The sequence below is a fragment of the Gossypium hirsutum genome, chromosome D13, assembly GCF_007990345.1.
Source record: "Gossypium hirsutum isolate 1008001.06 chromosome D13, Gossypium_hirsutum_v2.1, whole genome shotgun sequence".
NCBI classification, from domain to species: domain Eukaryota; kingdom Viridiplantae; phylum Streptophyta; class Magnoliopsida; order Malvales; family Malvaceae; genus Gossypium; species Gossypium hirsutum.
The window spans coordinates 50,692,207-50,764,295 of record NC_053449.1 but is presented as its reverse complement, the minus strand read 5'-3'; the positions used below and the strand labels follow the sequence as shown (position 1 = coordinate 50,764,295).

At 33.5% G+C, this 72,089-nt stretch overlaps 2 protein-coding genes and 4 long non-coding RNA genes across 6 annotated transcripts; 4 read left to right on the top strand and 2 right to left on the bottom strand.

Annotated features, from left to right (window-relative positions):
- The first annotated feature begins 11,685 nt into the window (after positions 1-11,685).
- LOC107919499 (uncharacterized) lies at positions 11,686-13,564 on the top strand. The gene is made up of 4 exons (XR_001690371.2): positions 11,686-11,822; positions 11,921-11,953; positions 12,705-12,781; positions 12,865-13,564. It is a non-coding gene; the product is annotated as an uncharacterized lncRNA (long non-coding RNA).
- An 8,202-nt stretch (positions 13,565-21,766) lies between these two features.
- On the top strand, positions 21,767-22,852 carry LOC121225115 (uncharacterized). Its single transcript, XR_005922971.1, has 2 exons — positions 21,767-22,058; positions 22,148-22,852. It is a non-coding gene; the product is annotated as an uncharacterized lncRNA (long non-coding RNA).
- Positions 22,853-30,945: 8,093 nt separating this feature from the next.
- On the top strand, positions 30,946-32,198 carry LOC107919531 (F-box/LRR-repeat protein At3g59210). The gene has a single exon (XM_016848976.2). It carries the CDS (start codon positions 31,069-31,071, stop codon positions 32,032-32,034), a length of 966 nt encoding a protein of 321 aa, XP_016704465.1. The 5' UTR covers positions 30,946-31,068; the 3' UTR covers positions 32,035-32,198.
- Positions 32,199-45,851: 13,653 nt separating this feature from the next.
- Positions 45,852-48,906, bottom strand: LOC121225114 (uncharacterized). The gene is made up of 2 exons (XR_005922970.1): positions 48,713-48,906; positions 45,852-46,292 (listed from the first exon to the last, which is right to left on the bottom strand). It is a non-coding gene; the product is annotated as an uncharacterized lncRNA (long non-coding RNA).
- On the top strand, positions 48,057-49,320 carry LOC107918968 (uncharacterized). Its single transcript, XR_001690320.2, has 2 exons — positions 48,057-48,579; positions 48,906-49,320. It is a non-coding gene; the product is annotated as an uncharacterized lncRNA (long non-coding RNA).
- A 6,704-nt stretch (positions 49,321-56,024) lies between these two features.
- On the bottom strand, positions 56,025-57,978 carry LOC107919205 (F-box/LRR-repeat protein At3g59190). Its single transcript, XM_041109056.1, has 4 exons — positions 57,802-57,978; positions 56,787-57,714; positions 56,552-56,692; positions 56,025-56,457 (listed from the first exon to the last, which is right to left on the bottom strand). Exons 1-4 carry the CDS (start codon positions 57,852-57,854, stop codon positions 56,197-56,199), a joined length of 1,383 nt encoding a protein of 460 aa, XP_040964990.1. The 5' UTR covers positions 57,855-57,978; the 3' UTR covers positions 56,025-56,196.
- Positions 57,979-72,089: the final 14,111 nt, after the last annotated feature.

The window sequence follows — 72,089 nt, the reverse complement described above, 5'->3', positions numbered from 1 at the left end:
GGGATTTGAAGACAAGATTGTCGAGTTTAAAAATCGTTACAGTAAGTTAGCTTTTATTTAATTCGAAAAAAATACTTGATTTGCCTTAAAACTTGTCTCTTAGCGGAATCTTTTGTAACTAATTAATATAGGGAAAATCGTTTCCATTACGAAAAACCTTAGTTTTTAGAAAAAAATCGTGTTTTGTGGAGTTGCCGTTTTAAAAAAAATCTATAACAAACAGTAAAAAGTCCTAAATTTAAAGCCAACCAGTCCATAGTCCAAAAGATACATCAAAAACCCCAAATAAGTATTAAATTCTAGGCATTAACTAAAAATAGTTTAAAATTTATGTGTGGCCATCGTCGAGTCCTCCGCTGCACCGACCCGTCAAGTCTGAGGATTACCTGTACAGATTAAATAGAGAAAGGGTGAGTTTTCGCAAACTTAGTGTGTAATCCCCACAGAAAACATGTATACAGGTAATCAACAGAATTCAGTTAGAAACAGTCTGGGGCTTGTGCCCATCACAGAATCAGTTTGGGCCTTAGCCCATTCAGATACAGTCTCAGAAATACATTAGGGCCTTGGCCCATATCAGATACAGAATGAAGATACAGTAAATCAGAAACCTACCCACCAGCCTTTACACACCATCTTCGTCCAACCCTACACGCCATGTGGGGATTAAATCAACCCACCCATCCCTACACACCATGCTGTACCAAAATGCGGCACATAATCAGAAGGTTGCAACTGAGCTGTCAGATAACAGGCTTAATAGCCTTTTGGACACTTCCTCCAAATATCATCAACCTACCCCGATGCAATACAACAAACAAAATATGTCATACCATTATGCAATTAATAGTACATACATTCAAATATCATAAGTCATGCTCGATATAGAAATTAGACAGACAGATCACACATATAGGGGTCTAAGTAAAGCTTACCGACCTTACAGTAGGTCCATAGTTGACTTGGGCGACTCGTGCAACCTTACAGAACTTTTCAGAAAAATGGGCTTACACGCCCATGTGGCCCACTCGGCCCAAATTGGCCTTGGCCACGTGATCCATTTTTAATGTAACCCTGCTAGTTAATTATTCATATATGTTTTCACTATTTACTTATATGTTCCTTCAAAGTTGTCTAATTGAGTCACTGTTACTAAATTATTTATATCTTGAGCTATAGAATTCCAAATTAAGATCCTCTTGATGTCTTTGAAACTAGACTCAAATACCTTTCTACCATAAAATTTTTAGAATTTTTGGTTCAACCAATAAGTACATTAAAATCTTCAAACTTACCCCTGTTCTGCTGTCAGACAGCTTCGTCACTTCTTTGCTAAAAATTAATTATCTCTTGGTACAAAATTTGGGTGATGTTTCCATTTGTTTCTATTGAAAATATACTCATTATTAATTTAAATATCTAAATTTTAACTCGTAATTAGTTTTGTCCAATTTTTTATGATTTTCCAAAGTCAGAACAGGGGAACCCGAATTAATTCTAACCTTGTCTCACAAAACTTATTATATCTCACGATTTACAATTCCATTACTTACACCGTTTCTTCTATGAGAAACTAGACTTAATAAGATTTAATTCTATATTTGTTCATCCTATAATTCAATTTTCACAATTTATGGTGATTCTTCAAAGTTAGTGTACTGCTGTTGTCCAAACAGCAAGTAATTTCGGCTTTTTGCCGAATCTTATTTTCTGCGTTTTGGTACACACCTGATTTTGTTTAATGCTAAAACAATCCCCAAGCACTCTAAAGCCTATAATCAAGATACTCAACATCAGTTTAACGTATTTACATGTGAATTGACAACCAAGAGCAAACAGAAACCCAACTTACCACCAACGATAACCCTCCGTTTAACTATTGTTAAGACGAGAACATTGAATTCACCAGTCTGAGCCTCCCCCTATGCCTAAATCGCAAAGAAAAAAATTTACCACTTCAGTCGTTAAGAGATTCATGACAGAAACGAAGAGAAACACTTACCGAAACTAAGTGAACACTAACCACGTGCGAAAATGAAGCAAAAGAAATGGATTAGGGAAACATCAAGAAGAAGAAAAAGAAGAGAAAGATGGAAAAACTTAGAGAATTTTTGCAAGAGGAGGTGGAGAAGAATAGAAGGTACAATTTTTTTTTGGAAAAGAGAGTCAAAATTCAGTTATGGGAAAAAAATAAAATAAAATTCTGATAACCCTCAAAATCCCTTAATCTTCTCCCCTAATTCCCACTACACATCCACTACTCAGAATCTCCCTATTACACAACTCTATCCCAAAATCTGAGCAAAAAATAATACCCTTGCCTACATAAGGATTTGAACACAAAACCTCCACCATAATAACACACCATTTAACCACTAGACCAGCAGGTCCATTCTGATGTAATTTTCCCAACAATCAAATAAAAGCCTATTATATAAGAGTAATGCCTAATTCATTCAAAATGCCAGAATTTGCCCAAGCAAAGGCTTAAACTTGGGACATCCCAAACACTCCCAGGATACATAACCACTAAAGCTGATAGATATTTGTGTCATATTTTTACAATAACGAAATTAAAAATTTTGGGGTGTACAGACAATCACAAATTGTGCAGTAAATAAAGCTCCAGTTAATGGTTCAACATACTTAATAATGGAAGGAGATTCATAACCAACAATTATTCCCAACCTCCTTTGAGGACCCATCTTAGTGCGTTGTGGAGGAGAAATTAGAACATATATCGCATATTCAAAAATTATAAGATGGGAAATATTTAACTCTTGACCAAAATCCAATTGTAATGGGGAGTATTTTTAATTTACTGACTTGATGTGTAGAACATGTAAATCAACACAATCTCATGTTGAAATAGGAAGCTTTGTTCTCATAAGTAATGGTTTAGCTATTAGTTGGAAGCGTTTGATAAACGATTTAGATAAACCATTTTATGTGTGAAAATGAGCTATATGATGTTCAACTTTTATCCAAATTGGTATATAATAATTATTGAAAGTTTGGAATGTAAACTCACCAACATTAGCAAGATGAATTGTTTTAATTGCATAATAAGAAATTAATCATTTAAACAAGCAATATCGCAAACGACAGGTTGCAGTTGATAACACATGTGATTATTTTGTAGATGTATCTACCAAGATCATATAATATCAGAACCATCTACATGGTGGATAAATGGGGCCATATTCATTTCATAAATTAAATCTCAACTTTAGCTAGTGAGTTTGTAATAACCAATTATCATTGAGAACAAGCAACACCTGAGAATTCTTTAAATTAAGGAAACTTCAAGTTCTTTAATGGATGTCCATATGAATTCTCAATTAATTTTTGCATCATTTACTATTCAGGATGGTCTAACTAGTCACGCCAGATAGTAAATATATTTGTATCAGTAAGCTTCTGGTTTACTTTAACATGTTTTTCAATTTTACTAAAAATGTCAATATAAATTTTAACAAATGATAATTTTATTAACGTTCCTTTTACTTTGTACCCACATATAAGCATCATTATGACATTTAATTCTAGAAATGTCTACATCAATGTGAAGTCTAGAATGTCATTAACTCACTAAAATAAATATTATTTGCAAACAATTATTTGCAATATTTACTTCAGGGAATATGCCAAAAACTTTAAATGTCCAAATTGACTTTAATGATGAAAAGTGATTATAAAATTTGTTATATTTATTGCAAACATTCACTTTAATGAATGTGTAAAAAATAATTCAGGCAATCATGTAAGTGTATATCATACTCTTTACCAATAAGATTATATAGATACCATCAGCTTCAAGGAATGATTGGTTAGTTTAAATCATTGATCATTATGTTCTAGGAAAGAACTTGTAACAACATTTTAAATCATCTATTTTTTTTATCTATTTGTCAATAATGACAATAAGTTCTATTTTTATAATTGTTATGTATTGCTACACTCATTTCGGGGAATGAAACAGAACCAGTGGAGCGGATAACTCATTATTTTGTTTAGCCATAAGAAGGCATACGATCAATTCAGAATACTTTGAAAACCCTTTTTACTAGAGTTTTGCATCTTTAATTAACTAGCAAGAAATAGTCAAGTCATGCATGGAGTTTATTGTAAATAAAATATATGGATAAAACTGTAATCTAAAATATCAAATATGATATAATGCTAGTGCTAGTAAAAATTTCATAAACCATTATAGACATGCATGAAATTTACTTCAAAACAATACATTCCATGTTCATTAAAACCTTTACATTTATAATTGTTCGTATTATTTCTCTAAGTAATTAACAAATGGAATAATATAAAGTGTATAAACTAGTTTTAACATCTTTATAAAAGTAACAAGTTTATTAGGGCTGTATAGTAGGAAAAGTACAAGGCATTTACAAAATCAAACCACATAACCCTTTTTTTTATGGTTCTTACCAAACAACTATTGGTTAATACAAATAAAGTTCATAGAAATATCAATAGCCAAATTAATATAATAATTCTCATTTTTAAGTTTATAAAAAATTTTCCAACTAAAATAATTTAAGAATTAAAAATGGTAACAACTATACTTGAAATTCTATGTTAGAATCAACCCAAAAATCAATTTAGACATTCCTCAAAATTTGTCACTAAAATGACTTTAAATAAACATGTTTGATATGAAACAATATTTGATTGATTGGTGTGAAAGAATCTCAATTTTATTAATATATATAATAAATTTAAACATTGTTGATTAAGATAATTTTAAACAATATCAAAATCCAAAAACATATGATGTCTAGAATTTAGAAAACTTATGTCACATCCTAAAAACTAGGTTAGTAGAAATTAGGTTAATGAACCAAGAGTGGTCACGACCAAATTTTTATTTAGATAATCTTTTACTCATTTGGTAATAAATAAATACCAATTATATTGATTGAGTAGTGGTGGAGCTGTCCTTGATGATTTGAGTTCGAATCTCTTCCCTCTCATTAAGTGGTCAAGTGGTTTAGTGCTCCTAAGCTATCTTAGAGGTCTTAAGTTTAAAACCCCTTATTCTTATTTTTTTATTTAATTTTTAACACAAAAATCCATGTGATTATTAAGCTTGTCGCCCACCCCATAACTTCCATGAATAGGAGGATTCCATTCCTCTACAATGGGTCAAACTTACCATTTAGTTGAGGGAGCATGATGCTCCTTTTTACTCCATATCTCCTTCTATTGACATTTCATCTCACCCTTGCCATAGTTGAGATTTATTGAACCTAGACCAAGTTGACCAACCTTTCCTCTCACTCACTCACCTCTAATTGCCATCCCCTCCTCCCTATCCTCCATATTGTAACACCCCTAACTCGTATCTATCGCCAGAATAGGGTTATAGAGCATTACCAGAGTTTACTAATTAATTTTCAGACTTTTCTTTTCATCAAGCATTCATATTTATAACCAATCAAAATCAAAACATGAATGAGCTAACGTTAATTAATTTCACTTGTACATGCCATTATAACCAGAATCAAATCATCCAAAATTATCGATAGAACCAATGGATAATGTGATATATCTCCAACAAGCTTCCAACTCAATCGAGCTTCTGATATCATTTCAATGCATCAAATAATTACACATATTACCAATAATAATTCAATTCCAATAATAAAACACACACACACATATATATAATATTCATTACCAAATAACATTCAATTCAATTAAAATTATACAAAATATAGTTCATATGAACTTACCAGGCTAAATTGCAAAATACCAAAATTCAGGGACATTTTGGAAATTTTCTATTTTTCTCAAATTTCCACCCAATCTTGATCTAAATTAATATTTCATTCAATTTACTAATTTAAATAATAAAACAATTCATTTCATGCAATTTAGTCCCTAAGCCTAAAACGTGCAAATTATCCATGCTAGCTGAATATTCATATATATATATTCCTCATCCTCCTCTCCATTCCACATCCTTAATTTATATAATATGCTTATAAGTAACATTATCTATGATTTTACTATTTACTTGTAAATTTATTCAAAATTGTTCATTTGAGTCATAGCCACTAAATTATTTTTATCTTGAGATACAGAACTTCAAATTAGGATCCACTAATTTTCCCTGAAACTATACTCACATATATTCTTACCATAAAATTTTCATGATTTTTGGTTTAGGCAATAAGTACAGTATATTCTTTAAAGTCACCTCTGTTCTGATATCTGATAGTTCCGACCCTTCTTCACTAAAACTTAATTATCTCCTTGTACAGAATTCAGATGATATTGTCGTTTGTTTCTATTGAAAACAGACTATTTAATAATTTTAAAAATATAAATTATAACCCATAATTATTTTTTTTACAATTTTTTATGATTTTCCAAAGTCAGAACAGGGGAACCCGAAATCATTCTGACCTTGTCTCAAAAAATCTATTATATCTCATGATTTACAATTCCATTACTTACACTGTTTATTCTATGAGAAACTACACTTAGTAAGATTTAATTTCATATTTTTTTCATCCTCTAATTTCATTTCCAAAATTTATGGTGATTTTTCAAAATTTAACCTACTACTGCTGTCCAAAACTGTTTTAGTGCAAAATGTTAATTACTAAGTTTATAACTTCCTTATTCCCTTTCTCTATAATATTTCTCATCACTTTCACTTATTTCTCTTCACTAATATATCAAGAACATAAGAATTTATATAAGAAAACTCTACTATAACATCTTTTCCATGCAATTTCAATAATATCAAACTTAAAAATATATTGAAATCTCAATGTTCTTACCTTGTCTTATTGATTTCAACCTTTAACTTGATTTTCTCTCTCCCCCAGCTTCAATTTCTTGAATCCAACTTGATATTCTAGCTCCCCATAGTCTCCTTGTTATCTTTTTCTCTTGATGGCTATGGAAATTTTTTTGATTTCTAATTGAAAATGGTGAATGTTTTTTTTGGTGGAAGGACCAAATTGTAAAGAAAGCAAAACTTTCTTTCTTCTCTTCTCTTCTAACGTGAATTGCATGGAAAAGATGGTGGGTTGGTTTCTTTTCATCTTTCTTTCCACTTATATATACTAAATAATAAAATAATAAAATAATAAAATATCATTTAAAAATCAAATTAAAATATTAATAAACTAATGTTTATTTATTTAATTAATCTAAAATATCTCCAGCATCATCATTATCTTCTAGATTTCTCTCTCTTCTAAATGACCATTTTGCCTTTTATGATCTTTTAAAATTCCATCATTGAGTCATTACTTAATTTGGTAAAATTACGATTTAGTCCCTCATAATTCTTCACCTATTCAATTTGGTCCTAATTCATCTGTTTCCTTAGTTTGTAGATTATTCTAGCCTTAAAATATTTGCACTATTTGTCCTTCAAATTTTTCTTATTTTCACTTTAATCCCTCAAATTTTGAGTATTTACCCTTGGGCAACAAACATTTTCTCACTTTTGTGATTTAATCCTTTCTTGAATTAATATGTCATAATTTACTTCTTAATGCTGACATAACTCAAAATTACCTTTTTTATCACTTTATTTCCTTATTTTACTATATTAGGAATATTATCTTACTTTCTTACTGTAGTAATTTTTGGGGTATTACACATATTCTTTTTTGTCTCTCTCTAATCTCACTTATTTTTCTCGCTTTTTACAAAACCACCACCCTTTTATCATTTCATTTTTGCTTCCTTCCTCCACCCTGACCTAACCCTTCACCATCAACCATCGCGCCTCGTGGCCACCGTACCTCCTCCTCTTTCTCTTCCCTGTCGCCACCCATTGCCGCCGTGACCACCACCGCAAACTAGCACGGTTTTCTTTTCCCCTACATTCCTCTTTCTTGCATCGCAATATTTCACCTTTGTTTTGTCGAACCTTCACCGTTTCTTTAACTACACCTTTCGCCAGACCATTGTCGCCACCGCCGGTGGTTGAGTTTTCCTCTTTTTCTCCATGTTTCTTTGCCATTCTTTTATTTTGATTAACCTTATACCCTCTTTGTCTTAATAATTCTTTTAGATCACCCAACTCTTCGATCTCGTGTCTATATTGATGCATCGTTCATCTCTAATTAATCAAGTGTGTCCAATCGATAATAATAGGAGAGATACTTAACTTTGGATCGAAGATCTTAGATTTGAGTGTGCAAACCGTAGGATACATCTTTTGAGTTTAGATCCAAGCAGAATCAATACTTAGGGATTGTAACATTTTGGATCTATGAAAAAGGTGCGGGTTTAATACGAATAGTTGTGTGTGATGTGTTTTTTTTGTTATATTAATAATTTAATTATAGTTAACTGTGAGTACATTAAGTATTCAAAGAGGAGTTGAAAAACTCATCAAAAGGTACCCAAGTAAGTGACTCTAACCAAGTACATTTTATGAAATGCATGATATATGATATGATTATTGCTAGGATAATGATGTATGTGTAGATCTTATCCTCATGATATGTGATGCATGGCTTATGTGATACGTTTGATTATTTAAACATGTGATATCTACAAATGAGTATGTTAATATTGAGATTTAGGATCTAATGTGAAAAGTATATTAAACATGTTAAAAGTGATTACTAAGTGATATCTGATTATATGAGCATGTCTACATGCCTTAGTGCAAAAGTGATTCATATGAGTTAAAAAGTGTAATTGACGTATCACATGCATGGGGCGGGATTTTATGAAAGGTGGAAGTAAGTGGTAGTTTATTTGCAAATTAGAGGTGGCTTGTCCATAAAGTGTTTCAGTGGTAGTATATCTGCATATCAATGGTGGCTTGTCCACAAAGTGTTATCAGTGGCAGTTTATCTACAAACCAGTGGTGGCTTGCCCATAAATGGTGTTTCGAATGGACGAGTTCTGGGGAACTTGATATTGGTTTGTAACGGAGATGGGTAGGAAATTTTATAAAATGTGCATCGACATGTTCATGCATAAGTATCAGTGTTATAATTTATGAATATTATGATTATTGATATGTTGAGATTTATATTTTGTTATGTATGCGGTTATATTTGTGTTGATCTCACACTTGGCTCTTTAAAGCTCACCCACTTTATTTATTTTTCTGATAATCCTCGTGGTTAGGACTCGGATGCAGTTGTCGGTAATGCTCTCGGAAATGGTTTTTAAACAAATATGAACTTTTATTTATGATTCGGATTTTTTGGACTTTATTGCTATTTGGAGCTTTTCATGTTAAATTATGGTACTGTGGTTGGGACTTTAGTTTTGGGGATTTTATTCTGATTTGCATGACTTGATTTCATAACATTAAGTTTTAAAAAATGCATAAGTTAGTATTTGATAAGATTTCATTTGAAACTCATTTTTTAAAATAAATTTTTTCAATAATATATTTTTCCGTTACGTTTCTGATAAATGAGTTTTTAATAAAATTAGACTTAGTTTTCAAAATTATAAATGTTTAGAAATGAGAATTCTAAAGGCCTTTGATTTCTGAAGTTAATATACAAATGATTTAGAAATATGATTGAAAATTCGAAATAGTTTTGAATAAAAGATGAGTTTCTAAGATTGAGATAGTAATTATTTTGATTCCTGAAACTTGCACGGTTTTTACGAAATTAAGATAAACACTTTACTTCATTTGTTTTGAATTGATAAGCTAGTAGATTTAAAATATTCTTTTTCAAAATTCCAAAAGATTATTTCGGCCATTTTCATGGAAAAATGGATTTGAAAATAAAGTTTAACATTCTATTTTATTAGTTTTGAACGAACTACACAAATGATTTAAAAAAAGTATGTTTGAAATCAAGAAAGTATTTATACCTTTTTATATTATGATAAATCTAGAAATATACCTTTTTACCAAAAACCCATTTATTTTGCAAAGGAATTTATATTATTTTAAAAGTATTTATACCTTTTTATATTTTGATAAATCTAGAAATATGTACATATAATGAAAATAATGACATTTGAACTTAAGACATCTTAATTCTCATTATCTCAAATTTACCATTTCAAGTTCAACCAAAGATGCATTATTGTTCATTTTTACTTTTTTATAAATTTATTACATAATTTTTTCCACCCTCGTAATCTAATTTATATATAGAATTGCTAACATTTCAAGCATAAAGTTATAACATCTAAACTATCATTATGATGGCAAAACCAAATTTAAAATAAATAAATAAATAAAGCGACTATACTTTAAGTGGAAATTTAATTTTGTTACTATACTCCTTTTTTAAACTAACACCATGTTTGGTTGGGTGTATTGGCATAGTCAATACACCCCTAATCGGTGGGCCCCACTTAATCACCATTTAATCCGTTGTTTGGTTGGTTGTATTGCCATTACGTCCCTAATCTGTTCCTTGCCTAATACACCCGGTCCCGTAATAAGTATTCCCCCCATCCAGCGCCAATTAGAGAATCCTTACCCATTTCTTATTTTCTTTTTCTTTTTTTGCCCTCGTAGATTTCTGCTTCTTCTTCCATCGGTATTGCAGATCTGTCCTCATTTCTTCTGCTTTCATAACAAATCCTCAACATTGTGTTCATCGGAGGCCGATTTCAGGTATGAATCTTTACTTCAACATTGTCTTCGGCTTTCTCTGTTTTAATTTTTCTCTCCTTTAGATTTTTCAACATTGTCTTCAACATTGTCCCCTTATTTGTCTCTTCTTTAGATTTTTCTCTCTTTTTTTTTACTTAATTCAGATATTTAATTTTCTTTCTCATGATACCATTTTTGACGTAGCTTTAATTTTAGTTATTCTTGTAGTTTTTCTCTCTTAGAAATTGAAACAGAGAGTTTAGGATTTTGAGAGGTTTGGATTCTGGTGGAAGAGTTGATGTCAGGTTGTTCTGCTGTTTGGTTCTGTGTTTTTGCTTCAATAAGGTAGAGAAGAAAATTGTGATAATTGCTGTTGAGTGAGAATATTAGATGAAAACTGGAATAAGAATGAACTTTTAATCCTAACAGGATTTGTAGTTTTATATCTGTAATTCAACACTCGTTTTTCGGTATCAATTCATGGCAGAGTGTTAACTGCTGTAAAATTGTTGCTTTAGATGTTTATGTTTCTTTACTTTGTTATGCAAAGTTCTCATTTCTTTTGTTTGAAGTTTCAAATTGTCTGCATCTCTTTAAGTTTGTGAGTTTAGAAGATGGCAGCAGCTTTAGATTCTTTTGTTGACAGTCACTAAAATGCTTGGTTCTGAGGTTAGCAAAATTACATTATGTTATTGTTTAGCTATATGATCTTTCTTTCAGTGTCTAGACTTGTAACTTTTATTTCTTTTCCTGAAGTATTCATGGCTTGCCTTTTTTTGGTATATCTCCGGATACGAGTTTGAAGATGTCTCAAAAACTTGCAAATATTTTCCTTTTCTTCTTTTCCTGTGTGTAAGTTGACTCTTGCTGTCATAAAGGGCAGGTTTTGAAGGAACAACATCTTGAAAAATATGCTACTGTAGTTTTATGTATGATTTCTTTTATGGTTATTAAGTGTACAAAATTTGTCGTTTGTTAATATATTATCTCATAAAGCTTCTTTAAGAATAATTGCTGCAAGTGGTTTTGAGTGATGAAAGAAGTAACATATGACTTTCATGCTTGGAAGCCTAGCTTAGTTATAAATTGTGTAATGCAGATATGATTTCCCCTGGGCACCCACAAGGTTTACCCATTTTATGGTGGTGCTGATTACCATGATTACCATCATTATGTTGGAGAACATAGCCAGAGCAACTTTGCTTCAGTTTTTACTTATTGTGATTATATCTATGGCACCGACAAGGTAATCAAGCAATGCATGGTTACTTTTTTTCTCTCTTTGATTTAGTGCTTTCAGCTGATAGTTTAATTTGGTAACAAATTTCTTTCTTGTGTGATTAGGGCTATCGATACCATAAGAAGGTCCTAAGGAAGGTAAGTTGCTCACTTCTCTTGTTTGTGTCCTTTGCTACTTGCCAAAAGCCATCATTTCAACTTTGATTTAGCAAATGGGAAATCATGATTATCTACAAAATATACTGTAATAGGATGTGAATGGGTTGATTGGTTTAAACCGAGCTATTTCTAACTTGCTTCTAAGGATACTGATATATCTTTGGAGGACGTTATGGATAAAAGTTAAAAATAGTTTACTCTTAAGCATTTGATGGTTACTCATAGAGCTTGACTGAAAGACAAGCATCATCCAGTTCAATCATCAAAAATTATTTTTCATGCTTACTATATACTTCACCTAGAGTCCAATTTGAACGCATGGCCTTGTGTTCTGTTCCTTAGTTATTGTAATGTAATCACACATCATGATTTCCAGAATGAGAGTTAGACATATACTTAGCTAGTTTCGAATTTGATTTTGCTGTTCTTGGATTGTTTATTATCCTGCTAGATTAGAATTAATAAGTTTGGTCAATGAGAAGACTGGATGTGCACTTGATCTGATGGAAAATATAGATTAGAGTCCAACAAATGTTTTTCAATATGTGTTTGAATTATACATGTATAACTAGTTTTGTTTGAGACCATAGATGATAATATATTCGAAACTGGGATTCCATAGATCTGTTGGGAATTGAGATCATAGGATTGTATTGTTCTGTGACAATTCATTCATTGATCCTTTTAGTTTAAAGTTTCTGAGTCAAAAATCTTTGAATTTTTTTTGCAGTGGCTACTCCAAAGCAGATTAGGGAACTTATGCAAGTAGATGGCTTAACCAATGATGAAGTTAAGAGTCATTTGCAGGTGAGGGTTCTTTCTTGTTATTAATGGTTTTCTTTTCAAGTTTTGATATCGAGTATTGATGTAAGAACTTCCCTGATTTCTAGAAATACCGGCTACACACACGAAGACTTCCAGCTACCACAACAACAACAACCCCTGCAAATCAATCAGGCCTTGTTTTGGGTGGTGGTCATGCATGGATGTGTCAAGATCAGTTTGGAGAATCCTCGAAAAGGAGCAGTTCGCAGTCGGGTTCCCCTCAAGGTCCTCTCCAGTTAGCCACAAACACCGGAGGGACCTCCAGTACAGGGTGTGAGAGCATGTAAGATGATGAAGATGCAAAATCCGAGTGCTATAGTTGGAAAAGCCATGTTCAGAAACCCAGAAAAAACAATGTATAGAGTTTACCCACCATGAATTTTGCAGATAAAAAAGAAAGAAAGAAAGTATACATGGGAGGAAATCATTTATCTTATACAACCACTGTATTTATACATATAAAAGGAGAAGGATCTTGAGAATTGAGAGAGACATGTAAATTTTTTACAGGATTTAGCTTTCCTTGGATATCGGATTCATGTATTTGTTTTATTGCACAACTAGTAAAGAATTCCTGTTATCATCAATTTGGACACTTTGGCTGGAGAAATTTTCATTTTTGAATTGAAGGACTGCAATTATTGTTTATAGTGGTATTCTGGCAATTAGTTAGAAGATGAAGGGCATGTTGATGGTAACCAAGATGAGAACAAACATTTGTCAACATTAATTATTTAATATTAATTAAAATATATTTAATATTAATTATTTCAAATTATATTTTATAGTATCATATATTATGATTTTAGTAAATTCATATAATAATATTGATTATTAAGAATTTTATTAAATTATATATTTTAATTATAATATATTTAATAATAATTATGTTAAATTATCTTTTATAGTATCATATATTATGATTTGAGTAAATTCATATAAGAATATTAATTATTAAGAATTTTATTAAATTATATATTTTAATTATAATATATTTAATAATAATTATGTTAAATTATATTTTATAGTATCATATATTATGATTTGGGTAAATTCATATAAGAATATTGATTATTAAGAATTTTATTAAATTATATATTTTAATTATAATATATTTAATAATAATTATGTTTAAATATGATTAAATTATTTATTATTGATATTAATAATCTTATTAAATTTTAAATAACAATAACAATAATCATTTACCCAAACAAATTTATGCTAAGGATATTCTAGTCATTTTAGTTTTTTCCATTATGCTATTACATCTCTATTCCATTCAACCAAACACAAGAATACTATTACGCCTCTATTCCATTACATTCAACCAAACAATTGATTTGCTATTACGTCTCTATTCCATTACGCCTCTATTCCAATACAACGAACCAAACGTGCCCTAAAGGTAAAACTGCAGTTACACTTTAACTCTATATTAAACTAAAGGTAATTAATAACAATTTGTTTATCAAATATTATAAATTAATAAATTAACTTAGATTTTTATTTAATAAAATAAATACTTCAATAATAAAATTATATAAAAAAGAACAAAAAAATGTTTGTTTTTGTTATGAATATCTTATTAACTGGATGTCCATCAAGATCAAGATAAATTTTGATGCATTTTAAATTCTAATAGTCATTTGAAGTAGATCTCTACTTCATTTATACTTTTTATGCCTATAAATAGGGACTTTGGAAAACTTTTGTAAATATTCCGATTGATCAATAAAATACACTTTCTCTTTGCTTTCTCATTCTCTTTGTACTCTACTTTCTATCCTTTTATTTTATAATACATTATCAACACGATGATTCTCTATTTTTTTTTTTGCTTTCAAAATCTTTTAAAGTTGTTCCACAAATCCAATTCCTCATTTACCTTAAATTTTCACCATTACAACTTCATTTTCAGGATGTTAAAATATTCAATCTTAGAATGGATCATGGTTCTTATTCTCGATCTTTGATTTATAACTGTACAAGCATGGGTAAAGCATAAATTTGGTAAGAAACTTTTATATTTCGACCATATTTTCTTTTTCAATTAAGGTATGACTACTATTAATTTTTATTTGATATAAAGTTTACATTCTGATGGTATTTTATTTTTGTCTTTCTAAGTTAATTTTTTATGTAAAAGACATAATTGCTGATTAGATATGTTTGCTATTACTATGATACGTTTTCTCTATTACTTTTTTTAGTAAATCATTCTTTTTGAAGTTTTTTTAATTAAGTTATATTATGCATAATATTTAGATGTTTAAAAATTTTATTATTAAATTCTTGTTATTAAATATTCTTGAAATTTGATTAAAATTATGGTGAAAAGTGTTATTAACCTACTATTGTTGATTAAAAGGGAAATTTGATAGGATCTATTGAGTATTATTAACTTGCTAATGTTGAATGATTGTATGATATCTTTTAAATTGAATTTCTAAATATTTGATTAGAGCAATATAAGATTTTATAATATATATGTGGTATTGAAATTTGGTACAATGTGGATCGGATAATTTTTCAAGCATCGTACACAAAAATTTTGATTGTTTAAATGATTTTTACTATTGTATTATAACTGTTATTATGAAAACAAAGTTATTTTACTACTTGTAATAGTGCTCGTGATAATCGTCAAGGTGATGACGACGATGTTAAAGATCTTCAGGTATATTTTACTATATTTATTTATTATATCATGTTTATTATAATTGGAGAATAATCATCACAATATGAATGGATAGATTCTGATTTAAAATCCACGCATGTTTATGATGGTGATTATGAAATAGAGAATCAATAGAGGCGTTTAGAAGTTTGTCCTACTAGATTTGTTACATCCTTGAAGTGAATGCAAACATAAAGAAAATAAAAGATATAATCATGGACCACTAAAAGTGGGAACATTGTAATAAATAAGAGAACAATGAGAGTTCTCAAGATAACTCTTCAAAGGGTAAAGATAACTTAAGTTATCAATGTGATATGAAAGATTATTGGCGACATATGTGGCATATGGAAAAATATTTTGTTTCTATTTATATTCTTTGAGGAAGGAAATGAGAATGTAGTAATGAATTCTATCATTAGAAATAGAAATTATTTATCTTATTTAGTGAAATAAACAAATATTATTCAAATATTTGATAGTACATAATTAGTTGAAAACTCCACAAGAGCTAATATATCAATATCTAAAAAAGCACAAAATTTGTGATGGCTAATATAATTTTTTTTTATATTTGAAGATTTTGACATATTCCCTGAAGTGAATATTGCATATAATTGTTTGGAATTTATATTTATTTTGTTGACTTGGTAACATCATAGACTTCACATTGATTTAGATATTTCTTGTAGTAAATGTCACAATAGTACTTATATGTGTATACAATGTAACACCCTAAAATTTCTAATTTCGCTATTGTGAAAATATGACACAAATATTTGTCAGCTTTAGTGGTTATGTGTTCTGGGAGTGTTTGAGAGGTCCCAAGTACAAGCCTTCGCTTGGGTACATTTTGGTAATTTGAATGAATTAGGCTTTACTCTTGTTTAGTAGGATTTTATTTGATTGTTGGGTAAATTACATTAGAATGGGCCTGCTGGTCTGGTGGTTAAATGGTGTGTTATTATGGTGGAGGTCTTATGTTTGAATCCTTATGCAGGCAAGGGTATTTTTTTTTGCTCAGATTTCGGGATAGAGTTGTTTAATAAGGAGATTCTGAGTAGTGGATGTGTAGTGGGGATTAGGGGAGAAGATTAAGGGATTTTGGGGGTTATCGGGATTTTATTTTATTTTTTTCCCATAACCGAATTTTGACTCTCTTTTTCAAAAAAATTTTTGCCGTCTATTCTTTTCCCTCTCCTCTTGTCGAAATTCTCTGAGTTTTTCCATCTTTCTCTTCTTTTTCTTCTTCTTGATTTTTCCCACATCCATTTATTTTCTTTCGTTTTCGCACGCGGTTAGTGCTCGCTTAGTTTCGGTAAGTGTTTCTTTTCATTTCTGTCATGAATCTCTTAATGACTGCAGTGGTAATGTTTTTTATCTACAATTTGGGCGTAGGGGGAGGCTTGGACTGGTGAATTTAGTGTTCTCATCTTAACAATAGTTAAACGGAGGGTTATCGTTGGTGGTAAGTTGGGTTTCGGTTCGTTCTTGGTTGTCTATTCGCTTGTAAATTCGTTAAATTAATGTTGACTGTCTTGATTATAGGCTTTGGAGTGCTCGAGGACTATTTTAGCATTAAACAAAACCAGGTGTGTACTTGAAACGCAGAAAGAAAGGGATTGAGCGAAAAGAAGAAATTGCTTGTTGTTTGGACTGCAGCAGTAGGCTAATTTTGAAAAATCACCATAAATTGTGGAAATCAAATTAGAGGATGAAAAAAATATGGAATTAAAGCTTATTGAGTCTAGTTTCTCATAGAATAAACGGTGTAAATAATGGAATTGTAAATCGTGAGGTATAATACACTTTGTGAGACAAGGTCAGATTGAATTTGGGTTCTCCTGTTCTGACTTTGGAAAATCATCAAAAATTGGATAAAAATAATTAGGGGTTAAAGTTTACATGTTTAAATTATTAATGAGTTTCAATAGAAACAAATGGAAACATCATCCAAATTTTATACTAAGAGATAATTAATTTTTAGCAAAGAAGGGATGAAGTTGTCAGATAGCAGAACAGGGGTATGTTTGAAGATTGTACTGTATTTATTGGCTAAACCAAAAATTCTGAAAATTTTATGATAGAAAGGTATTTGAGTCTAGTTTTAAAGATATCAAGCGAATCTTAATTCGGAATTTTTTAGCTCAAGATATAAATAATTTAGTAACAGTGAATCAAGTAGACAACTTTAAAGGAACATATAAGTAAATAGTGAAAACATATATGAATAATTAATTAGCACGAGTTACATTAAAAATGGATCACATGGCGAAGGCCAATTTGGGCCGAGTGGGCCACATGGGCGTGTGAACCCATTTTTCTGAAAAGTTCTGTAAGGTTGCACGGGTCGCCCAAGTCGACTGTGGACCTACTGTAGGGTCGATAAGCTTTACTTAGACCCCTATATGTGTGATTTGTCTGTCTGATTTCTATACCGAACATGACTTATGATATCTTAATGTTTGTACTATTAATTTCATAATGGCATGACATATTTTGTATGTTGCATTGCATCGGGGTGGGTTGATGATATTTGGAGGAAGTGTCTGAAAAGCTATTAAGCCTGTTATCTGGCAGCTCAGCTGCAACCTTCTGATTATGTGCCGTATTTCGGTATAGCATGGTGTGTAGGGATGGGTGGGTTGATTTAATCCCCATATGGTGTGTAGGGTTGGACAGAGATGTTGTGTAGAGGCTGGTGGGTAGGATTCTGATTTACTGTATCTACATTCTGTATCTGATATGGGCCAAGGCCCTAATGTATTTCTGAGACTGTATCTAAATGGGCTAAGGCCCAAACTGATTCTGTGATGGGCACGGGCCCCAGACCGTATCTAACTGAATTCTGTTGATTATCTGTATGCATGTTTTCTGTGAAGATTACACACTGAGTTTGCGAAAACTCACCCTTTCTCTCTTTAATCTGTACAAGTAATTTGTAGACTTGACAAGTCGGTTCAGCGGAGGACTCGACGGTGGCCACACGTAAATTTTAGACTATTTTCCGTTAATGCCTAGAATTTATTACTTATTTGGGATTTTTGATGTATCTTCTGGACTATGGATTGGTTGGCTTTAAATTTTGGACTTTAAACTATTTTTATGGATTTTTTTTAAACTGCAACTCCACAAAACACGGGTTTTTTTTTCTAAAAGCTAAGGTTTTTCAAAAATAGAAACGTTTTTTCCTAAATTAATTGGTTACAAAAGCTTCCGCTAAGAGACAAGTTTTAAACCAAATCAACTAGTGTTTTTTTCGAATTAAATAAAAGCTAACTTACTGTGATGGTTTTTAAACTCGATAATCTTGTCTTCAAATCCCTTTCCATGTGACATCGCCAGATTCAACCATAACGTCTAGGCCAGGTGAGGTGTTACATACAAAGTAAAATGAATGATAGTAAAATTATCAATTTGTTACAATTTAGTACGATTGTAACACATGCTAAAGTAAACTAGAAGTTTACTGATATAAATGCATTTACTACTTGGTGTGACAAGTTAGACCATCCTGGATTATATATGATGCGAAAATTAATTGAGAATTCATATGGACATTAATTAAAGAACTAGAAGATTCTTTAATTTAAATAATTCTCGTTTGTTGCTTATTCTCAATGAAAATTTATTGTTAGAAACTCACTAGCTAAAGTTAAGATTTAATGTCTTGTATTTCTAAAATGAATATGGGCACATTCATCCACCATGTGGATGGTTTTGATATTATACGATTTGGTTAGATGCATCTACAAAATAATCACATATGTGTTATTAACTTGCAGCCTGTCGTTTGCAAGATTGCTTGTTTAAATAATTAATTTCAGATCATGCAATTATGACAATTCACCTTGCTACTACTAATGAGTTTATATCTCAATAATTTATTGATTAAGTTTGAAATACTTTTGTAAAAGTTTGTTATTTATGCGTATAATAGTTTAGAGAAATTATTGATTGAACGCCTTTGATTAATTTATAAACCGTTACTTATGAGAACTAAACTTCCTATTTCAACATGAGATTATATTAATTTACGTGTTACGCATCAAGCCAATAAGTTATAAATACTCCCAATTACAATTGGTTTTTGATCAAGAGTTAAATATTTCTCATCTTTGAATTTTTGTATGTACATATATGTTCCAATTGCTCCACCATAACACATAAATGTGAGTGAATCCTCAAAGAAAATTGAGAATATATATTAATTATAGGTCTCTTTGTATTATTAGATGTTTTCAATGTATAGGAGATTAAATTATGACACGATTTGTGATTACCATTTTGATTTGATAGTTTTCCCGACATTAGGGGAAGAGAAATAATAACTTGTAATGAGTTAGAGGGAGAGTAATTTGAACCAGAAGTTCAACAAGGATAACTCATTACAAGTTAACTATCAGATATATTTACAAACTTAATGAGAATAACCAAGTTTTATATATCACCTAATATTTTAATTTGAATCAAACTCCCAGTAGGACAATAAGTTTGAATAAATAATAGCTTGATCGGTTCCAAAGATGAAAATTCTTCTAGATGGTCATATAGTGGAGGCGGGTGCTCCAGAAGAGACCCAAGACATAATTAATAAGTAAAACTCCAGAAGAGATTCAGGTACCTTAAACTGAAGATTAAAATAGTGAATATAAAGAATTCTCGATACGTTATGTCAATTCGAGAAAATGTGGAACCGATAATAAAAGTAGCCGACAATGGTTTTGCATGCAATATTAATGTTGAAATAATGAAATAAAAGGAGAATCTTGAATAAATCTATTTTTAATAAATTATTCTAAATAGAAAAACGCAACTCAAGTACAATTAAATTCGTGGAGTTTTTGGACCAGTAGTCCAAATATCTAAAGTTATAAAGTCGGTATAGGTACAAAGGAAGTAGTTTTGCAAAAGCGGAATAAAAATATGAAGTTTTTCGTTAAGCTCTGGCATTGATTATGAAAAGATATAATATTCTTTTGTGGTGGATACAATAACCTTAAGATATATTATTAAATTGAAAATTCATAAAATATTTAACTTGCGTCTAATGGTTATTGTTACAACCTTTTATGAATCACTATATAGTAAAGTTTATATTAAAATCCTTGAAAGATTTAGGATGCTAGAAGCATATTGAAATTCTCAAAAAAATTGTTCATTTATGTGAATTGAAATAATTTGAATATAAGTTGTAAATTCGATTTAGTGAACAGTAGTTGGAGGAGGATTATAAAATGATTCAAAATACCTATTTGTGTTTTAATAGAAGAATCATGATTAAAGTTTGTTATGATTATTGTTGAAACTCCAGAAGAGATCAAAATATATTTCCCCCAAAATTTTCCCTCACTCATGAATTTCAAAAGAATGGTGATATAAATGCTTAGTAGATACATTCAAATAGTCCTTCGAAAGACTAGTATTCAAGATTGAATAAGTAGAATACAAGAAAGGATGTGATGTTTTCATGAGTGGGAGTAAATACGCGCTGTACTCTTTTTCCCTTAACCGAGGTTTTGTTCCATTAGGCTTTCTTGGTAAGAGTTTTAATGAGGCGGTATATTATGTGTATTAAAGTTATTTGTACTCTTTTTCCTTCACTAGGAATTTTTTTCCCATAGGGTTATTATCTTAGTAAGGTTTTAACAAGACACATTATCTACCAATGGACGTCCAAGGGGGAGTGTTATGAATATCTTATTAAGTGGATGTCCATCAAGATCAAGATAAGTTTTGATGTATTGTAAATTCTAATAGTCATTAGAAGTAGATCTCTACTTCATTTATATTGTTTATGCCTATAAATAGAGACTTTGAATAAGCTTTGTAAATATTCCGATTGATCAATACAATACACTTTCTCTTTGCTTTCTCATTCTCTTTGTTCTTTACTTTCTATCCTTTAATTTTATAAAAGTTTTTAATAAAATAACCATTTTTATTAATTTTAATATTATATTAACTATCTTATTACTATTAAATAGTAAAATCAAGTATATTTTTTTATTGATTTCTCTTCAAATTTTTTTAAATTAAAATTGAATAGGAAAATTAAATTAAAATCAAATTTCAAAGAAAAATTTTAATAAAGTAAAAGTAAAGTGATGAAGTTTTTTTTTTTTTTGAAAATGGCTTCCATAGAGTATTAGAGAAAAATAGACCTGCATAGGTGAGGTCCAAGTCCAAAGAAAAAAGCAACAAACTGCATTATGTCCAAATACAAACAATAAAATACTAAAGAAAAAGAAACGCGAAAGGCTACACCATAAGCAGTTGATGGAAGCCGAAAATCCCAAATCCAAATCCGATAAGCTTGCAGGCACGACAATAGAGAGAAAATAAGACACAACAAGGACAAGTAGAGAGATGCGACAGTTCCAGCCCAAGGCATGCGGTGAAATTAAGGCAGATGAGCATTCGACCCTTTGTCCGTAGCCATCGCACCTTCCACCTGAAACAGAACCTCCTCAACCCAGAAACGGTCCGATGTCTAGCAAAATCCCAACGCCGTGAGTTGGTGAGTAACCCAATTCTGCTATCTGAAATAATAGTAAACTGTAGCCGTTTCAAAAAAAGGTAATTAATCGCAACTTCCCTTCTGTAACAAGTGCTCGAATCTCTGAACAGTCAGCTTGTGTGTTATTGAGTTTGTGAATCACATGCAGAGAGTCCCCTTCAAACAAGACCCGAGATAGACCATGGTCCCGAGTGAATTCTAAAGTCAATAAGAGAGCCAACGCTTCTGCAGCAAAATCCGACGAGGCAAGACCATAGATCCTAGTGCAAGCGGCAAACACCAAGCCCTGGGCATTTTGCACCACCAGCCCCGAGCAAGAAGAGTGTGACCCCTCTCTATACGCAGTATCGAAGTTGGCCTTAACCAGAGGTGTGGTCGGACGATGCCAGCCTGCAGTACATAAAATCCCCAAAACCACTCTTGGCACGGCCAGCACCAATAGGCCACCTATGTTGGATCAAATAAAACAGACCAACTCAAGAGACGTCTAACCAAGGCCCTCGTGATAGTACCTGTTGCGCGACCACCATAGTGCCCAAATCGTGGTAAGGATAAGTGCTAAGTTGTCCCAAGTAAGTGGTTGACAAAGAAAACCCAACCAACTAAAAAGATCCAAATCATTGTAGGTACCAACCTAGGATATGAGCAGTCGTTTCCAAACTGAAATGGCAAAAAGGCAGTCCCGAAACACATGAATAGACGTTTTAGGTATATTTAGGCATCTAGGGCAGAATTGTGTGGTAGTGATGTATCGATTGTAAAGGTTGTGTAACATGGGTACATAATTGCAAAGGAATCTCCAAACTGTTATATGAACTTTAGGAGGGCCCCGAACCTTCCAAATATTTGTAAACAAATCACGTGAACTGAGTGGGTTAGAGGGACTATATGGAATAGAGATTTGTTGCATAGGCCAATAAAGCAACCTATAACCACTACGAATGGAGTAAAAACCTATCGAATCACCTATCTAGAGCATCAAATCATCACCAGCCGAACGAGAGAGAGGAATGCTTAGAATGCGTTCAGTCTTAACGGTCGAAAACAACACACGGACCAAGGTATGATTCCATTGAGCCAAATTCTGTAACATCAAATCACCCACCCAAGTAACATTAGTAGTAACAAATGAGTGTAGGATATGACCGGAAACAATGCATGGGAGCCAATAATCATTCTATATGGAGATGGAGAGACCATTGTCCACCCGCCAATCGAGACCCTTTTCTAACAAACCCAGAGAGCACCAGATACTACATCAGATATAAGAAGGGCGAGACCCTAAAGCCCGCTCTAAAAAAATCAACAGTAGAAAATCAATACGCTTTTAAAACCCGACTCATAAAACAATCCAGATCTATTAATAAGTGTCAACCCTGCTTAGCCAAGAGTGCAATATTAAACTGAGCCAAATCTCGAAAGCCCATACCCCCATCACACTTAGATGCACTCAACGTAGACCAAGAATATGAATGACTTTCCCATTGACTCCTTGATTTATGTCACCAGAACCTACTCATAATACCTTCAAGTGCCCTACAAAGGGATGAAGGAAAAAAAAGACATTACATTGCAAACGTTGGGATTTCTTACAAAATAAAATGTATAAAAACACCCTTACAACCATGAGATAAGTAACGTAGGTTCTAACTATCAACATACCAATGAAAGTGATCCTTATAATGCTAGAAAGTCTCCCGCTTACTCCTTCCAACCATTAGGGGAAGTCCCAAATATTTATCCATCCGATAAATGGTACGTACACCCAAAACTGGCATGATGCTAGAACTGATAAAATGTTCCAGATTCATGTTGAAAGAAATAGCCGATTTATCAAAATTCACCACCTGTCCAATGCATCGCCCATATCCTTGCAAAATAGAGTGGACCGTGGTAGTACTCTTAGTAGATGATGGTCCGAAAATCATACAATCTTTTGCAAAAAGATGTGTCAGACGATGACCTGTACAACCAATACGCACACCCCTAAAAGAACCCTTTCATACGGCCAATCAGAAATAAGCAGAAAGTTCTCTCCACAGAACAGAAAGAGGAAATGACTCAAAGGATTTTCTTGACGAAGACCCCGCATCGACTGAAAAGATTCTCCCGAATGGCCATTGAGAACCACCAAATAAGAAACGTATGAATACAAGCCATGATTGAGGAAACCCAATTTGAATCGAATCCCATACATAACATGATAGCTTCTAAAAAATCCTACTCGACTTGATCATAGGCCTTGCTCATGTCAAGCTTAAGTGCAAAAGAACCAACTACCTCATGTCACTTGTGTTTAAAAGAATATAGCACTTCATAAGCAATTAGGAAGTTGTTAGTGATAAAACATCTAGGGACGAACACACTCTATACCTCGTCAATACAAAAAGACAAAAACCTTTTAAACATGTTCATTAGGACTGTAGAAATAATCTTGTAAAAGACGGAACAGAGACTAATCGGGCGAAATTGTGACATTTGCATAAGGTTGCGCACATTGGAAAGAAGAATGAGATTTGTGGCATTAATATAAAAAAAGGGAGCTCCCTTCGAAGCACCTGCAACAATAATCTATGAGATCAGCGCCAATAATATACCAATACTTCTAGAAAAACAAGGCCAGGAATCTATCCTTTCCCCGGGCTTTCAAAGGACATCTTGTCAATAGCAGACCTAATCTCTTGAGATGTAAAATCAGAGAGCAAAACCCTATTCATTGAAGGAGTAATACCCACATTAATGTCGTTCAAAAAATAATTAAAATTTATCAGTCTAGACGAAATAAAAAGGCCCTAAAAATATCTCGTGGTAACCCCAAACATAGAATTTATGTCTGTACAAGTACGACCATTATCAACCACCAAAGAAGTTATTGAATTCATCTACTTCTAAAAAGTGGAAAATTTATGGTAGAACGATGTATTTCAATCTTCATAACGCAGCCAATTCACCCGTGCCCGTTCGCCCTAGAACAATTCCTCTTTATCAGCATCTATATTGGGAGCCAATTTGACCTCGGTGCTCTCGGCCAAGATGTCATCGGAGGAATCGACTTGATGTAATCGTTCCAACTGAGCCGTAGCCTGTCAAACAAACTGGCTCCTATGTCTATGAAGTGTTCATCCCCAAGTAGACAAAGCAACCCCCAACAAACCTAATTGAATAGGAACTGACCCTGTACTTGAAGTCCACACACTTCAGATCTCCTCTTCATAAGAAGGCTCGAAAACCTAACGAGACTCAAAATGAAACACTGTTTCCAACTGTCTAGAAAAAAACCTTGATAGCAAAGCCACAACTATAATGACCAAACAACAATGATCAAAAATGGAGTGGGGAGCATGAAAAACCCTCGAAGCAGGAAAACAATCCCTTCACGGAAGAGTAACAACACAACGATCCAATCATTCCTGAATATTAGTGTCTAAAAATTGACCTCATTCCCAAGTGAACCAACGCCCCTCAAAATCCAGATCATGAAGCTCACAACTATCCAAAACTGAATGAAAGGCCTCCATCTGTTGATCAGAGCGAAGATGCCCCTATCGCTTCTCAAAGGTATAAGCAATCTCGTTAAAATCACAGCCACCAGCCATAGAAAACCAGAATGTCTGCCTAAATCCCAAAGTAAATGCCAAGAGTCAAATCTATCCTATTTTTGGGAGACCCATAAAATCCTGTGAATCTCCAACTTGACCTAGTAACATCATCAACAACAACCACAGTGATATGGTGACCCGAATAACTCTAAAACTGAACCTGAACCTGAACCTGAACCTGACAGCCCAGTTTCCAACCTAGCGAAAGTCTACCCCTACTACCAGAAGTTGAAATATCAATGCCACAGAGAAAACCAAATTAGTGACGCACCCGATCCATCCACTGAGCGTCAAGTTTCATCTCTATAAGAGAGAAAACTTGAGGATTGTATTTATGCAGCATATTCTGCACACAATGAACGTTCGTGGATTCCCCAAACTACGGACATTCCAACTGATCAGATTCATAATGATCGACTACCCTGCGTAGTTGAGCCAGTCGCATCAGAAGTCAAAGGAGTCTGTGTCAAATCCAAACTTGTAGAAACAACAGAGACTATAAAAGAGAACCGAGTCCATTTCTTGCCACTTAAACCAATCGTAGTTAATGAATGTTGTTGTGTAAATTCAATTATGACGATAAATCAATTATCTGCATCCCTAGACCCAATCGAAATTCCTTTAGGCTGGGACTTGTCTAAGGTAAGACCCAAGTTATTGCTAACTTCTTACGCAAAGGTCGAAGTAGAAATATGTGAAAGATGTGAACCATGCACACTAGAATGCCCGCCCAAACTCAATCCTCGTTTCTCTGGTGTAAGATGCAACCAAACACTAGGTTGGGGCTGTCGACAACGTTGTTGTGCACGTAAAGAAATATCCCAACCCAAAGGAACATCTTTAATGCCAATAGTCAGTCGAACATGGCAGAAGCTTTCATTGTGTCCCAATTTCCCACATAGGAAACAAAAAAGCGGCAATCGTTCATATTGAAATTGTACATAGACTCTCTGGTGAGAAGACAAAATAAGACATTTCTTGTGCCTTAGAAGAAGTCGGACATCCATCTTCACACGAAGCCGCAAGGAATTATGAGATCCAAAAGTAAAATTGGTAGAATTAAATACTAAAAAAGTCCCAAGGAAATTCCCAAATTGCTTAGCCTATCTTCAGAATAGTAGCCAAGAGGGACATGATGAACCTGCACCCAAAAATCAATGAAACACGAGGGCACTTGAAGACGGTCCTCCCCTGGTAACAAACGATGGAACACAAGTAAATGATTATTAAAAGTCCAAGGACTACCCTGGAGAACTCGAGCAATATCCTATAACGATCCTATAGTCAAGAGTGTCGGGAAGTGCATTCCCGGGACTCGGTTCTTGTAAAACGAACTAGTAAATATTTTTTAAAAATATTTACGAAGTTATTTTTGTAGTTAATTCGATTTAGGTTAAGTGAATTTGCATGAATTAAGAGTTATTATAGTATAAGGACTAAATCACGTTTAGAATAAAAGTTGAATTATATTTATAAAATCAATTGAGGGTTTAGGGTTGGTAAATATACCTTTATATTATGTAGTGGACGGCATTAATGGGGCATATATGCATATATAATATTTTAATATATATAAGTTATATATTATAATTAATAAAATGAAATTGATATGTATATATGTATTATATAATAATGATAATTATTATAATAAAACAAAACAAAAGAAAGTAAAAGAACATGCAAATTAAATAGGAAAGAAAAGAAAGAAAAGAGAAAGAAAGAAAAGAGGAGAAAGACGCACAACTATAGAGACTTTAGGGTTCAAATTTAAAATTGGTTAGTCAATTTAGTTCTTTTTCTTGTAATTTTTATATTTTTGGAATTTCGGTGTTAAGTACTACTCGACCCATGTCAAAATTTTAAAATTGATTAAGATTTTAGATATTTCTATTGTTAAATAGTTTTAGTACTAGTGATTTAATTGATAGATTTTTAAGCTAGAAATGAAAAATGATTAAATTGTAGAACAAATTGTAAATTTTGAGTAATAGGGACTAAATTATAAAAGTTTTGAAATTTAAGGGTTTAATTGAAAACAGGGAGCTAAATTTAGTTTAAAGTGAAATTAGTATAAAAATATGGGATTAAATGTGAAGAATAAAAATTAGTCTTGGTTTAGGGACTAAATTGGAATTTAAGAAAATTTTGAGTTAAAATTGAAATATTCAATGTGGAATTGAATTGTGTAGTATTAATGCATTTTAATTGTTTTAATTTCATAGCTAAGTCGTACTGGAATCCTCGACTAAAATGGGGAAGGATAAAATCGACGTCGAATAGTTTGGAATCCACAGTTTGTATTTCTATAATCCGAACCTAGTTATTAATTGTTGTATTTTGATTTAGTGCATATGGTAAGTGGTTGAGGTGAGTATTTTGGCACTTTGATAGTGAATTGAAATTGTAGTTGATTGAAATGGATTGAATTGGTATATACATTATGAATGTAGTGATTATTTGAATTGAAATGAATATATGTGTAAATATGATAATGTGCAAATATAAGTATTGGATATTGGTTGTATTTGAAAAGTGAAAAGAAACCATATTAACTGTATCGGGCTGAGTCGGATATAGATGGCATGCCATAGGATAGGAAGAGTTTAGGGATTTCTTCGACTTCGAGTTGATGAGGCACTATGTGCCAAACTGGTGTGTTGGTTGGATCGGTGTATCCGTCCGAGTCTGAGTCGTGTTAATAGGGGTAAATAAATAATAAAGTTCTATAATTAATATTGAAATGGCATGACACGTGAAATGGAAATGAGATAGTAGATTGAAAATGAAATGTGAAATATGTTGTGAACAAATGGAATATATGAGTTTTGTACTCATGAATTAAATATGGAACGGATAATGCCATTGATTAAATGAAATGTGGATTGATATGTGAAAAACTATTTATATAGCAAGTGATGTGAATTGAGATATTTGTTTAACAAATCAAATATGATAGTATGTGAAAATTGAGTATAGTATGAAATGATATGGTAATATGCATGAACTTTAAATGATGGTATATGGTAATGGTAAGCTTATACAATAATATGTTTGTATAATTCAAGTTATGCATTCTTGTATCCTTATGTCTTTAATTGTTTAGATTATAGAAATCACTGGGTTTTACATGCACAAGTTAGGTACTTTTCTTTTGATCGTCGGCTCAGCATCTAAAAACGGTTCCAATCTCAAATGTGGTTAGGTTTACTTTTTGTGATGGCATGTACCTAGGATGTCTTAATTGATAGTTATTTTATGAATGGATTGTAAATGGAGTTATAATTATAATGTTGCTTTGAGTATATAAATATATGTTTGTGTTTGAAGCCATAAATTGCCATGTTACTTTGGAACCATTGCTTGTGAAGTGTATGTGAACTTAAGCTTGATATTTTAGGTAGTTATAAGTTAGGTTAAAGTGAATGAATTGGTGTGCTTAAAATATTGATTTGAATGATGCATTGATGATATGTTTTGATGATATAAATGTTGTACTAATGAGGGTACATTGGTTAGGTACCTAGGATGATTGTTTTGACGTATTTTTGAGTATGGTTGATCGTGTTTTGAATAGGTTAAATGAATGGTCTTTTAGTTGCTTAATGTCCAACTAAGTAGGAAATGGTAAACTTGTTGTTTAAGGTACAATTTAGGTTCACACGGCCAGACACACAGGCATGTGACTTGGCCGTGTGAGATACACGGCTGGCATACGAGAGTGTGAGGCCATTTTGAGAGTTACACGGCCTGACACACGAGCGTGTGGCTTGGCCATGTGACCCAAGTTAGAAAGTTACACGGGCACGGACACGGGTTGGGACATGGCCGAGTGTCCCTATTTCGAAAGTTACACGGGTGTGTGTCTTAGCCATGTGAGTCACACAGCCTGGCCATACAGCCGTGTGACCCTTGTAGTTAAATTTTTCTAACCTTTTTCTCAAATTTTCAAATGTTCTCAATTTAGTCCCGAATCATTTCTAAAGTGATTCTAAGGTCTTGAGGGCTTAAATAAGGGACGATATCCATGATTAATGATGGATTATGTTGTGATTATTGAAATGTTTTGAAATGAATGATTTAAGTAACGTTTATTCGGTAATGCTCTGAAATCCTATTCTAGCGACGGGTACGAGTTAGGGGTGTTACATATCCATTTCCGCATAAAAACGAAATAGAGACCATTTTTGCCCAAATCGGAAATTGTAATACCCCTAAGTGGGTGCCATAGGTTTGCCATCGTCATTCGCTTTGCTTCGAAACGGATTACACTCGTCGTGAGGAAACAACCAACAAGAGAAAACTCAAACCTAGACTCGTTATGAGAACCCCTAACGACCATTGGCCATGCTTCATCTTCATCATCACGAAGGGACAAGCCTGCAATATCATCTTCCATTGACGAGCTCAGCAAAAATAAACCACTGTTACTGCGCAAAAACGTAAAAAATTGATCTGAAAACAAACAAACCGAACAAAGGACAAAGAAAACAAAAACCACGTGCCAAAAGGAATACAACGACTTCTTTTTAATTACTAAAATAAAATATTGAAATATTTATTTTTTATTAAAAAATTATTTTCAAATCATCAAAATTAACATTGTTTGATAAACTTTAGTTAAAAGATCAAGGTTGGTGGAAATATTCAATAAAATTTAAAATTTAATGGTCAAACTTTAAAAGTTGAGTGTGAATTTTACTAATATTTCGGTGTAAAATTTACATTTTAACCCATAAACAAATACTTGAAGTAGCAAATGTGTTTCCACTTGTAAAATTATAATAGCAGCCAGACAGCACTGATCTGATGGTCTGCAATCGATGTGACCAGTTAGCCACGGGCATTACATCTTTTTCGACTTTTGCAGCTTTTTTTATTTCACTTTCTTTTTCTCCTTTTTCAAAATTTTCAATCGTTAAATTTTTTAAAAAAATATTTCTGGTGGCATCTGACACATTGGCGACAACATTAAAAAAGTTACTTCAAAATACTCAAAGAAATATGAGTATTTTCTAGAAAATACACACCAATATAGTCTGACAGAGTGTTGACACCAAAAAAATATTATTTTTTTCTAAAATCTAATCATGCCACAATGATTGGGAGAAGTGGGTGGATTACTGTAGGGAATGCTTTCGTAAATAAATTTTTTCTATTCTATTTCAGTAATTAATTAATTATTTTATATTATTTAGGTAAAAAAACACTTATTTTTTTCATGTTTTGAGTTTATCAACCTAGCCCGAATCCCTTGAAACCCAAAAGGATTGGGCCAACGTGACACTGATTTGATCTAAAGAATTTAGACCCCAAACTACACTCTAACGCCGCAGAGATTCGGGTTGACGGTAATTGGGAGGGAAAATTACAGAATTATGTGGGAATCGCAAAGAAGCAGAGCAGAAAATTTTAGGGATAAAACGGAGGAGTAAAAGACGAAGCAAGAAAAGTGGTGTCGGGTGGGAGGAGGATGGGGAGGCGACAGCAACCAGAAACTGTGGGTGTCTTAGATAGGATCAATAATTTGCCTGACTCTATTCTTTCACACATTTTGTCCTTCCTTCCCAATAAAGAAGCAGTTCGAACTTCTATTCTTTCAACCAGGTGGAAGTATCTCTTTGCTTCCTCTATATCTATCCTTGATTTTGAACACTGCTTAAAAAATCTGTATGAGGAAGCTGTTAACAACTTCATGAATTTTGTTGATACATTACTTTTTAATCCCAGAGAGCGGGTCCATTTAGAATCCTTTTGGGTGAATGACTATTTTGTGGATGATGAGGATGATTATTTACCCCTTTATGGTTGGATATCTACTGCACTGTCTCGTGGTCTTAAGAATATTGGCATTAATTTCATAAACGAGAAGGTTCCAGTTTTGCCCACTCTTCTATTTACTTCTCACTCACTGGTGACTCTCACACTGTTCTTGCACATCAAAGATGACATGAAGATTCCAACTAATGCTTGTTTACCAAATCTCAAGAACCTATGCCTTACAAACTTAGCATTCGAAGATGGTTATTCAATTCTCAAGTTAATTTCCAATTGCCATGTCTTAGAAGATTTGACTATCTATGATTGTTGTTTTCATAGCATAAGTGAGCTCAATATTCATAATCTTTTGCTTAGGAGACTGATTTTATGTTTTGAACACGTTTGTGTAAGAGATTATGATTATGTGATGGCGATTGATGCTCCAAGTCTTGTCTATTTCGAATATACTGGCATAGTAGGCAAAGGCTATACTTTAAGTAACATGAAGTCTCTAGTAAAAGCTGAGATTAGTATCTCTCATTTCCATGAAGTGCATAGTGAACGAAGTGCTACTCAGCTTCTTCAGGGAATCTGCAATGTACAGTCTCTACATTTAGCCATTGAAGCTTTTAATGAAACGGTTAGTAAACTGTTATTGAATATCGAACTTGTCTTTTAAGATTATATAATAGTTCCAAGTTTTGGTGTGCAGTTTTTTCGAACGCGTCTTGATCCAAAGCTTGTATTTCACAATCTTGTTGAATTGGAATTTCATTCTTACTATTGTTATCGGAAATGAGTGCGGCTTGTGGAGTTTCTACATAATGTGCCTAATCTAAAGACCCTTATTCTGGATCTGGTATGAAGAGTTCTCTAAGTGCTCTTATTTGTTTAGCGATAATTACATCCAAAATTGCAGCATACAAACCAACTAACATTTCTTTTTTTATTCGGTGTGGGAGGTTAGGCTGATGGTGAAGAAGGATTGAGGTTACTACCTATACCTTCTTGTTTGTTATTTCATGTCAAGGAGATCAAAATTTCAGGAGTTGATGGAAGCAAATATGCGTTTGAAATGATTAGTTATTTCTTGAACCATGCAATGGTTCTGGAGAAGCTCATATTAAAAATGATTAACCTGCTTGGAAAAGATGAATTGATGCGGAAACCCCGGATCTAGACACAAGAGAAATACAAATTAGAAATAAAACGAGAATAAATAAAATTAGTTAAATAATAATAATAATAATAAAAGGATAGATTTGCCCTATGGAACCCTTGGTTAACTTGTAACCAAAAACGCCAATGATTGAGCGGCTCCCTACGAAACCCCTAGAAGAAGAACCTCTAGAAACACCGATGAACGGGAAAGAAATTTGAATATTTGTAACTCCGAAATACTCTCGAAAGTAACAAACTCCAAACTAAACAGCAAGAGAAGAATCACTCTACTCTCAAAAATTTACCTCACACAAATTTGGAAGAAAACAAATACTCTCTTTTTATTCTCCCCAAATGTGTAGAAAACAAGCCTATTTATAGGCAAATTACAAGAGTAATTGAATCCTAATAAAAACTCTTTAAAGAGTAATTGAATCCTAATAAAACTCTTTAAAATTATCTAAGAAAATAAATAAATAATAACCTAACCAATAAAATTACTTAACTCATAAATGATGTGTCCCAACCAATGAGAATTAAGTAAATAATAATAATAAGATACATAAAAGATTAATCCACCAATTTATGGGCTTTCACTATTCCAAGATTGGTCCAGTGAATTGCATTCCCGTATTTGTCAATGTCACAAACATGATGAATTAAATTTGTAGCAACAAAGTCTTGGACAAAAGCATTCATCTTTGATTTTAATTGTCGTGCCTTGCTTCGAGTGATTGGACCACTAGGAAAAACAACCCCTTGAGTGTCACCTCCTTGGCTCGTATCATTCTCCCCCTCTTCAAGAAGTTCGTCCTCGAATCCGAACCTACATCAAATTTAAAAGGAGAAAGATCAGAAACATTGAAAGTAGCACTAACACTATACTCACCAGGAAGATCAATGCGATAAGCATTGTCATTTATTTTCTCAAGTACTTGGAATGGTCCATCTCCTCGTGCATCAAGTTTATTCTTTCTCTTAGAAGGAAATCGTTCTTTCCTCATATGCACCCATACCCAATCTCCAGGTTCAAACAAGACTTGCTTTCGCCCTTTATTAGCTCGATGTGCATTGGACTCATTCTTTTTCTCAATGGATTTACGAGCCTTTTCATGGATCTCTTTCACTAAATCAGCTTTCCTTTCACCATCTAAATTAGCAATGTCATTCAAAGGTAAAGGAAGCAAATCTAAAACAGTAAGTGGATTAAAGCCATATACAATCTCAAAAGGAGTAAAACCTGTGGAAGAATGAACAGAACGATTATAAGCAAACTCAACATAGGGTATCCATTCTTCCCAAGATTTAACATTCTTACCTATTATTGCTCTAAGCAAAGATCCCAAAACTCGATTTACCACCTCGGTTTGACCATCAGTTTGAGGTTGGCATGTAGTAGAGTAAAGTAGTTTAGTACCTAACTTACCCCATAACACCTTCCAAAAGTGACTAAGAAATTTTGCATCTCTATCGGAAATGATAGTCCTTGAGATTCCATGTAATCTCACAATTTCACGGAAAAATAGATCGGCAACATGGGTGTATCATCAGTTTTATGGCATGGAATGAAATGAGCCATTTTAGAAAATCGATCCACAACCACAAAGATGCTATCTCGTCCATGCTTTGTCCTTGGTAAACCTATTACAAAATCCATTGAAATGTCAGTCCAAGGTGAACTAGGAACAGGAAGAGGAGTATATAGACCATGAGGCATCACAGTGGATTTAGCTTGTTTACAAGTAATGCAAGTAGAGCAAATTTTCTCAACAAGTTTTTGCATGTTAGGCCAATAAAAATTCTCATGTAAAACATCATAAGTCTTAGTGACTCCAAAATTACCCATAAGACCACCACTATGAGCCTCTTGAACCAACAATTCTCGCATTGAACACTTTGGTAAGCATAGTCTATTATTTCAAAAAAGATAGCCATCATACTTATAAAATTTGTGAAATGCACCATGTTCACATGCGTCATAAATGCTTGCAAAATCAGAATCAATGACATATAAATCTTTGAGATACTCAAAACCTAATAACTTAGTATGCAAAGTACTAAGCAAAGTGTACCTCCTTGATAGAGCATCAGCCACAATATTATCTTTACCTTTCTTATACCTTATAACATAAGGAAAAGATTCAATGAATTCAACCCACCTCGCATGTCGCTTGTTCAACTTACCTTGTCCCTTTAAGTGCTTAAGTGATTCATGGTCAGTGTGAATCACAAACTCCTTTGGTAAAAGGTAATGTTGCCAAACTTCTAATGCCCTTACCAAGGCATACACCTCTTTATCATAGGTCGAATAGTTCAAATGTGCTCCACCAAGTTTCTCACTAAAGTAGGCTAGTGGTTTACTATCTTGCATGAGGACGGCACCTATACCTACACCAGAAGCATCATATTCAATCTCAAAGGTCTTTTCAAAATTAGGTAAAACAAGAATAGGAGTATTACACAATTTATCTTTAAGTTCATTAAATGCTAATTCTTGTTTATCTGTCCAATGAAAAGATACATTCTTTTTAATAAGTGCAGTCAAAGGCGAAGCAATTGTGGAAAAGTTACGAACAAACCTGCGGTAGAAACCGGCTAACCCAAGGAAATACCTTACCTCAGAAACAGTTTTAGGGATAGGCCATTCTTTAATTGCCTTTACCTTCTTCTCATCCACATGGATTCCTATAGAACTTATCACAAAACCCAAAAAAAACAAGCTTATCCATACAAAAGGTGCATTTTTCAAGATTAGCAAAGAGTCGTTCGTGCCTTAACACTTCCAATACTAATTTAACATGCCCAACATGATCATTCAAAGTTTTGCTTTAAATCAGTATGTCATCAAAATACACAACGATAAATTTTCCTAAAAAAGGTCTAAGTATGTGGTTCATTAATCTCATGAATGTTTTAGGAGCATTAGTTAAGCCAAATGGCATGACTAACCACTCATACAGGTCATACTTAGTCTTAAAAGCAGTTTTCCATTCATCACCTTGTTTCATTCTTATTTGATGGTAACCACTTTTTAAGTCAATTTTAGAGAAAATGCATGCACCATTAAGCTCATCCAACATATCATCTAATCGAGGAATTGGATATCGATACTTTACCGTAATCTTGTTGACAGCATGACAATCAACACACATTCTCCAAGAACCATCTTTTTTTGGGACGAGAAGTACAGGAACCGCACAAGGACTTAGACTCTCACGAATCAACCCTTTCTCTAAGAGATCTTCAACTTGCCTTTGCAACTCTTTAGTTTCTTCAGGATTGCTTCGATAGACTGGTCTATTCGGAATACTCGACCTAGGCACAAAGTCAATTTGATGTTCAATCCCTCGTAAAGGAGGTAATCCCTTAGGCATTTCAGAAGGAAATACATCCTCAAAATCCTGCAAAAGATCAACAAAACAACTAGGCAAATGTGTATTAGGGTTACTAAATGATACGAGCCAAGGAGGTGACACTCAAGGGGTTGTTTTTCCTAGTGGCTCAATCACTCGAAGTAAGGCACGACAATTAAAATCAAAGATGAATGCTTTTGTCCAAGACTTTGTTGCGACAAATTTAATTCATCATGTTCGTGACATTGACAAATACGGGAATGCAATTCACTGGACCAATCTTGGAATAGTGAAAGCCCATAAATTGGTGGATTAATCTTTTATGTATCTTATTATTATTTATTTAATTCTCATTGGTTGGGACATATCACTTATGAGTTAAGTAATTTTATTGGTTAGGTTATTTATTTATTTATTTATTTTCTTAGATAATTTTAAAGAGTTTTATTAGGGTTCAATTACTCTTGTATTTTGCCTATAAATAGGCTTGCTTTCTATACATTGAGGGGAGATAAGAAAAAGAGTATTGGTTTTCTTCCAAATTTGTGTGAGGCAATTTTTTTGAGAGTAGAGTGATTCTTCTCTTGCTATTTAGTTTGGAGTTTGTTACTTTCGAGGGTATTTCGGAGTTACAAATATTCAAATTTCTTTCGAGGGTATTTAGTTTACATGAACACTTTGATACCAACTGATGCGGAAACCCCGGATCTAGACACAAGAGAAACACAAATTAGAAATAAAACGAGAATAAATAAAATTAGTTAAATAATAATAATAATAATAAAAGGATAGATTTGCCCTATGGAACCCTTGGTTAACTTGTAACCAAAAACGCCAATGATTGAGCGGCTCCCTACGAAACCCCTAGAAGAAGAACCTCTAGAAACACCGATGAACGGGAAAGAAATTTGAATATTTGTAACTCTGAAATACCCTCGAAAGTAACAAACTCCAAACTAAACAGCAAGAGAAGAATCACTCTACTCTCAAAAATTTACCTCACACAAATTTGGAAGAAAACAAATACTCTCTTTTTATTCTCCCCAAATGTGTAGAAAACAAGTCTATTTATAGGCAAATTACAAGAGTAATTGAATCCTAATAAAAACTCTTTAAAGAGTAATTGAATCCTAATATAACTCTTTAAAATTATCTAAGAAAATAAATAAATAATAACCTAACCAATAAAATTACTTAACTCATAAATGATGTGTCCCAACCAATGAGAATTAAGTAAATAATAATAATAAGATACATAAAAGATTAATCCACCAATTTATGGGCTTTCACTATTCCAAGATGGTCCAGTGAATTGCATTCCCGTATTTGTCAATGTCACGAACATGATGAATTAAATTTGTAGCAACAAAGTCTTGGACAAAAGCATTCATCTTTGATTTTAATTGTCGTGCCTTGCTTCGAGTGATTGGACCACTAGAAAAAACAACCCCTTGAGTGTCACCTCCTTGGCTCGTATCATGAATTGTGCATCTTGAAAAAACTATTGAGGTTACCAAGGAATTCAAAGAAATGTGAAGTCGTCGTACACTAGTATTTCTTATGTTATGATTGGAACTGTTTGGTTTTGTGTGGCACTTTGGAGAAATTAAATGCGATATGGTGTTATGGTTAGAATTATTCATTGTCTGCTATTTCTGTATTTCTCTCTTCCATTTTTGGTTTATGTAACAGTGTTAGAACTGTTCGTTGAATGTAGTGGGTTTGATTTTGAGTAGCCCTTATTGTTGGGTTCAGATAGCAGCAACTGCTTTGCATGATAATAGGATCTTTATTATTTTGTAGTTTTGATTTGTCTTCTGTCATTGATATTCAATGTTTCACTCAATCATAAAAATATCATATTATGTTTGGTTGTTTTGGTCATTTTGTAATCATGGAACACCGTTGATGTATAGTAAGTCACATTGGAACTGTCGAAACCGTTTTTTGAAAACAAAAACTTAGTTGTCGACTTTTTAAAAAAAAATAAAACTGGAGTCGCCACCGATCCTTTTATTAAGGTGTGATCGGCCTACCTTAAAAAAATATTTTGGCCTACGAATTTTGAGAAAACGAGTCTGGGAGTCAGTTACGCACGAGGAAGGGTTAGCACCATCGTAACGCCCAAAATCGGTACCAAATTGATTATTTGATGTCTTAGTGTCGAAAGTTAAAAAAAATTTAAAAATAAGCTTGAATGATGAAATTTGCAAAAGGATAACCAATTGTTCAAGTCATGTAAAGAAATCGGGTCCCAATACGTTAGGGTACGATTCCTCATAATCCCCGAACTTTGAATATCACTTTTATTTTATGCGAAAATCTTCATTTCGAGAAAGTAACAGGCCACACCCAATACGTTAGGGCACAACAAGTTAAGTTCCCAAAAATGATTTTTATACTAATGCATTTTGAATAAAGAATATTCTCGGTCATTTAAGATTGACAAAGAAAATCAGAACCCAATACGTTAGGGCTCAATTTCCCTTGAAAATCCCAAACCTCAAATAATGCTTTTATTCAAAAAAAAACCTTTAAATCAAGAAAATAACCTTGATGAATGGTTAAAACCAAAAAATATTTTCAAAAGGGTATGTTAAAGTTATTATACAATATGATACAGATCCTTTAATTTACAGCATATACGAATAAATATTCGCAAATATATATATACAAATACAATATATCAGTAAAGTTGCAAACATATGTACACATATATCAAACACACATACCAGCATACATCTAAAAAGAGAGAATGGAATATATCAAATAAAACAAATACAAATACATGTGTTGAAAACAAAATAAAAGTATAAAAATACGCATATATATATTTACAAAGAAAAACAAAACAATATATATAATATATAAATAAACTACGAAAATATATACATGTATGTGAAAATATGATGAATTATAAAATGGAAAAATGTATATGTACTATAAAATGTAAATTTATATACATATATAAACTATATATAAAAAACTAAGAAGATAATATAGTAATAAAATATATAAAATATGTACACGTATTTTAAAAACATTTAAAATATATATACATATATAAAATACAAACATATGCGTGTATATATGTATAATAATAATAATAATAGTAATATATAATATAATAACAAAAATAACAGCAACTTAATAACAAGAACAATATTACAAACTAATATATAATCTAATTTGTAAAAGCAAATACAATGGACTAAATTTGAATCAAAACAGAATTAAAACACAAAATCAAATTAAAGCAGAGGATGAATTCGCAAAATGCGTGCAACATGGAGGGCCAGAAGGGAAATTAATCCCTCCCTTCCAAAACGTTGTGCAGCATGGGATTAAAATAGAACATATTTAATATGTCATGGAAAAATTTGAAAACGATAAAAACAATGGTTTTGAAATGATGGGAAACATGAAAGGATTAAAAACGAAAATAACCCATCAATGTTTAAAAGTTAAAATCCATTTCATTTGCAGCCAATAAAACCCATTTCAAACCCTAAAAATAACTCTCCTCTGCCACTTTTGAAATTGCCGCAGCTCCTCTCCCTCTATGCCATTTCAGACTCCTGTCACTCCGATAACGACAAAACGGAGAGGTCTCCCGACGACCCTCACGATAGTAAGTCCTCCTTTGCTTATCCTTTTCGTTTTGTTTATTATTATTTTTAAAAGGAGAAAGAAAAGAAGAAGATAGCAAAATAATAATAAAAAAACAGTAAAATCAAAGAAAAATCGGAAAAAATAAAATCACCTTTTGAAAAATATTCTTTGTATTCTCAATATTCTCTCTGTTTTCGAATATATTTTACACCGAAAAAAATCCCTCCCCCTTTGTTACAGACTTTCATCGACTTTATATAGCCGATTAAAACTAAAAATCTGAAAAAAAATCAAAAACCCCACTTCTTTCTGTTATTTGCTGTGCTTGTGCCCCCCTTTTTCGCAGGTTTGGTGACCGTGGAGTGCGCGCGACGGGCGCGGAGCGACAAACACGGTGTGCGGGCGTTGTTGCGGCGTGCGTGTGGGAGCTGCTGTGCCTAGGCTTCTTGCTGGTGTTTTGGGCCATTTTCTGTTGGACTAGGGTTGAAATTGGCTATTGGGTTTTAATTTTATTGGGCCTGCTATTGTATTTTATTATTGATTGGGCAGGGCAAATAATTGGTATTACAGCTGCCCCTCTTTGCTCGTTATCGTGTTACGAGAATGGAGCAAAGACTTAAAAAGACCAATTTTTGCCTGGCCGTATGGACCTTAGCATTAGTAGTCTCGTTCCTTCCTACTGCATCTTTAGAGGTATAGGAACTGGTGTTTCAATCTACTCTACTGCAATGTCAGAGAGATATGATTCGTACATTGTAACTTCTCACAAGAACAAAATTTGCTATCTTTAATCTGCTCCACTGCAACTTTAGGAAGATAAGACTTATAGCTTCAACTTGTTCTGCTACAAAATAAATCTGATGCGATCTGCTCTGCTGCAACTTCAAAGAGATGAGATCTGTGGTTTTAATCCACTCCATTGCAACTTCAAGGAGATAGGATTATTGATTTTAATCTGCTCCAATGCAACTTCAGGGAGGTAAAATCTGCCATCTTCGATCTGCTCCACTACTGCTTAGGGAGATAAGATCTGTAATTTTCAATCTATTCCACTGCTACCCAGGGAGATAGAATTACTGGCTTCAATGTACTCCACTGTAACCTCAGGGAGGTAAAATCCGCCATCTTCGATCTGCTCCACTACTGTTTAGGGAGATAAGATCTGTAAACTTCAATTTGTTCAACTGCAATGTCGGGGAAACCAGATCCGCCGTCGTAGCTTCAATCTGTTCCACTGCACTGCTAAGGAAGTAAGAATTACTGGCCTCAATGTACTCCACTGCAACTTCAGGGAGGTAAAATCCGCCATCTTCGATCTGCTTCACTACTACTTAGGGAGGCAAGATCTGTAATCTTCAATCTACTTCGCCGCCAGTATGGGAAGATGAAATATGTATATTCGATCCACTTCGCTACCAATATAGGAGGACAGGACCTACTATCTTTGATCTACTTCACGTCAGTACATGAAGACACGATCTGTTTTCTTCGACCTACTCCACCACCAGTATGGGGAGACAATATCTGTTGTATTTGATCTACTTCACGCCGATACATGGAGACAAGATTTGTTTTCTTCGATCTGCTTCGCCACCAATATGGGAAGACAAGATCTAGTATCTTTGATCTACTTCACGCCAGTACATGAAGACAAGATCTGCTTTCTTCGATCTGCTTCGCCGCCAGTATGGGAAAGCAAGATCTGCTATCTTTGATCTACTTCACGCCAGTACATGAAGACAAGATCTATTTTCTTCGATCTACTTCGCCACCAATATGGGAAGACAAAATCTGCTATCTTTGATCTACTTCACGCCAGTACATGAAGACAAGATCTGTTTTCTTCGATCTACTTCGCCACCAGTATGGGAAGACAAGATCTGCTATCTTTGATCTACTTCACGCCAGTACATGAAGATAAGATCTGTTTTCTTCGATCTACTTCGCCACCAGTATGGGAAGACAAGATCTGTTATCTTTGATCTACTTCACGCCAGTACATGAAGACAAGATCCGCTTTTTCCGATTTGCTTCGCCATTAGTATGGGAAGACAAGATCTGGTATCTTTGATCTACTTCACGCCAGTACATGAAGACAAGATCTACTTTTTCGATCTACTTCACCACCAGTATGGGAAGACAAGATCTGGTATCTTTGATCTACTTCACGCCAGTACATGAAGACAAGATCTGCTTTTCTTTTCAGCCTGCTCCGTTGTTGCTCAGGGAGATAAGACTTTATGATTTCACCGATCTGTTCTCTGGGGAACATGACCTGTATGATTCACTTTATGAACCTAATTATGCCTAGTTATTAGGATGTCATGATCATAATAAATCCAATGCTCCTAACTAGACATGTATGAATGACATTTGAATGAATGCAGAATGTCATAAAAATGATATTTTAACGCTTGAGTTATTATTACTCCAAGTTTATTAAGGTCCTATCGCTTAATGTACTATAGCGCCTTTATGCTCGGTTGGCGAACCCAATAAGCACTTGACCAGATTGCCCCCCACTGTAAACCTCCAAGTTTGATCCACTGGGATGCAAAATTTGTACCATCTTTTCCCGTTGTAACCCAAGAGTAAAAGATTTGGCCTTTTCTCAATCCTCTATTATCATAATTCAAGGATACATGATATGAAACTTTTTGGTTTTTTACACCATTCCTAGGGTGATGCACCAAATGCTCATGCACAAATGAAGAAATCTTCTCCAAGAACAACTTCTTCTTATTATTCGGTGATCATTGCTTGCTTGTTCATTGAAGCTTTGTCACCAACACGACATCTTGCCGTATTGTTCAATCGATGTTTTAGACAGTAAAAACTCAAAGGGATAGTCTGAATTTAGACTTTTCCTTATCAGATTTCCAACCTGGTGCGTTCTAAACAATAGTCCTGTTTGAGGTTCCTATATTATTTAGAAGCTTTTAGAGTAATATGCAAAACTTCCCTTGTGAAAGTCTTATTAGTCCATTAATCATTATTCTAATGCAACATGCTTGCAAAAAAGATTATGGATAAGAATAGAGTTGGTTTTGAGCATAGCTTGAAATGAATAAGTTGTTAAAGATAATAAAGATAAATGACAAAGAAATGGATTTAGAAATGTGTATCTTGGAAATGAATGAAGTGTTCCAAGAATAACAAAAATGGTATAAGGATTAGGTGCCCCAGATATCGTAGCTTGAACTTCTCTGTACAAACTTGCTGAAGACCTTTCTGGGTTTGACATGTGTTTAGGAGATCTACTATACTCTACCGATGCCCCAAGATGTCGCATACCCTTTCCTGCTGATTCTGGTATAGCAAGACCGCTGCATATCCCATTCTGATCAGTATTTGAGCTGCTCTGATTACTTCATGCCCCATTCTGATCAATATTTGAGCCGCCCTTTTTGGGTTTTCAACTCAAATCCCCTTTGGTCTAAGGTGCCCTTTGCGAGTTTTCACCTTAGCCTCTCTATTTTTACTTTTTCATTTTCATTTTCATCACTTCTTTTTTCTTTTTTCTTTTTTCTTTTTTTTTGAGACTCAAACTGCCCTTTGCGGGTTTTTACCTTAGTCCTCTCTTTCTTTAAGCAAAGTATTTCCTGACTGAATCTGAGTTTACAGGACTTTGCAGGTTTATCATCCATCTTACTCAAAATTAAAGCTCCTTTGGAAAAGACCTTCTCTATAACATAAGGTTTTTCCTAATTTGGCATCCGTTATATTTTTTTTGTAGAGTGAGGAGCTTCTTCAGTATTAGGTCGCCATCGTGGAATTCTCTAGGACAAACCTTTTGCTATAGGCTCGCATCATTCATTTCTTGGTATATCTGACCTTGATGAATAGTTTCTAGCCTTTTTCTTCAACTAGGTTTAACTAGTCGTATCGGGATTGGATCTTCATCCTACTTCAGCTCAGCCAAAACTCGAAGAGAAAGAATTTCAACTTCAATAAAAAAACGCGATAAACTGGAAAGAGTGGCATTGCCCCGGTAGAGTTTTCATTGCACCATTCATGATATTCACCTTGAACATACTGCAAATTTCTGATATCGTGCTGTTGTTCAGATTGCAATGACGGCGCTTAAACCGGGTACATCCTGGTATCACCATGCGAAGGCATCTTTGAATGCTTGAAGTAAACCAACAACGTATTGCTTTTTCGGTCATGCATGTTCCCTCAAGGTCACAGTTTCTATTGTCTCCTCATGAGGTAAAATTTTCTTCCTGCTCTACCATCCTTAATAAGTCCAGAAATAAGCTACGATCCATGTCATCTTCAAAGTTGTGAGATCCCTCTAAACACATGTCTCACTCAAAAGGAGATTCTAAATCTGTAGCAGTGTCATTCATGTCATTGATATTTGGGGACCCATAGTGGGTACCAAAAAATATAAAAAAGAATGTATGAGTAATATGAATGAACGAATGAATGATTTGGCAGGAGAAATCCAATAGAATGAAGAAAACGTAAAGACTGAAAGAACATTTGCTCAAAGATGATTGCAATAATGTATTCATTAAAAATAATAATGTTCAGACATGAGACTATTTCACAAAGGAGTTCTCATTGCTTCTAGGCTAAAAGCAACAAATGTGTTCTGAACATTACTTTAACAGACTCTAAATAATATAGGGGTTTCCTCTGCAGTCCCATTATTTTTAACACCTCCCAGGCGAATATCTGACCAGAAAGCATTGCATTCCCTCCATTATCAATCATGATTGGGTAATGGATTTTCGGCACTTGATGAGTCACCAAACTTGACAACACCCATGTCGATGAGTCTTTCAACTTGCTTCTTGAAGGCAGTGCAATTCTCAATCGAGTGTCCCGTAATTCCCGCATGGTATTCACATTGCGCGTTCGCATCATACCATTTGGGATACGGAGGTTGTAGAGGCTTCACAGGAAAATGAGAAACAACATGAGCATCAAACAGATTTTGATACAGTTTCCTATATGGTACTGGAATTGGCGTGAATCGGGGCCTCTCTGTGTTTTGTCCTGTACCAGCTTCTTGTCTCGATGAACCTTGCTGGTTAGCAGCCACCTTTCTTGGCTGACTTACAGTAACTGATTTAGAGTAACTCATGTTGTTCACCTCATCTTCTCTTCTCCTTGAGACTGACCTCTTGTTACTCTCTCCAACATCGATCTTTCCATTTTTTATGGCATTTTCGATCATCTCGCCATTCATGATTATGTCGGGAAAGCTTTTTGTGGCACTCCCTAACATATGTGTAATGAATGGTGCCTTCAGTGTGTTAATGAACAGCATGGTTATTTCTTTCTCTAAGAGCGGTGGCTGAACTTAGACCGCAACCTCCCTCCATCTCTGTGCGTACTGCCTGAAGCTTTCACTTGGCTTCTTCTCCATGTTTTGAAGGGTGATTCTATCAGGAGCCATGTCTGTCACATGACTATATTGTTTCATGAACGATTGTGCCAGGTCCCTCCATGAACCAATCGTGGCACGACTCAACTGATTGTACCATTTGGATGCTGCCCCTACAAGGCTGTCTTGGAAACAATGTATCAGGAGTTGGTCGTTGTTAACATATCCCGCTATTCGTTTGCAGAACATGGCGATATGAGCTTCTGGGCAAGTTGTCCCATTGTACTTCTCGAATTCTGGCATCTTAAACTTGTGAGGGAGTACCAAACCTGGAACTAAACTTAGCTCTTTAGCGTCAATCCCGCGATAGCTTTCAGTGACTTCCATCGCCTTGAATTTCTCCTCTAGCCACCTACACCTTTCCTCTAACTATTTCGGTAGCTCCTCCTTCATTCTTTCCTTCTCAACCACTTCATCAAAGTCAGGAATAACAGAGTTAACAGGGTTATTTTCGAGATTAGAACCCGGTCCAGCCTGAGAGTTCGAAACACCAGCCTGAAACTGCTGCGGCATGATGGTGACAGTAGATTTGCGCGGGTATTCAGCTTGAGTTCGCACATGTGGAGGGGTAAGACCTGGAGGATAGAAAGGTTCATCATCATTTCCCTCATCGACATTTGCCATGGGGCCCTTTCCTTTATCACTTCCCTTAGTTATCAGTTGGGTTAACTTTGCCACTATATCTTCTTGGGATTCTCGCATCTTCTCAGACATCTCTTGTTTCATCTTGTCTAACCGCTCCTGCATTTGTAGCTGAAGCCGGTCTTGCATCTCCTTCTGGTACTGTTCGAGCTTTTCTAATCTCTGATCCATATCTTTTGTCTTTGCTCAAGTGCCGTATCGGTGTTGGGTTGGTTGGTTGGATTCCAGGTTAACTGAGCAATGATTTTAGTTAATTAGGATCTTTGAATAATCTTTGATGCATATGATGTAATGAAATGCGAATGCATGAAATGAATGCATAAAGAGACGTTGATTTTGATTCAATTCCATTTAGAAAACCTTACTAGAGGACAAATTTCTTTACATTAAGCGGATATATATACGGCTTTGCCCTCATACTCGAAGCGAAGACATCTTCTCCTTTTTCATCCGGATGTTAAGATAAACCTCGCGAACTTCCAATGGATGTCACTGCTAGCTCCTTCTGCTTGATTCTGGTCGCAATCCGTTGTCTGCCTATCCTCGTAATGCTCATTAGCTTCTTTAAGAAATTTGGAATGTTGAAAGCTCTTAGACAAATCATCTTGAATCCTCGGGCCTTAAAGTAAAGTCACGAATTCTTCCATCGCCCTTCTTGTATTTCTTGGAATATATTCAGGCTACCGTACTATTTTCCATTTTATCAAGAAACCCGTTTTCTTATGATAGGCTTTCTAAACTAGTAATCAAACTTGAATCAACATCTCTTTTCTACAATGCAAATACAATGCAATCATAACCAAAACAAAACAAAACGAGTTAGTATCGGGTATAAACATTAAATCCAATACAATCAAGAAATAATAAAAACTCCTAGTCAGGTATCTACTAAGGTTTAGAGTAATTCTACCTAGGGTAAGTTCCTAAAGTTCACTATATGCGGTTTGGCTTCTAAGGTAAAGGTACCCGAACCAGCAGATTCCTCGATCTTCACCCATTATAGGCTCATATAGATCGAGTTCGGTTCAGGGGGATACATTTCCCTATGGCTGCACGGAGATGAAAATCTCACGAAGACATAGGTACGGATGTATCCCGGAAGCGGTCCACTACCCTGCACGGAGGTGAAAACCTCACGAAGGACTAGTTTCTCGCTCCCACTTAAAGGGGTAAAACGGACCATGCAATGTAAAAATGCAAATGTAAATGCAAAGTAGCCGACATTCCATGATAAAAGATCAATGAATGCGAAGGGAAATCATGATTTTTTTAAAAACTTTTGATTTTCGACAAAAAGACAAAACATAATCAATTCATGGCTCGACTCTCTAGTGTCCCCGGCGGAGTCGCCAAGCTGTCGAAACCGTTTTTTGAAAACAAAAACTTAGTTGTCGACTTTAAAAAAAAATAAAACTGGAGTCACCACCGATCCTTTTATTAAGGTGTGATCGGCCCACCTTAAAAAAATATTTTGGCCTATGAATTTTGAGAAAACGAGTCCGGGAGTCAGTTACGCACGAGGAAGGGTTAGCACCATCGTAACGCCCAAAATCGGTACCAAATTGATTATTTGATGTCTTAGTGTCGAAAGTTAAAAAAAAATTAAAAATAAGCTTGAATGATGAAATTTGCAAAAGGATAACCAATTGTTCAAGTCATGTAAAGAAATCGGGTCCCAATACGTTAGGGTACGATTCCTCATAATCCCTGAACTTTGAATATCACTTTTATTTTATGCGAAAATCTTCATTTCGAGAAAGTAACAGGCCACACCCAATACGTTAGGGCACAACAAGTTAAGCTCCCAAAAATGATTTTATACTAATGCATTTTGAATAAAGAATATTCTCGGTCATTTAAGATTGACAAAGAAAATCAGAACCCAATACGTTAGGGCTCAATTTTCCTTGAAAATCCCAAACCTCAAATAATGCTTTTATTCAAAAAAAAACCTTTAAATCAAGAAAATAACCTTGATGAATGGTTAAAACCAAAAAATATTTTCAAAAGGGTATGTTAAAGTTATTATACAATATGATACAGATCCTTTAATTTACAGCATATACGAATAAATATTCGCAAATATATATATACAAATATAATATATCAGTAAAGTTGCAAACATATGTACACATATATCAAACACACATACCAGCATACATCTAAAAAGAGAGAATGGAATATATCAAATAAAACAAATACAAATACATGTGTTGAAAACAAAATAAAAGTATAAAAATACGCATATATATATTTACAAAGAAAAACAAAACAATATATATAATATATAAATAAACTACGAAAATATATACATGTATGTGAAAATATGTATGAATTATAAAATGGAAAAATGTATATGTATTATAAAATGTAAATTTATATACATATATAAACTATATATAAAAAACTAAGAAGATAATATAGTAATAAAATATATAAAATATGTACACGTATTTTAAAAACATTTAAAATATATATACATATATAAAATACAAACATATGCGTGTATATATGTATAATAATAATAATAATAATAATAGTAATATATAATATAATAACAAAAATAACAGCAACTTAATAACAAGAACAATATTACAAACTAATATATAATCTAATTTGTAAAAGCAAATACAATGGACTAAATTTGAATCAAAACAGAATTAAAACACAAAATCAAATTAAAGCAGAGGATGAATTCGAAAAATGCGTGCAACATGGAGGGCCAGAAGGGAAATTAATCCCTCCCTTCCAAAACGTTGTGCAGCATGGGATTAAAATAGAACAGATTTAATATGTCATGGAAAAATTTGAAAACGATAAAAACAATGGTTTTGAAATGATGGGAAACATGAAAGGATTAAAAACGAAAATAACCCATCAATGTTTAAAAGTTAAAATCCATTTCATTTGCCGCCAGTAAAACCCATTTCAAACCCTAAAAATAACTCTCCTCTGCCACTTTTGAAATTGCCGCAGCTCCTCTCCCTCTATGCCATTTCAGACTCCTGTCACTCCGATAACGACAAAACGGAGAGGTCTCCCGACGACCCTCACGATAGTAAGTCCTCCTTTGCTTATCCTTTTCGTTTTGTTTATTATTATTTTTTAAAAGGAGAAAGAAAAGAAGAAGATAGCAAAATAATAATAAAAAAACAGTAAAATCAAAGAAAAATCGGAAAAAATAAAATCACCTTTTGAAAATATTCTTTGTATTCTCAATATTCTCTCTGTTTTCGAATATATTTTACACCGAAAAAAATCCCTCCCCCTTTGTTACAGACTTTCATCGACTTTATATAGCCGATTAAAACTAAAAATCTGAAAAAAAATCAAAAACCCCACTTCTTTCTGTTATTTGCTGTGCTTGTGCCCCCTTTTTCGCAGGTTTGGTGACCGTGGAGTGCGCGCGACGGGCGCGGAGCGACAAACACGGTGTGCGGGCGCTGTTGCGGCGTGCGTGTGGGAGCTGCTGCGCCTAGGCTTCTTGCTGGTGTTTTGGGGCATTTTCTGTTGGACTAGGGTTGAAATTGGCTATTGGGTTTTAATTTTATTGGCCTGCTATTGTATTTTATTATTGATTGGGCAGGGCAAATAATTGGTATTACAGGAACGGTATCCCAAATCATAGAGCAGCAGCACTTACTGCTGGATTCTTTGGTACATTGTTCATCAGCAGATTGAATATTCACATATTGCTCTACAATGGTGTAATCAAATCCATTCAAATCGAATGTCAATGATGCTAAAATCATTGTAATTCAGTGGGAGTTCATAACAAAGATTAAATTCTTGTGGGCTATGTGTTCTTCTTAGATTTTTTTACCTATAATAATCATTGATCCCATGAGTGTTTGTATAATATATAGTATAATGGTTTTTTTGGTGATAAGAAAACATAACATACAAATCAAATAACCTTAAACTAAAACCCCTCTTGGAGGTTGTTGAAACAATTGTAAAGCGTCCTCATTGTTACGAACCATTTTTGTAAGATAATCAGCAACTTTATTGTCTTTTTTGGAAACATCTTGGATACGCCATTGCACTACCCTTGCCAACAATGGGTGGATTCGTTTGACAAAGCTGAGTTCGAGTCCCTAAAGGGATTACCTGGAATAGCCTGAACAACCTCCATACTATCTATATTAATCAAAACCCTGTCATGGCCCCGATCCAATAGAAGAGCCAAGTCATCAAAAAAATCCTATAATTTAGCCTCCAAGACTGAACAAACCCCCCAAAACCGATTGTATCCTAAAATCCATTTCTCACTCCGGTCACACAACTCCCCTTGCAACAGTAGAACTTGAATTCGCCCGAATAGCGCCATCAATGTTCAATTGGATCCAATTACCTGTCAATTTAAGCCTTTTCTTATGCAATTGGTGTGAGTTTAAATCTCTCTATTGATTTTTTTTATCTTTTTATAAATAAGTAGATTAAAGTACCCTTAAATAATGTAACTTAGTTTAATTATGGAACATTTCTGTAATTTCCCTAATAGAGTTGGTACCCGATTGACTCATGACACTAACTCGGTCAGGGACCTAAATAAAAACTAAAAATCCTTATCACACATGTATGCGTGTGGAAACTATAGATTTAGAGCAAAAATAACATACAATACATACTAAAACATATGGTTTGAAACTAATTAATCATAATAACTCATGAAATATGTACGATATTAAAATAAAAAAATAGATTGAATAGTAAGTAAAATGAAATTTGAACACATAAATACACCAGATAAATAATACTAAATACACTACAATTAAGTTGACTTGTGACACCAATTCAATCAACAACATTATTAATATATACAATTAATGGAAATAATAACTTGTGCATATTAAAATAACTAGCGGTAAATTTAAGGTTTTACTAATTCAATTGGCATGAGTTCAAATATTACCATATGCCATATTGATTTTCTTAAAATGAAAAGACTAAAATACCTTCAAACAATTTAACTTGTTTTAATTACATAAGGACATTTCTTAACCGAGTTGGTGCTAATTAACACACTTAATATACAAAATTAAAATCTAAAAAAAAAATCAAAATAGAGCTTCAATAGAGTGATAAATTTAAGCATTTATTAATATAATTGCATCCAAGGAAGGACAAAAATGATAGAATAAATGCGACACAATGACATTTTTAAACATAAATCCATTTAATTATTTGATGGTATTAAAATTGAAATAAAAATAAACATTTAGAAAAAAATAAATATTAAGTAATTAAATCATAACAAAGGTACTGAATTAAAAAATTCATAATACGAAGGACTTTACAACTTTTAACTTTTTTCTCACTTTGTTGCAATATTCAACGAAATGTAGGTTTGAGGGCATTTATTTTAGGAATGGTATGAATATATATATAATTATCAATATTAAATAAAAATATTATTTTTTCATTACACTTAAAAGAAAAGTTGCACATGACTTGTGCATATAACATTATGACGAATTGAACCTAAAATAGGTTATTTTCTCTTGTTTCTTCTACTACGAATAAGCATAAATCTATACTATCACCGAAATTTAATCATTAATAATACATAGAAAGATTGAGACTCTCCCTTAAGCACAAGCTTTCGAGAGTTACTAACCATGCAGAACAGGGATAAAATTAAAGCACTTTCTGAAACACAACCTTCCCAGTTCCGGTCTGTTCCACTTTGTAAACAGGGTTTAGTAGGTTTCAAGCCCGAACCAGAGACGGTGGTTCTACAAGATGATTCGCCGCAGAAGAAGAGGCCGAAGACACCGGCGAACGATACCTTGAATCCGCAGTGTTCGACAATACTGAAAGAACTGATGAAACATCCAACTCTAGGTAGGGTTTCCTATAACTTTTGGATCCTTTTGATTATTTTACAGAAAAAAGAAACCCTTGGATTTGGATATAATAGAAGATGATAAAACGGGGATTAAATATTATTTTTACGTAATCTTAGAAGCGAGTGGCGTTCATGGCTGAAAGCTAATAAGATTAAAAGAATGATATTCAAACGTCAACTTACGTAATAATAATATGTTGCGAAAAAATCGGGGATCGTAATTTAATATTATATATGATAGAGAATGAGAATGTTTATGTTAATTTGTAACTAAGCTTTGAAATCCTGCAACAGATGCGGCTGGATTTTCAACTAGTTCAAACAAGGCTGGGCGTGCTACAATGCTGAAAAGCCGTTTTGCAGACACCATTAGCAGGGCACAGCAGAAGATGAAGGTACTGAAAGATGATCCAATGAAGATGAAACAAGAAAAGCAAATATTGGAAAAAAGGGCACAGCTCCAAGACAAGGAAAAGACGGAAGCTGCAAATGCTGAGTTGAAAGAGCAACGGGAAAGAGCAATTAATTCTGACCTTACAACTTCCTCAACAGTAGTAGCTCATTCTGCAATGCTGGCTCAAGACACGATCAAGACAGTAGTAGTTAACAGTGTTAAAAACGTTAGTCCAATGAAGATTCACAACGAAAAGAAAAGATATTTAGAAAAAAGGCAACTTGAGGAAAACGCAAAGACTTCTGGAAGTAGTAGTGCAGCAACGAAAATGAAGGCAAAAATTGAGTTGAAAAAGAAACGGTAAGCTGCTCAGGTTGCATTAGAAAACATGGAAAATACTGCTGGTATTCAACTCAATTTAGAGGCTCAAAAGGAATTTGAGATTCTCATTGGATCTTCTTCATCGTGGAAACCCATCGCATCATCTAGATTTCCTTCGTCAAACACAATATTTGATGATACATATTGCAATGGTCCGTGTATTACAGTATTTGTATATCAATGTTAAAGAAATGTATTCCTTTCTAAGTTGTCCCCGAATATTTTGATTCTAAAATTTGGGCTATCACTTAGTAATGTATGTCTTTTACCAAATGTTTTTTTTTCTTTTTTGGCAATTTTAGATAGTGAATTGCGATAGGAATATGTACTTATTTGTTTTATATAGGTAAAAATATGATGGAGTTTCTTGTATGAAGAGTTAAATTGCATTTTGTCCTCTCAACTTAGAAAATTGGTAAATTAGTTTTGGTACATTAGATCAAAGATCAAATTGATCGTTCTATTAAAAAAATTATCCATTTTTATTGTTAAAAGTTGGTTATTGTACGCTAGTTATTCTGTTAGCCACGTTAGTTTGTAAAAATATAAATAGATGAATTTCTTAACAAAAAGAATTAACTTGTTCTTTGATCTAATGTATAAGGACAAATTCGCCTATTTTTTTGAGTTTAGAACAAAATTCAATCTAACTTCCAATAAAAGAGCATTTATATTATTTTTACCGTTTTATATAAGATTGAAATGTTTATATATCATGCCTTGTGTTGATGTTATTTTGTATATTTTTTGTATCATATTTTTGTATAATTTAGAAAATAAAATGTGTTTGTATTGTGTTATGTCTTAGTTCATTTCACCTGTTTTTTTTCATAATTTATTATACTAGTTCAATTTAAAGAAAAAAATTCTTTGTTTGTATGGTGTATTTTTTTTTAGATTTTAATATTTTATACATATTTATATTAAGTTTTTGTTATTTTTTCATTTATTTAAAATATTATTTATCATATATGAGTTAAATATTATACATAAAATTTTAAATTCGATTTTATGAAAAAGTAATGAGTGCAATGTGAAACTTTAAGTTGAAGCACATTTTTTTTCAAAAACCAACAACTTTTTAAGTAGTTTCATTTCATCAAAAAAGAAACCAAAATCTTCCTAGTAAACATCAATGAAACTCCACACCCTACACAGGTGTTGATTGCTACTAACAGAATAAACCAACCCTTTTAATCTATCACTTCAAGATTGTTTATCAGATCTCAAAGGATGGGAACTGAATCCCCATGTACTCTTCAATTGCTCTCCTGCCAAATAACAGAAAAGAAGATTCGAAACAATATTGAAGACTTTTCCTTTACCCTCCTGCCAATTTGGGAATGTTCCTCAAACTCCAAAAATTTGTAAAATTTGACATCACAACTCTTTAGAGTAACACAAACATATGACTTCTATCTTTTAAGTTTCCCATTGCATAGTCAAGATTGGCTTGACGACACTTGGCAAATAAATAATAAAACTAATGAAGGTATTTTCTTTACAAATAGAAATTGTGGCTAAAATAGTGCTTGAATTTGTGGTCACAGTTTCAACCATGAAATCAAACATGCGAAACATAAAGATAAACATCGAGATTGTTTACACAGTTCGGCTTCAGTCTATGCCTACGAGGCTTTATGCAGAGCAATGGTTCACTATCTTTCTCATAATGCAATTAATGATTTAAGTTCTAACATTAAGCTAACTCTCATCGATTTAGTCACCTCACTGTTGTACAAAGACAATATCACTCTCCCACTAAACTTTTTCCTTGAAAGCTTAATTTTGCAATACAAGAGATTCTCTTGGTTGCTTACCAAATCAATGCACGCATAAAACATTCTTGACTTGACAAATTTGTGCTTTCTCAATCTTTTGGTATATTTTAAACTAAAAAAAAATTAAGTTTATATACTACTTAAGTTTTGCTTACATAAGAGTTATAGTCCAATCACTTTTCTATAAAGAAAAGCTAAAAATTAGTATAGGATAATAATTCCATAAGAGTTTTGATGTAATCCAATGTCTTCAACTATAGAAAGTGGCTTTACTTGATCCGCATGTAATCAAATTTGATCCTGAAGAACTAGTAATGAAATCATCAATTTGAACTTAATCGGCCACTAACTTGTCCAAATATTTTCAAAACAAATAGTCCAATACTTTTGTTCTAAAATTTGCTTATTTTGAAAATAGACAAATACAACAATGAAACAGTGCCTAAAGTTATGGTCATTGCTTCTATCACATAAACATCCACATAATTTTTCCTTGCCTTCTAATTAGATGTGCTCATGGGTTGGGCAAGGCCGAGTTTGGATTGAGTCTAAGGATGATATTAATATATTTTATGCTTGCCTAAGCCTGGCCTGAAATCTGGGTCTAAAATTTTACCCAAACTCACCCATATTTGCAAAAAATTAACCCAAGCCCATTTTAGACTAGCCTATATTATTTTTTAAAATTTTTTAAAAAAATTATATTAAATTATATTAAAATTTAAAAATATTATACATTTTTTATTCATTGAAATTTTTTATATAGTCATCTTTAATATTATTTTATTGTTTACATTAGAGTAGTATTATATATTTAGTATAGATTTATTTTTTAATGTGTTCTAAATTACATAATATAAAGTATTATAAACTTAAAATGGGCCGAACTAGGCCAAACTCGAGCCTTGAATGTTCAAGTTCGAGCCCAACTCATATTTTAAAAAGACCTAAAATTTTTGCCCAAACTCTCTCAAATTTAGAACGAGCCTTCGGACTTGATTGAGTAACTCGATCCATGAACAGTTGGTACTTCTTATGTATCAACAAAAACCATGTCTTGAATTGCCGAAAAAACTCTATGCCCTGCCAACTACCAACATGAGGATGTTTATGCCTTTTTACTTTATGCCTGATTACTTTCCCAAGCCTTACAAGTCCTCCCAATAGTCAAATAACCTTCCATTTCACCCTTAAAGTAAATAAGCATTTATCCATGCTGCCCAAAGATTTTGCAGTATACAAGCATTGCTCCATGTAATCCAAACTACCCTGACTACGGATCACACACCCCAACCCCGATTAACTTTAGCAGTACTAAAAAAAGAAAATAATCGCCAAAAATATACCCACAATTTGGTCTGAAAGTAGTAAATCCAATATTTTATTAAAATTTATTGTTTAAATAATTATCTGCGGTAAACTTTAGTATATTAGCATCAGTATCCCAAGAAACAGTGTTTGCAATGGCATGATGCACAAGGTAAAGGATTAAGTGAAAAAAAGGAAGGTCTTGGATACAAACTCATTACCACATACACCATTTGCCAGTAAATTTGGAGAAATAGAGAGTAACCACAAACAAATTTGTAAACTTGTAAAACCTAATATCTCAACTCTTGCCTAGAAACTTTCTATTATCCTTAAACCACCTAAACATTAATTAAGTGAAAAGTAATAAAAAGAAAAAAATGTAAAAGAAAAGTGGTTGGACAGAGTAAGATGGACTTCATGAGAGGACTGGACAACAACTAAGCCAATTCTTCTGTAGCAAACCAGATCTTGCTGCATTATAGCCTATTGCACCAAAACTTTCAACCACCACATGATATTCATCAGTTATAAATGGAACTTACTTTCATGCATTTTTCACCTCATCAACCACATTTCTTTATTTGTAAGACAGCTAACAACTTTCATGGTCAAAATTTTTTCCAGGTTATTCGGTGGCAATCTTTGAGTAGACAACTTAGTGTGTAGCATCTGGATGAAATTCAGAGCCATTTGTAACAGCTTCCCTCAAACTTTACAATATTCGAAGGAGTCATTCTGTGCATGACATCAACAACTAAATATAAAAAATCAGAAGCTAATGATTTTCAAGTGCCTTCAAACCAGATTTTATTTCTTCAAAAATCAAAACTGGTACAGAGAAATTTCGTATACATTTGACAATGAGCAGGCAACATCAGTGAACTCTAATAGCAGCCTTTTCTACAATACAGTTGAAATTTAAAGATATTAATCAACAAGTATAGTTACTATGTCAACTTAGATAATAAGTATATGGCATTTCTTTGAAGCTTTTGGCAGTGCACATATATTTTTACTCATCATTCTCTTCTCTCTCTTTGTCACGCTTTTGATCTCTACCGTCAAACTCTCTAAAACCCCTGCCTTCTTCAAAAGATACCCGATCAATTGAAACTCTACATGTTTTCTTTTCAATGCAAAAATCTTGATTGCCTTGATATGATGCTGTAAACAAGAGGGATCTTTCTTCGGTGTATGCCAATCTACGGGACCAAAGTCCTGAAAAACAAGACCAAAACATATATAGCTACAATGAAACTAGTTCAAGACTGCAATAGTATGTAAATATGCAATTTCATTCCTTAATTCGTACCTCCAATTCAAAAGCAAGGGTTTCAAGACATGGACATCTAACAAGCATGTTTTCCCATCCAGCATAGCAGGCACCCATCTTCAAAGAAGTCAAGTTTGGAAATTCGGGAATCAGACTGGGGCTCTGTAAAATAGCTTGAATCTGAAAAAGGAAGGTTGGTTATAGTTAAAGTCACTTAGTCACTGTTTTTTCTTTTTTTACTAGAAGATGAAATCCAGAGGGATTTTTTTTGTACCTCTAAGCAAATACCGGTTAAATGAAATGATTGAACACAACTGAGTGCTCTCATCAAATCAAATGCCGAAGCAGTGTCATTGCAGAAGTTTGAAAACATCTTAGCTATAAATCCAATACAAATGCGTGCTTCTGAAAGAGAGTTTAGGTTTATGAGTGAGAGCCTTGTTTCTTCACAGTAGAAGTAGCCGAAATCAAAGCAGACCAGATTCGGGGTGTTAATCTCCAGTTCACAAATAGGGTCAATATGACCACCATTTATGGTTAGCCTCTTCAGTGTAGGATGGCAAACACTGAGTTTGTTTAGGTTGCTGAGTTCACATGATTGAACAAGCAATTCCTCCAGCGAATTGCAGCTGGAAAGTAGCCTTCTAATGGATTCATCATCAGAGAACTTCAGAAAAGTAAGATGGAGAACTTTGAGTTTCGGCAGACAACAATGGGTGGGAATAGTCAGGACGAGACTTGGAAGGTTGAATAATCTCAATGTGAGCAGTGTTTTACAAGTGAAAACCGTGAATTCCAGCTCAGTGAAGTGTCTTGTTTCGAAGGACCTACTTTGAAAGATCAAGTCAAGTTCTCTAACGCCATGCCTTACTGCGTACAGTATCCATTCATTGATCTTGCGATGATCAATTCCGGGTCCACAGCAGAGGCGAAATCTATCCACGCTGATATCCTTACGCAAGGACAGAAATCCATCCGAAAATTTCATGAATCTATTACGTAAAGCCTTATTCCTTAGAACTCCATCAAGCTCAATATTGGATATGGAAGTAAAAAGATCCTTCCATCTGGTTGACAGAAGGCATGTTCGAACTGCTTCTTTAATCGGAAGAAAAGACATGATGTGCAAAATAACATGGTCCGGCAACTCACTGAGTCTGTCGGCTAGGTCTTCCTCGTCTATTCTTCTGGCTTTTACGTCCCTAACATAAAACAAAAAAACAGACGGAGAAGAGCTCAATTGAGGTTACTTGTTGGCAAAGTAGAAAAGAAAAGCAGACAAAACATACCTGGTTTTTAGGTTTTCAGCATTAGCGGAACCTTGTTTTCTTTTGATGGCCATGGGATTGTTTCTGATAAAAAAGAAAGAAGAATTGAACCCAAAAAACAAGATTTGAGAAACCCTGAACTAGTTGTTTAGACGCAAGTTAGCTCAAGCTGGTGGGGGAATTTATTTACGTTCAGAGTTCCAGTTCTTGTGGGATTAGGAAAACAATCTAGAGGAACTAATTAAGGTCTCTTCGCCGCCTTCTTTTTATTTCTTTTAGTTAATTATTAACAATAAATTAATTATAAAATAATATGAATTAATGGTAATTGCTTATATAATTAAGCATTAAATTAAAATTTATATATAATGTTGTGATTTATTTATTTTATTGATATTCATTTTTTTTACATTCTCTACTATACTTTATAGTCCATTTTTTTATTTCAGATTTTGTCATTTATAATTGAAATATCAATTTAAAAATTTAAAAGCTTTTTCTTGTTTTTTTAATATCAATTTTAATTTAAATATTTATTAATTTTATTTCCAACTTTTTATCATAAAAATTAATAAATAGAATTTTTATTTACCATTCAAAAAATATTTTAATTTGAAATTTAAAATTTAATCCATGTACTTTAATATTATACACTGAATCCCTATATTTTTTAATCCAATTTTATTGTTATTAGTTGACGAGGACATTTCAAGGAAAAGGCAAAATAAGTTTTATAGCCTTTGATATTTACAGGTTTTGTCAATTTAACCCTTACTCTTTATAAATACATAAAAATTCTAAAAATTAAAAAATATATAATTTTAAAATATTCAAAAATTATGAAAAAAATAAAAACTCTTTAAAATTTAAAGAAAATATAGAATTTAATTACTAGAATCATGATGTTGGATGCATGTTGGGACAAAGAGCTCCTCCACATTGCAATGTCACACATTGTTTATGCTGAAGTGCGAGCTATACTCCATAGTTTATGTCTTACAAGGCATTTTAATTCGAATAGAAAGAAAAGTTCAAGGTCATGGTCAATCGAAGACTTGAGGTTTGCCATGTTGCTAGCTAAGAAACTCGATAAGAACAATAGGTTTAAATATTTCGAGGGTCCCTGTATTTTTTGAAATTTAAAATTTAATTTATATACTTTAATTTTGAGATATTGAATCTCTGTATTTTTTTTGTATTTAACAACCTTGGCCCTTGAGCTAACTTCCATCTAATTTTGCGGTTACTTGTTGACGAGGCCATTTAAAGGAAAAGGAAAAATAACTTTTATAGCCCTTGATATTTATAGTTTTTGTAATTTTAACCCTTACTCTTTATAAATACATAAAAAGTCTAAAATTTTAAAAATTAATTTTTTATATTTCCAAAAAAAATTAAAAATATATAATTTTAAAATATTCAAAAATCATGAAAATAAAATAGAAACTCTTTAAAATTTAAAAATAATATAGACTTTAATTACACTAGAGCAAATTAAGCTTTTAGCGGTGTTTTTAATAGCGTTTGGACTGAAAATGTCTCAAATATACACCACTAGTGGCATTTTTCCTATAAACGCCGCAAAATATAAAGCAATAGTGACGTTTTTCACATAAACGCCGCAAAAGGTAGAGAAATAACGGTGTTTTTTTGATAAACACCGCAAAAGGTAGAGGAATAACGGTGTTTTTTTGATAAACACCGCAAAGGTAAAGCAATAGCAGTGTTTTCCCCATAAACGCCGCTAATTTATTTAATTTTTACACCTCTCAGTTTTGCTCTACAGATATATTACTCTCCCTATCCACATTATTTGATTTCCAGAAGCCTTAAACATCCAATTTGCCCCCTTTCCTTAGAGGCTGTAACCGAGCAATCGAACTCACTCGCCAGCTTCCATGAGTTTTAGGAAAATTTATCTTCTATTACATTTTAATTTGGGTAGTTCATATGTGCTTTATTCATTAACAGACTTGGAATTCGGATTTTGGATTTAGTAATTTATTATTCCTTTGCTAAACAAAAATTTTCTTTGAAGCAGTTGCGAAGATGGTTGCACACAAAGTCACCGTTGATTTGAATAAACACCTTGTCTTCCAGGTACCGAGATTTCTGTTGCAATATGTTATTTTTTCTGTTTGGATTGTTCAGAACCTCTTCTAGTATTCCATTGAAAGTGTTGCGCGGAAGCGTGTGAAAGAGTAAAATTATTGTACTGAAAAATCACACTAAGTTCAATTCCCAGGAAAGAGAGGTGGATCACGAGGATCGCTTACATACCAGATCTTTCCTAGCCAGAATATCCCTCTATCGTAATTTAATAGCACAATAAATCACTACAATGACACTTGCAAAATATGCAGAACAAAAATAAAGAACACTAGAATTTTAACGAGGTTCAGCAAATTTTGCCTACGTCCTCGGGCACTACCAAATATATTTCACTCCAAAAATACAAGTGAAAGTTTACAAATAGGGAGAGAGAACAATTGCCTTAAGTAGAGAATGGCAAGTGTGGGATGAAGAAAGTAAGAAATGGTTAGGCCTATTTATAGTTGAGGTTCAAGGATCAACTTGCAATGTCCCTATACAATTAGGGACCAAAATTGCAATTATCCCATGCCAACTTTTAACCCAACTTGCCAACCAATTTTACTTTCTACTTTCGGTGCCCACCCTTTTTGACTTTTCAAACAATGGGTGGGTTCCAATAATCTCCACCTTGAAGATTTGATTAGGATAATCTTATCTTCACACAATTCTTTCTGCCTTTGACAACAATACTTGATAGTGCCTTCTTCAACTGTTAAACTTGCAGGATATTAATCAAGTTCAAACAATGTTCGAACTTGGTTGCTGTTACCACCTTGGTCATCATATCTGCGGGATTATTTGCAGTCTTGATCTTCTGAAGACAAATTTTCCCCTCTTCAATAATTTCCCGCACAAAATGGAATCGTACGTCGATATGTTTTGTACGTGCATGATAGACTTGATTCTTTGCTAAATGAATAGCACTTTGACTATCACAATGCACGTTAATATGCTCCTGAACCAACCCCAAGGTTTTAGCCATACCTTGTAACCAAATAGCCTCCTTTACAGCCTCTGTTACAGCCATGTACTCGGCTTCTGTGGTTGACAATGCAACTGTAGACTGTAGTGTAGACTTCCAACTTATTGGTCCTCCAGCAAGTGTAAACACATAACCGGTGGTTGATCTTCGCTTGTCCAAATCACCGGCATAGTCAGAATCAACGTACCCAATAACACCTTTACCAAGTGTATTATCCTGCTTGAACAGTAATCCAACATCCACGGTCTTCTGAATATACCGTAGAATCCATTTCACAGCTTGCCAATGTCCTTTTCCAGGATTATGCATATACCTGCTCACTATACTAACTGCCTGTGAAATGTCGGGTCTTGTACACACCATTGCATACATCAAGCTACCCACTGCATTAGAATACGGAACTTGCAACATGTATTCTCGTTCTGTATTCGTCGAAGGAGATAGTTGTGCAGAAAGCTTGAAATGAGAAGCCAACGGGGTACTTACAGGTTTGGTCTGCTCGTTCATGCCAAACTGCTGTAGTACTTTCTTCAAATACTGCTTCTGAGACAAGCTAACTCTGCCATGAGCTCTATCTCTACATATTTCCATGCCAAGAATCTTCTTAGCTTCACCTAGATCTTTCATCTCAAACTCGAGATTGAGTTGAGTCTTCAATCTCTCAATCTCAACTTTGCTCTTAGATGCTATTAGCATATCATCAACATATAAGAGCAAGTATATGAAAGTTCCTTCTTGTAGCTTCTGAAAATATACGCAATGATCAAATTTACTTCTTGTGTACCTTTGCCCTTTCATGAACTGATCAAATCGCTTGTACCACTGCCTCGGAGATTGTTTCAATCCATAAAGCGACTTTGTCAGTTTGCAAACCCAATTTTCTTTATCAGCAACATTGAATCCATCAGGCTGAGTCATATAGATTTCCTCTTCCAAATCACCGTGTAAAAATGCTGTCTTCACATCAAGCTGAACTAGTTCAAGATCGTATTGCGCAACCAAGGCTAGCAAAATTCGAATAGACGAATGCTTCACAACTGGAGAAAACACTTCATTGTAGTCTATTCCTTCTTTCTGAGCGTAACCTTTTGCTACCAATCTAGCCTTGTATCGAATTTCATTTTTACCAGGAAATCCTTCCTTCTTTGCATATACCCATTTGCATCCAATTGCCTTCTTTCCCTTGGGCAGTCTCACCAACTCCCAAGTCCTATTTTTATGAAGAGACTGCATTTCTTCATTCATAGCTTGCTTCCACTTTACACCATCAGAGTTACTTATTGCTTCTGTGTAAGTGGAAGGAACATCATCATCTGCAATTGGAAGTGCATAGGCCACCATATCGTCAAAGCGAGCAGGCTTACGAATCTCTCTTCTTGGCCTCCTATATGCAATTGAATCTTGTTGCTGTAGAAGTTCTTGGGTCGAAACTTCTTCATCATTTGTTCTTTCAATATTAGCTGGATCATCATTAACCTTTTCAAACTCCACCTGCTGCAAAGTACTACTGGTTTTGTCATCCTTTTGTGAATCCTCGTTCTTCATCATGGTTGATTCATCAAAAGTTACATCTCTACTGAAAACAATCTTCCTTGTATCAGGACACCAGAGACGGTATTCTTTTACACCACCAGTTATACCCATGAATAATGCTTTCTTTGCTCTTGGGTCTAACTTAGATTCTTTTACATGATAATATGCAGTGGAACCAAAAACATGTAAAGAATCATAATCAGTAGCAGGTTTACCAGTCCACATCTCCATAGGAGTTTTTCCATTTATTGCAGCTGATGGCAATCGGTTAATTAGATGGCACGCATATGTAACTGCCTCAGCCCAAAATTCCTTGCCCAATCCAGCATTGGACAACATACATCGAACTTTCTCCAGTATAGTCCGATTCATGCGTTCTGCCACCCCATTCTGCTGTGGTGTATCTCGAACAGTGAAGTGTCGCACAATGCCCTCATCTTGACATACTTGTAGAAATGGATCATTTTTGTACTCAGTACCATTATCTGATCGAAGTCGTTTGACCTTTCGACCTGTCTGAGTCTCCACCATCTTCTTCCACTTCAGAAATGCATCCAAAACTTCATTTTTTCTTTTCATTAGATACACCCATACTTTTCTTGAATAATCATTAAGAAAAGTGACAAAATAGTGCATACCTCCCAAAGAAGCCACTTTGGTAGGTCCCCACACATCACTGTGAACATAGTCCAGAATTCCTTTCGTATTGTGAATTGCTGAACCAAAATTTACCCTCGTCTGCTTGCCCAGAACACAATGTTCACAGAATTCCAATTTGCAAGAATTTGCACCTTTCAACAAGCCTTGCTTCGCCAAAGTCTGCAAAGCTTTTTCACCAGCATGTCCCAATCGCCTATGCCATAACCTGGTAGCCTCTGAATCTGCATCTTTCGCAGAAGCTGTTGATGTTGATCCAATAACTGTACTTCCATTTAAATAGTACAAGTTATTTCTTCTAGTGCCTTTCATCACCGTCAATACCCCAGCTACTACCTTTAGTAATCCATCTCTCAAAGTGATTGTGAGCCCTTTAGATTCTAGGGCCCCTAATGAGATGAGATTTTTCTTCAAGCTGGGTACATAGCGAACATCTGTCAGAACTTGGATTGAGCCGTCATGGTTCTTCAATTTGATTGTACCTACACCCATTGTCTTACAGGCACTATCATTGCCCATAAAAACAACTCCACCTTCTAGTTCTTCAAGACTAGAAAACCAGTCCTTATTAGGACACATATGGTAAGTACATCCCGAGTCCAATATCCACTCATCCGTTTGACATGCCATTGCCATGCCAACCAAGCTAAAGTCTGACTCCTCATCATGTTCCGCTACACATGCATTAGAAATAGACTTGCCCTTTTGTAACTTAGGACAATTCTTTTTCCAATGCCCTTTCTCACGACAAAAGGCACATTCATCTTTGGCGGGTCTCCCTTTGGACTTACCCCTTCTACCAGGTTTGCTGCTGTGTGAACGACCTCTTACTGTTAAGACTTCTGCAGTTGTATCTCTGTGATCTCTTTTATCTTTCTTTCGAGTCTCAGATCTATACAACGCACTACAGACTGCATCAAATGTGATTGAATCTTTCCCATGAAGCAATGTGGTGGTAAGATGATCATATTCATCAGGAAGGGAATTCAACAACAATAATGCCTTGTCTTCATCTTCAAATTTCTCATCCAAATTTAGCAAGTCTGCTAAAATTTTATTGAATGAGTTCACATGGTCATTCATCGACATACCGGGTGCATACGTGAACCGAAAAAGTTTCTTTTTCATATAAAGCCTATTTTCAAGACTTTTCGTTAGAAACTTTTCTTCCAATGTATCCCACAGCTTCTTCGCTGATGTCTCCCTCATGACGGAGTACTTCTGCTCTTTGGCCAAACATAGGCGGATTGTACCACACGCCTGTCTATTAATCTTGGCCCACTCCTTGTCATCCATCTTGTCAGGTTTTTCTTCAAGGGCTATATCCAGCTCTTGCTGACATAAGACATCCAGGATCTCACACTGCCACATACCAAAATTATTGGTACCGTCAAATTTCTCTACTTCAAATTTTGCATTTGTCACAGTAGTCCTTGCTAATGACGATGCTGCTGCCATTTTTCTCCTCAATCCCAACTACTGTATACGTGAACAGTACCGTATACGTGAATAGTGCCGTATACGTGAATAGTACCGTATACGTGAATAGTGCCGTATACGTGAATAGTACCGTAAACGGTCGTATTCCCCAAGTACGAACCTGGCTCTGGTACCAATTGTTGCGCGGAAGCGTGTGAAAGAGTAAAATTATTGTACTGAAAAATCACACTAAGTTCAATTCCCAGGAAAGAGAGGTGGATCACGAGGATCGCTTACATACCAGATCTTTCCTAGCCAGAATATCCCTCTATCGTAATTTAATAGCACAATAAATCACTACAATGACACTTGCAAAATATGCAGAACAAAAATAAAGAACACTAGAATTTTAACGAGGTTCAGCAAATTTTGCCTACGTCCTCGGGCACTACCAAATATATTTCACTCCAAAAATACAAGTGAAAGTTTACAAATAGGGAGAGAGAACAATTGCCTTAAGTAGAGAATGGCAAGTGTGGGATGAAGAAAGTAAGAAATGGTTAGGCCTATTTATAGTTGAGGTTCAAGGATCAACTTGCAATGTCCCTATACAATTAGGGACCAAAATTGCAATTATCCCATGCCAACTTTTAACCCAACTTGCCAACCAATTTTACTTTCTACTTTCGGTGCCCACCCTTTTTGACTTTTCAAACAATGGGTGGGTTCCAATAGAAAGAATGTTCACATTAACGATTTCTCCGGCTACATCAACTTTTATGCATTTAGTATTATTGTTTGGAGGTTGATAGAAATCTAACAAAAAGTTTCCAGTTTTATGATGGGGGTAGGGGGCAGCCAAAGGATAATGTAGTGCCTATGCATGTCTTTTACTATGACCAGTCGTGACTCATCTATAGCCTCTAAGATATCACTTAATTTCCTCTGACGCATGTATAATATATTTGACAACATTGAATATCATTAGGCGTGCTCTCATGATTCAAAAGTCTTTTGGTGTAAAATGAAAATGCAAAACTGATAATTTCTTTGGAGGTTATTTCTTATTTGATAAGTGTTAAAAGGTGTCATCGCACATCTATTAAGTCTTTTGATTTTTTTGTACTCTTTATATTCAAGTTAAAGTCCTCTACTTATTACCAAATGGTTTTAAATTGGATGCTCATCACTAAGGGACCTAGAGGATGCAAAATTTTAACAAGTTCAATGTTCTCATGTGTTTGAATGGACTTATTTCGTTAAAGTACTATATTTCTTGAGCATCTTGCTTTTGCTTTTTTTTTTTTTAAAACATTTTGTTTGGAAAACTGTGGTAGACTAGTTAAAGTTTGTTTGGTGAATTTTATGGCCATTATGGGGCTATGAAATGGTCAATGGCCAAAATGGGTAAATTTGCTTCATCTTGAACTGATATCCTGTGTCATTTTGGAAAAGCTGCAGATTATTGGTTTGAAGAGGCGAAAGAGAGACATACACCTCTGAATGCAATCATTTATGGAAATATTGTTTATGCTCATTGGTAAGTAGTAAAAGCTTGGCTTCTATCATACAATATTTTTATTCTTCTGTATTTTGTGCTTTTATCTTTTGCAATTTTTGGTCCATTTTCTTTTTGTGCATGGGTCAATGAAGATAAATTTGAGACTTATAGTGCATTCACATAGTGTGTGTTTATGTTAATACATCTTCAGCTATATTCTTTTTTTTTTATCATGTTCTAATTAGCGGGTTTTGCTAAAATGTCCAAGTGATCTCATGTGGACTGATGCAATATCTCATAGATATTGTTGATATAATGTATATTTGGATATTCATGTGCCGTGGAGTTGTTTTAAAGCTGCAATTCCAGAACTCAATGTTAGTTAACCTTTAACCTTTAACATTTTCAAACTCTTTTCTATTCAAACCACTTCTTGTGAGTTAAGTCTTACTGAAGCATGTTCAGTATGCAAGGTGTTAGTTGTTTATAGGCTGGATAGGAATTAGTTGCCAATGTGTATAGACGGACAAATAAATTTATGTTTATAGGTGTTAGTTCTTCTAGGATAATCTTGTTAATAGCTTTGATCTTTTTTTTTCCCACGAATTTAATTCTTTCCCTTACTGATGATGGTCTGACCCTGTATACTGTTTTTGCAATAACTGCATCAGAAAGTAGCCTTTTCGATCATTTGATAGACATTTAGGAATTCATTCCTGGACCAGTCCCAGGAACTTTCAGCCTTTACTTTCTTGTGAACTTTAAGTTCCAGTCACCACTCTATCGATAGGTAATGTCTCAATAGGCCATAGAGCGTTTATAGGTCATTACCAATATTTGATTTTCCCTCTTGTGGTATGCGTGTAACAATCACTTTGCTATTTGTTTTTTGACTTATTATTATTTTTTTATCCTTTGATGAAATTTTGCCAACCTCTTGAGTAGTTGGGTTAGATTCTTGTCTGTGGAAGACTAAAATGTTGTAACCAAAGCCAATTGTTTTACAGTTGTATTCATTTAAGGATTGTTCATATTTTAGAGCTGTGAATTGAGCATAAAATCATTATTTGTAGGTTAAAATTTTGTTATTAGTTCTGTGTAAGTTGTGAATTTAGTTCTTATATTTTAATTTTAACAATTTTATTTATTACTCTTTTCGAATTGGTTAATTTTAGTTCTGTGTAGTAAATAAATTTTTAAACTTTCGAATTGGTTAAATTCTATTGATTCTTTCCTAAGTTTGCTAAAGGTGAAATTCTTATATGACTCTTATTCTGACTGTTGAATGCTATGTGCTTTGATCTTTAGGTGCACTATCTATTGAGAGAACTTGTGAGGAAGTTGAACCATAGGTAGACAATTCTTGCTACAGTATATATATATATATTGTATTGTTAGTTTCTTTACCACTACTTATTTTCTTTCCATTTTATACTAACAACTATGTTACCTTTAAGTTTAATATAACACTTTTACTCAAATATAAATACCTATTCGGTGAAATAGGTTTCTCTACATATATACGTGTAGCAAGTAGCACCATAGAACAACAGTAACTATTTAAGATTCTTAATATCTTCTTGCTAAATAAGAGCACTAAGGTTTGTGACTTGATGCGGATTTTCCAGATGAATTGAGTTTTTGTGAAATCGTAAAAATTGAAGCCATTCATGTATTCTTCATACTTTAATTTCAAGAAGCAAAGAAAGATTATTGAAGTGTAATGATTTTGTCAGTCTTGTCAATGTTTTGATATTATTGGTTTCTGAAGAACAAGAAGGTAAAAAAGATACGCACACTTAGAAAAGCTAAATAATTTGCTTTGTGAAGCCCAACCACCTTGATAAACCGGTCAAGAGAGATCTAAGTAAACCAGGTTATTATATCTTTATGTATATTCATTTGTGAAAACATTATGCTAGGTGGCATTGGACCTAAACTTTAAATTTTGGTTCAATGAAAGTTGGGAGAATGTTCGGATGTTATTTCTTTTCTGTAGATAAATGTCAATTCTTGACAACTGCGTTCCCTGGTTTATCTGACATTTACAGTTATCTTTATCCTTTTGTTGGCAATAGTGGATTTGAAACCCTAATTCCTACTTACACATAAGTGAATGACTTGTGAATTGATAATGTCTGAAGTGCATTGATAGTTGAGGGAATTGTACTTTATCAAAAGGACAAAAAATATTTTATGTATTTCTCAAATTCAATCATTCCTAATGATAGTGATAATCCATTGCCTTATTATATAATGAAACCAAGTTAAATGTGTGGGTTACTTGTAGAGATGATAATGTCACATGGGTTGACCCAAAAAGCTGGGTCATATTTCATAATAATTATACGAATAATTAATTAATTTCTGATTAATTAAATAAATAATCATATTTCATAATAATTTTATGAATAATTAATTAATTTTTGATTAATTAAATAAATAATCATATTTCATAATAATGATAATCATAACTTACATAAACATTTAAAGAATATAAAAAAAATACAATTTCTAACATTTAGAGAATATAAAAAAATATATATCATATCATAACTTACATAAAACTTTGGATCAAAATATATAAAAATCACAGAAATTAGGGCAACACTATTATTTTTCCCTACTCTTAATTATTCTTATAAATAAACAACTTACCTGAATTAGTTTACACCCATTAAAATACAATGCATTAAATCTTCAAGGTAAAATTTTTATAGCAAATTTCGAGTATCCAAACGTAAAATGTTGTCACTAATATATATTTTTTTGATTTGGGGACTGTAATTTATTGTCAACTTTAGACTTCAAAAACTACAAAATGGATAAGAGTTGGATGAATTTTTCAAGGGTAAGCAATGGCTATCGAAATGGAGTACAAACTTTTCTAAATTTTGCATTTCAAAATGCAAGCCAAGAGAATATGATTCTTTGTTTGTGTAAGAAGTGTGGCAACATCAATTGGCATTTTCGTGAAGTTATCTACGAACATCTAATCGTTGATGGCTTTATTCGGGGGTATAAAAAATGGATTTTTCATGGAAAGTGTACACCTCGTAGAACCTTTTCAATGATTAATCCAACATATCCTCATAATGCTTACCACCAGTCTGTTAAAGAAGATGATATGAAAGGTATGTTACGAGATGCATTTGATATGTACAGTCATGGTTTGCAATCATTTCCACCTTGTCGAAACCACTTTTTTGAAAAAACAAATATTTAGTTGTCGACTTATTAAAATGAAAAAAATGGAGTCGCCACAGATCTTTTAATGAGGTGTGATCGGATCACATTGAAAACGATTTTAGGTCTACGAATTTTGAGAAAGTAGGTTCGGGATTCGGTTACGCACGAGGAAGGGTTAGCACCCTCGTGACGCCCAGAATTGGTACCGAATTGATTGTTTAATGTCTTAGTGTCGAGAATTTGAAAAGATTTTAAAATACGATCCTTTGAAAAGAAAAATTGAATAAAATGAATTAGATGATGAGACTCGCTTATTTTAAAGAAATAAATTATCACACTCAGTAAGTTAGAGTGCAACATTTTAAATCCTCAAAATTAAGTTTATATTTTGACTTTTAAAACCTATGCATTTTGAAAAGGATATCTGATTATTTGGGTCAAATGAGAAATTCAAAACCCAGTAAGTTAGGGTTCGATTTCACAAAATTCCTAAATATCGAATAGTGCCTTTATTTTTATTTAGAAAAAATCCTCATCTCGAGAAAACGACATGTCAGGTCCAATGCGTTAGGACCCAACGTATCAAATTCCCGAGAATGAGTTTCTTATTCATGCGTTTTGATTAAAGAATATTCTCGATTATTTAGAATTGACGAAGAAAATTGGAACCCAATACGTTAGGGCTCAATCTTCTCGAAGATTCCAAATGTTGAGTATTTGCATTATTTACGAATAAAACGATTTTAATGCTCGAATAAAATGTAATCCCCTTTTTTAAAAAAATGACGGAATGATAATGTAACGCGAAATGATAATTCATGGACCAAAATATACACTAATGAATACAAATAATCAAATAATATGAACAAGTAACACAATACGCGTAATAGCAATCGTCTCACATCATACAACATTCCAAAATTAAACGAATTATTAACCAATCTTTTTAAAGATATACTACATAAATAATAATATTTAGATGAATTTTGAAGCAAATGTTATGAAAATTAAGGTACATAATAATATAAATATGTTAATTTAAATAAGTAATGCATAGGGATTGAAAAACTTCATAGAATAGTATATATGATAGTACGTATGAAAAGATTGAGATAAATGAAGTATATAATGGAGTATTTTAAAAGATATAAGTTATATATGAAAGAAGTAAAAAAAAAAAACGTAAACGTGAAATCAATGATATATTAGGTATATATATGTATCATAATCGAAAATAACTTAATACAAATTATATATCTATAAAATAGCATTATATAAATATATTATTGATTTTAAAAGCACAAAAGTATATATACATAAAATTTTAAAAAATGTATCATAAAAATAAAATTATTAAAAATATATAGATAATATTAGATTAACATACTAATATATTAGATAAGAAAAAGAATTAAAATAACAGTATATAATAAAGTAATTTACGTATATAAAAAGAGTAAATATGTGAACTAATGTAATAGTAATACCAATATAACAAAAGTAATAATTGTAATGCCCAATTTTGACCCGGGCCCACACAATAAAATAAACCAAATTAAAAAAGAGTCCCATAAAATAGCAGTCCATTTACAAATTTCAGCTAGCCCAAAATTAAACCCAAACCCAATTAAGCCCAAACATAATCTGACCCAATACTAAACCCGAATGGCCCAATCCCTAGTCCAATCGTGTTACAAGCCCAACACAAAGAGATTGCGGAAACCCTAGCAGCAAACCCCTAGCGCCGCAACCAGGCTCTGCCCTCGCACGAACCACGCCTTTGAGCCGCTCCCCGCATGCGCCTCTGCTCTCACATGCCCCTCCGTACCCTCCATATCCGCCACACGTCCCCTCCATGTCACAGCTGGCCTCCGTACGTCTTACCTGCGCAGCAAACAAACAAACAACCACACAGGAGAAAGAAAAGGATAGCAAAAAAAAATCGAATAACAAAAATAGTAGAGAGAGGATTTTGTATTTTCTTTCTTTTTATTTTATATTTTATATTTTCGGCTATATAAAGCCAAATACAACACTGTAAAAGGGATCTGCTTTTGAAAAATCAATAAAAAAGAAAAGAGCATATAGCAGGAAAGGGAAGGTGATTTCATTTTTTTTTCTTTGCATTTCTTTGTTCTTTTTCTTGGCTCTTTTGTTCATTAACAATACTGAAATAAAAGAGAAAATAAGGTTAGAGAGCGAGGAGTTTACCTGATTAGCCAGATCTTCGTTTGCTTCGTCGCAATCGGAGTCGGACGATGGTTCAAAGGCCTCTGAGCAATCTTTTCTGAGCGGCGCGACCTTGGAATAGGGGGCAAACGTTTAGTTTTTTTTAATTTGTTTAAGGCTGATAACTGCTGATTTTAGGGTTTTAAAGTAGGGTATTTATTGTCTGAAAAACGACGCCGTTTAAGGCCTGCTTCAGTGGCCTTAAAACGGCGTCGTATTGGTCATATAACCCGCGCGTGTGACCCAACCCGGGGAGGATCCGCGCATTCTGGTTGTACGGTCTATTTGCGCAGCAGGCCCTTCTACATTTTATATGACTTTGATTCAAATTTTTTGCTTATTTTAATTTATACCTTATTATTGATTCGAATTTCAATTGAGTCCATGTTTGAACGGCACCGTTTCGAAGATTTTGATCCATATGCCAAAGGGGATTTGCGCGTTAAATTGCTATATTAGTCCCTTTGATATTAGTCGGTTCTCATTTTCGTTTGATTGCACATTTATTTTAATTCAAAATTTGTCTATTGTTTTGTCCTTTTATTATTAAATTAACTAGTTTATTATTATTTGTTACTATCATTTTTTTATATCAATAAACTTAATCTTATTATGGTTTCTATTATTTTATTATACGTTATTATTTTATGTTTTTGTATATTATTACTTAAATTTTACAAATATTTTATTTTAAACATTTTTTTC

What these genes read in the sequence shown, in the direction of transcription:
- LOC107919205 (XM_041109056.1), bottom strand. Translation starts at nt 57,854, where the DNA reads ATGGCCATCAAAAGAAAACAAGGTTCCGCTAATGCTGAAAACCTAAAA. An exon ending in GCTGAAAACCTAAAAACCAG is followed by an intron (nt 57,715 to 57,801) that starts GTATGTTTTGTC and finishes GTTTTATGTTAG; the next exon opens with GGACGTAAAAGCCAGAAGAA. An exon ending in CCCTTGCTTTTGAATTGGAG is followed by an intron (nt 56,458 to 56,551) that starts GTACGAATTAAG and finishes CTTGTTTTTCAG; the next exon opens with GACTTTGGTCCCGTAGATTG.
- LOC107919531 (XM_016848976.2), top strand. Translation starts at nt 31,069, where the DNA reads ATGGGGAGGCGACAGCAACCAGAAACTGTGGGTGTCTTAGATAGGATC.